We start from the raw sequence: 71,101 nt of genomic DNA on the forward strand, positions 1-71,101 counted from the left end.
CGGATTTCAAAAGAAAAAGTGATCTCCACCAAAGTTAGTGAGGACTGCTTTACCCACTTTAAATTTTTGAAGCAATTCCAATTAAACAGTAATAAATACTTGCTCATCATCAAAGAATCCAATAATAAAAACAATTAACTGTCAAAACCTTACAAAACCACCACTTTACTATTCTAAACAGTGTTGCATTCTTCGTTCCAACCTTTTAGTAAATTCAACATCCCAACAGATGCATGCAAATACCAAATTATCCACGATTATTTTGAAATGAAAGGCCCCTCATTTACTCTGTCAGTTAACTCAAATATAAACGTTCAAAGATCACTTAATATTACTTTTGTCATTAACTGCATAAGCTCAAAAAATCTATATAAACTCCAAACACTTATATACTTAGACTTCATTCTTATATGCCCTTTCCTCAAAAGCATCTTATGTTCGACTACAGATATATACGTGTTTTACATATATGTGTTAACATACATTATTATGCCATTTATGAAACAAGGATCTAAGACACCTCTAAAAAATACAAGATGTATCAAAAAAACTAAATTTTATAATGAATGCTCAAGTATTTCTTAAATCACTGTACCTACCACTAGCAGACAAACATTCAAAACAATATAAAGTGTAACTTCAATTCTAAAAAAAACATACAATAAGTAAATACTCAAGTGTCTAATTTAACTACCAACTCCTCAGATACTCATTCCTCATCCCTCAACCTTATTGCTACCACCTCCTCTGACATCACTATTCAATCCTTTCACAATTTTGTAACCCCATCACATACTTCTAACTACGAGTAAACGCCTACAACATTTAGAAAAGTTTGCTGCCATCTTATTATATAAACTTATCTACCAATTTCTCCTCATTCACTATAAATCAACTCAAATAAATTCCCATACATCTCTGCAATAAAACCATTTATTCACTCCCCAACCAAGTGCCATGGAATAAGATTGCAAATCCATGACGTTATAAAAAATTTATTCATGCCTCCAAATTATTTTTACAACAAAAAAAAGAATTTTTTGATTCAAACATTTTTCACCACATACCATCTTTTTGCATGACTTTTATACATATAAGCCCTTTTTAATTCTTTGCGATGTAAATAACATTTAATCTTTTACAATCACTTAAATTCCTACTTTCATTAAAAATTTATCTCAAATCATAGTTATGAAAAGTGCTTCTTTATCTGGTTTTATTCTAATTATCTACATGAGAATACTGAACTTTCAGGTCACAAATTCTAATTTTTCTGCCAATTCTTGTCACATAAGGAATTTTTCCTAAACAATTTATTTCTACATCCAAATGAATACAACACTCTTTATACCCTTTGATCCAACAACACCACTGATAGGTCTATATCCCAAAACATCCAAACAAATGGAAAAGAACCTATTAGTACAAAATTTTTTTCTTGTGATGGCTACGAATTGGAAATCAAAGGGATGCCCATCAATCAGGGAATGGCTAAACAAGCTGTGATATATGGTTGTGTTGGAATATTACTGTGCCATAAGAAATGATAAACAAGATGAATTCAGAAAAACTGGGAAATAATTACATGAACTGATGCATAGGGAAGTTAACAGAACAAGGAGAATGTTGTACACGGTAATAGCAATCTTGTGTAATGAAGAACTGTGACTGAATTAGCTCTTCTGAGCAACACAATGACCAAAGACAATCCCAAAAGATTAATGATGAAGAGCACATCTCTAGAGGAAAAACCAAAATTCTTTGAATACAGACTGGATCGCGCTATTTTTCACTTTTTCTTTCATTTTTTTTTGTTCATCTCATACAAAATAACTAAAATAGAAATGTTTTTACATAATTGCACATGTATAACTTAAATCGAATTACTATATCACGGAGTAGCAAAAAAAGGGAAGAATAGAATTTAGAATGCAAAACTTTAAAACTTTCTCTCTTTTTTTGCCATCTTGGGAGGGGAGAGGGGAGGGAAAAGGATTTAAAAGTTAAAATCTTATGGAAGTGAATATTGAAAACTAAAATTAATTTAAAAAATTTTTAAATATTATATACATTCTCATTTTTTAGATCTAGGCTATTATTACTCTTTGTCATAACTATTAGATTGTTTTATCACTGTTATTTTCCATGTGCTCTCTGGCATTCTTATGTCTAAACATCTCGATAAAAGGTATAAAATTCAATAAATCATCTAAATACTAAAATAAAAAAGAGTCCAGGGGAAAGAGGGTCCATGCTTAGACCTCACATGGCCAATGGGTCATTCAAAGCTGCTGGATGAATGGAAATTCTCTTTTCATGAAGTCTCCAGGAGGGTCCCCTGTGAAATAGCTCATGGCTGGGCTTCAGGGGGTAGAGTATTGTGTGGTTCTGAAGCTGCCTTTTCTCAGTCTGTCTAATTCTTGGCTCCCAATTGTAGCGACAAAATCAAATGACCCTCTCTAAAGCCTTGAGAAAGATGGGGAGGGAAAAAACACTGTCCCATGGATAATAAATAGGTTTTGGGGGTTTTTTTGTTTTGCTTTTTTGGTGAGGCAATAGGGGTTAGTGACTTGCACAGGGTCATACAGCTAGTTAAGTGTTAAGTGTCTGAGTCTGGATTTGAACTCAGGTCCTCCTGACTTGAGGGCTCATGCTCTATTCACTGTGCCAACCAACTAGTTGCCCCTAGATTTTTTCCCTTACAAAACAATCCTCCTTCTTTTCTTTACTCTCACCCCCATCCTCATTGAAAAGGAAAGGAAAGGGGCAGCTAGGTGGCGCAGTGGACAGAGCAGCAGCCCTGGAGTCAGGAGGACCTGAGTTCAAATGTGACCTCAGACACAACACTCACCAGCTGCGTGACCCTGGGCAAGTCACTTAACCCCATTGCTTAGCTGAAAAAAAAAAAAAAGGAAAGGAAAAATCAAGGCCTTGTTTTCCACCTGTATAATCACATAAAGCCCACTTCCACGCTGGCCACCTCCAAAAGGTTCATTCTGGACTAGTCCTTTGCCTCGATCAGAAGGGGGGAGGCAGGGGCATGTTTGATGAGTCCTCTGGAATAGTGGCAGATCACTGCAGGGACCAGAACTCCCAGGTCTTTCAAAGTCACCTTTGTACCACTGTCTCCACACAGCCTGTTATCCTGGTGCTGTTCCCTTTGCTACCTATGCATCAGTTCACGCACATCTTCCCATCTAAAACCACCCCATCGTTACTTCGGCCCAACAGTCCTCCATCACATTTCGGTGACTTCGGTGTTTAACTTAAAGCCAGTCTCTGTGCCCTCCTGGGGGAGTGTCTGGGCTGAGTTTGTGTTCTCCTGGCTCCTACTGCTGATCTCTTGGGGATACTGAATGCTGCCTTGCCCCAGGGTCTCAAGGACAGCTCAGCCTGGGCACCTACACGCTTTCAGTGCCACTAAAGCAGTCTTATCTGTGGCAAAGTGGATAGAGGCTTCCTTTGCCCACACTGGGAACTATGTTCTGCAGGCTCCCAATCAGGTTTTCAGGCTTCTTAGCAACGATAAATCCACTGAACTTGGCCACTGTCAGCCACTTGGGGAGTTCTATCTGGGGAGTCTGTGATTCCTGCCCTGGTGATTCTTGTGCAGGCTTCAGAATGGGACAGGAGCTGGCACTGAGCCCCTGCTCTCATCCTGGGATCTGAGACACTGCAATGATGGATTCTGAACCTGTCCCTTTCAAGGCTTCCACCTTGGGCCTCCAACTGCTCCTTAATCCCAACGGGCTGCCTAGAGGCCCAGGGCCTCACCTGTCCAATCCAGGACTTAGTAGCGGGCATCCAAGATGTCAGTTAGCACCTGGTCCAAGTCCTTCAGGCTCACAGCCTAGGCTCCACACTCTGCTCGTCACTATCCCTCTCTCCCACAACCCATCTGTTGTCCAGGTCTGCTGATTTCACCTTTGCAACATCTCTCAAATATGATCACTTCTCCCCCACCTAATGCTCTTCCCCATCCTGGTCCAAGCCCTCATCACTCCACACCCAGGCTATTGCCATAGCCTGCTGGTGCATCTACCTGCCTCAAGCTTCTCCCCACTCCAATCTGTTCTCTCTTCAGCCACTAAAGTGATTTTTCCTAAAGGGAGGGTCTGACCATGTCACCACCCTGACCCTCCACACAATAAACACCAGCACAAAATACAAAGATACAAATACAAAAGAGTGTCAAAGCCCTTTATGACTTAGTCCCTACCTCCATGTACTCTTCCATCCAGTGACTCTGGACTCCTGGCTGTTCCTTAAACAAGACCCTCCATCTTCCAGCTCCACACATTTTCACTGGCCATCCCCATTACTGTCATGCTGTCCCTCCTCGTCTCTGCCTCCTGCGTTCCCTGTTGTTTTTGTTGTTCAGTCATGTCCAACTCTTGGTGACTTTGGGGTTTTCTTGGCAAAGATACTAGAACAGTTAGCCATTTCCTTCTCCAGCTCATTTTACAGATGAGGAAACTGTGGCAAACACAGTTAAGTGACTTGCCCAGTGTCACACAGCTAGTAAGTGTCTGAATCCACATTTGAACTCAAGTTTCTGTACTCTAAGCCCGGCACTCTATCCTCTACCCTACAGCCTTCCCTGGCTTTAAGTTCAAACCCCAGGCCCTTCAACCAGAATTTTTTCCCAACCCCTCCCAATTCTAGTATTTTCTTTCTTTTAATTACTTCCTGTTTTGCATATAGATTGTTGTGTTTGTCTTCCCCTGGAGACTGTGAGGTCCTTGGGGCCATGAATTATCTCTAGCCTCTTTTTGTATTCCTAGCACTTAGCAAATTAATGAATGTTTGTTGATTGGTTATCTTTATGCAAGATTCCTTTGAGGAGCTTTTCATCTTTCTGGCTCGAGAAGATCACTGGGCCAGGAGTCAGGGAGGCTGCTCTGGGGGATGACCTTAGTTCACAATGCGCCTCAAATTTGCATAGCTGTGTGACCCTGGGCAAATCCCTTCAAGTCTGCCTCAGTTTTTTCAACTTATGTAAACTGAGGATAATGTCCCTGGGGGTGGCAGAGCCAAGATGGCAGAGAGACAGGGAAGCAACGCAGTGAACTGCCCACCACAAACACCTAACAGATCTGGACAATGCACCACACCAAGTCTGCATGGGGAAAACCAGAAAAACCTGTGAGTCGTGGATCCAGGCTGGCACAGGGGGAAAAGCAGAGGTCTGTGGACCCTGCAACCAGTCCGGTGAGGAAGACACTGTGGAAGGAGCCTTCCTGCCATCAGAGCCTGTGTCATAGGGCAGGAAGCTTCAGACCTGCACCAGGGAACTGGAGCAGGATGGCTGCCCTCCTCTACAGGCCCAGCTCACATAACAGGGTCAAGAGAATCTGTTCCAAGCAACGGAATCCCTGTGCCCGGGAGGCCCTGGGGAATGAAGCAAGGAAGCGTAGAAGCCTGAAGAAGCCTGAAGAAGCCCGCAGAAGCAGGGGTGTGGCTCAGGCCTGGGAGGCAAAGCAGGGTCTGCCTTCCAATGTCCAGCCCAGCCTGGAGTGGAGTAACAAGGGCAGCAATGCCAAAATAAAGAGGGACTTACAATTCTGCCCCTCTGAGATGGCCAGCACAGCCTGGTAGCTGGCCAACAGGGCCAGAGTCTGGCAGCAGTCTGCTTTTGCATAGGCTCTAACCCAGGTTTGGGAGCTCAGAGCAGGAGGGCAACAATCTGATTTTGCCCTGGATCAGACCACCCTGGGAACCCTGAGAGCTCGTAGGCCTCTATCTTGCCCCTGAGATCCTGGAATAAGACAACACTCAGCACCCCAAGAAAGCAGCAACAAGAGAGCCCAGACGTTGCCTCCAGGCTCTGCAGAGGAAGTTGGCTGAAAAAGTGAGCCAAGAGGAAAAAAACCCCACCACAATGAATGGTCATGGTGGCAGAGGAACGGGCCATACAAAGACAGAAGCGTGACTCATATCGTCAAGCATCAGAAAAACACAGCTTGGGCACAAACTCAACCAGAGTTTCTGGGAGTGTTGAAGCAAGAGTGAAACATGTTTATAAATGGAATGAGACTGCTTGAGGGGAAAAGAAATGGAAAGGAAATGAGTAGTGTGGAAGAAAGTATCAGGGAGGTAACAGCTTGGCACAAGGGGCACAAAACCTTGGCCAGGCAGCAAACTCCCTAAAACCCTGAATAGACCAAATGGAAGCCACAAGGCAGTAATAAATATTAAAACAAATTCTAGAGGTTTGGGGGAAAAAAAACCAAAGAAAATGTAAGGTATCTCATAGTAAAAAAAAAAAAACTCACATAGAAAAGAGAATAAGGCAAAGGCTAAATATCACTGGACTATCTGAATGCCATAAAAAAAGGAACCTGGACATAAGATTTCAAGAAATCTTAAAACTGCCCAGATGTCTTACAACTGGAGCTCCAGGTCACAATAAACCACACACCACTTCCTGAAAGAAATCTCTGAATGAAAACTCCCAGGAACATCAGAGCCAAAATGCAGAGCTTCCAGGGAAATGAGAAAAATTCGGCAAGTAGCCAGAAAGAAACAATTCAAGTGCCAACGAGCCACAGTTAGAATCACACACAATTTGGCAGCAACCATAATCAAAGAGCACAGACCTTGGAATAGGATTTACCAGAAGGCAAAGGACATGGTCTTATAGCCAAGAGTAATTCACCCAACAAAACCACGTATAAGGCTATAAGGGGAAAATGACCCTTAAGGAAAGGACATCCAAGCATTCTTGAAGAAAAGACCGTAACTGCAGAGAGCTTCTGATGTTCAAACACAAGTGAAGAGAAACACAAAAAAAGTAAAGAAGGATGAACTAGCCTAAGGGACTAAAAAAAATAAAGGATAAACTACTTATATTCAAATCTGGGGAGAGATTTGTGTCCCCTTTGATCTCTCAGGGCTCATAGAGGGAATTAGAAAAGACCTGGGAGGGGTTCTGTTATGTCTTGATCTTAAGGAAAAGACAGAAAGAGAAGAAAAGGAATACACTAAGGCGGGTGCATGGAAAGGAGGGTTAGGAAATATTATCTCACGTGAGGGGGCACAAGTAGACATCTACACAACGAGGAGGAGGGAGTGGGTGGGAGCCTCGGACGCCTGACCCTTCGTCATCTAGACAGAGGAAGGAAGAGTGCACACATACATTCTTGTAATAGGGGTTAGTTAGTTTTCTTGCTTTCTCAATGGGAGGAGGGGTGAGTGAGAGAAAGGAAAGGTAGAGAAGACTAATTTCTGCTATAACAAAAATTTGTATTTAAAAAATGAAGTAAACCCCCCCAGATATTCCTAACCACATAAATAAGATGAGGAAGATACCTGCCTTCCAGGGTTGGTTGTGAGGACCAAATGAGATATTGGTAAGGTGCTTAACTCAGTTCCCCGGAACTTAGTAGGCAACTGATGATAAATGCTGGTTTTCTTCCTTCAGCCAGTCTTGAAATTAGACTGACCATTCACCTGATGGCTGTCAAAGGTAGCACCCTCCCCATGTGTGAAAGGGCTACTGTCTCTTGGACTTCTGTCCTTCTCCTGTCACACGTTGTTAGACCAGTTTGTTGGGGTTTTTTTTTTCCCTGAAAGGTGACAAATCCAAGGACCTGACTTACAGAGTGGGTAAAGGCACTACTTCAGGCAGTATCTGAGGGTCTCTTGACAAATTGGTTTGGGAGCATGGCAACATGAAGGCACAAAAATGTGCCCATGTGAAATCAGGGTACTTCAGACATGGCAGATTTCCCCAAATGGCACACTGCCACACCTTGCTCTGCTGACCCGATGAGCTCCGGCATGGAGATGAGGGGAGCCTCGTGTACTCAAGCTACAGACCTCTGGTATCCCTATTGAATGTCCTTTTTATGCTATACTTAAGGAAAGCTCCTTTTACTTACTGGATGACCCAGGAGTGTCTGATTTTTGCTTAACATCTACACTGAGTATTGACTTGAGAAAGTTCCATCCACTACTCCCTTACCAGGTCAATCTAGAACCTGCTCCAGCCTACAGCAGTCGAGATTTCTAAGAAACTGTCTGAGGTACCCTGACACACTAACTTGACTCTGTCCATCCTTTCTGTTGCTCTCACGGTCTCTGCCAGTGCATGAGACACTCTGCACAGAATAGACCAAATTACTCCACCCAGAAGCCCATCTGTATAGTAACCTCTGTATGTGGTGAAGCTAGTCCTCGTGCCCAGGAATAACAGAGACAAGGATGAAAATCCCAGGAGCCTCTTCTAAAGGCAGAGAAGCCGTCCGTCATTCAATCACTGTGCCAGGGCAGGTCTTAGAAACCCAGGAGCAGCAGGATGGCCCCAGAGCTCTCTGTACAAGAAATCTTGGGCTTCTATGTCTAGAGCCTTTCTAAATGCTTGTTGGTTCAACCTAAGAACTGGTAAAGGAGAGGGGTTCAGAAGGACCTGGGAAGGCTTGTGTGAGCTGAGGCAGGAGGACATGAGCAGCACCAGGAGCACAATTTCTGCTCTGATGACCGCACTGCAAAGGACAAGAGCTGGGAGAGACTTCAGGACTGACAAGACTCAGGGTGAAGGGGTTTCCTGGATGAGAGCTTGACCACAAAAAGCAGAGAGGAGGTGGAGAAGCTGTGTGTAGGGGTAGGGGGGCTAGGCAGGCACAAAGAGGACAAAAACATGATCCCTAGGTAATAGAGAGTAAGGAATGAAGTGGACATCCTTATGAGTCAGGTGTAATGAGGGAGACTTAAAAACAAACAAGGGAGAGCAGCAGTTGGGGGTGGGGCAAGTTAGTGAGATGCCAAAGTGTCAACAAATCAGTTTAAACAGAAGTAGAGAGCAGGGCAGTGTGGTTACTAGTGTGTTTAATTTCATGCCTAGTTTTGTAAAGAAACAATACGTAAGTAAGATGTTTTCAGCTTCATAGACCATTCCCTGTGTCTATGGAAATGACCCTCACTGCTGAGGTTAAGTAAGTCTGTGGACTCACCTGGGGTGGGGGTCTGCGGCTCCCAGGGGTGGTTCCCTCTGGCTCTGGGCTCTCTGCTTGTGCCGGGCCTTGGTCCTCTGCAGGCTAAGCTGGGCAGGGAGAAGGATCCCAGGGTGGCAGAGATCTTTCTCTTCTTTTCTTAGGCAGGAGCTGGCCTATAGGGGTTTACAGAGAGTGAAACCCCACAGGAGTTACAAAGGCAAAATCTGGCTCTTAGGGCACAGACTCTCACCTACAGAGGGGAAAGAGAACGTAGTTAGGGTCCAGTTTGGAAATAAAGATGGTTCCATTCTCTTACTCCTTCTCTTCTGCCCCCTCCACTCTCCCATCTTCCTCGGAGGCAGAAAGGGCTTTGGAATCCCAGGTGGGATGAGATCATTCAGAGCCTCAATGATCACTGAGTCAGAGCTATCTCTCCAAATGGTCCCCTGCCCTCCCTGCATTCCCTCTCGGCAGCTCACACACACTGAATCTGGACCGCAGACTGACTGCCGATCTTGGAAGGAGGGTAGCTAGGGAAGGCTGGGGAGGAGGAGGGCTCTGAGAGGTGGCTGCCAATAATGATCGCGGGAAGCCTGAGGCTCAGAGGCACAATCCTTTCTGGGATGCTGCTGCCTGGAAGGGGACTGGGGGCTCTGAAAGAAGTGGGGACAGGGAAGCAGGAACTTTAGTGTCTGGGTCCAAGGTGGGTGCTAGGGGCAGGCAGGCAGGCAGGACTTCTGGATCCTTAGAGGACTGTGTTAAAATTGCATCTTGTCCTGGTCCCCCTGATCAGCCCTTCCCCTCTTAGTCAGGATGGTTTAGCAGGAAAGATTGGGAAGAGGAACCTGGCAGACATGTCCAAACTGTTACAAAGACTAAAGGAGCACACCGTATCACAAATTAACCCGCATTTTAGCCTAACGTAGGACTGCTTGTCTGGGTTTCCAGAGCCCTTGTAGACCTGGCCGGTTCCAGAGCAGCAGGACATGCAAAAGGGCTCATCACTTTGGGATGTCCATGAACTAGCCCCAGTAGGGCACAGAAAGGAGCCGGTCTACCCCCCAAACTCTTTATATACAAAAACCCTTTTATAAAGGGACCTCAAACTGCCCCTCCCCCCCCCCCCCCCCCCGCGATCCAAGTGGCTCGGTGCCCCAGGGGAGGAGGAGGAAGCTCTCTGCCCTTTCCCTTCCCCCACTCCGCCCTCCCCAATCCCATCCCTCTCACCCTCCCCACTTTTCTCAGCTTGTCCCCGGGCCTTATTAAAGTGCGAAGTTGTCCCCTTTCCCCTTCCCCCAATCCCATCATTTCATAAATTAAATACCCATTCACTTAGCGTCGTGAGCAGGAGGGTCCAGGGAAAACAGCTTCGGTGGCTAATGAGTTAAGCGGGTCAAATTCTTGGGAACTGTAATCAAGTGTAGACTGCTCGATCCTGTGTTTCTATTTCCCAGAGGCCTCTGCACTGCCTGCTGTCTGGGGGCTACGGGCCACCTCTCTTCCCATTCCCCAGCCTGAGTCCGGCCCCAGTCCTGCCCCCTAGCCCCTCCCTATCCCCCTGCCCCTCCCTGTGTCTGGCCTTCCCCTCCCACCCTCTCTCCGCCGGGAAGCAAGAAGGAAATGTTGGTCACAAGGGGTGACAGGGGTGATGTGTCTAAGAGACTTGCGTCCCAAGCTCCAAACTGCTTTTCGGTCATAAAACATTATCTTGGATGGAAAAATTATCTTCTCTCGCCCCCTGCCCCGGAGAGAAAATAAATAAGTGGGCGTGGCCGGGAGGGGGAGGGGGAGGGAGGAGGGAGGAGGGAGGAGGGAGGAGGTGTGTGCAAACTCGTACTGTTGTGTTTGATTTCTCCTGATGTGAGAGGCAAAGTCAAGGCCTGGTGGCATCATCACAGACAACAGGAACATCTCATCAAGGACCATGAGTGTTTTCACTGATCTTTTCTGCAGGATTTTTCCAGGCACACAGGCAGGATTCCTGCGGGGATCCTTTGCAGTTCTGATTCTTTGGTTTCCTTTTAGTTATTTGCTTTGGATATTTCTGCAGACCTGGTGGTAGGAGCTGCTGGTGGTCAGCAGATCAAGGGGTGGATTGTGTTCATATTGTATCTTGTTCTGGTCCCCCTGGCCACCGCCTCCCCTTCTAGTCAGTAAGTTTTAGCCGCAGCTAAGATAGCAAAGGGGAAGCTGGAAGTCATATATGAATCATCCCAAAGACCAAAAAATCAAAAATTTCCAAATTTTATTGTATCGTAATTAAAATTCATATTCCGGTGATATGTGCTGAATCAGAGAAAAGTTCTAGTTGCTGCTTGTCCAACCCCTCTGGTTTCTTCACTTCACCAAACATTGTTTCCCAATTGACATAATGTTGACACAAGTGCTTTTCTTTATTCTGAAGACACTCTATTTTTTTAAAGATTATTTCCAATATTAAATAATTTGGAATAATAGGCAAAGGAGTCTCTCACATCACCTAATTGATTGCAAAGTTCTTCAGAGAGACCTTGAGAGTGTCACTTCTTCTAATGGCCTTGGGAGTGTCTGCCTTGCTTGAGTTCTCTGTCAAAAATCTTTTTTTTCTTTTTGCTAGGCAATCTGGGTTAAGTGACTTATCCAGGGTCACAGAGCTAGTAAGTGTCATGTGTCATGTGTCCGAGACCGGATTTGAACTCAGGTCCTTCTGACTCCAAAGCTGGAGCTCCATCCACTGCCCCTCAAAAAGCTTTTTAGGCAAATGTACATCTGGCATTGGAACAAAGTGGCTTGCCCGTCCTTGAGGCGCTCTCTCTGCAATGGAGTCTAAATGCTTGGCACTGTAACTCTAGAAGGAACCTCAGCGTCTGGTACCTTCTCCTGCCAGGTGATCATCAGAATCTTCCTAAGACAATTCAAATGGAAGTGATTCCGCGTCCTGGCATGGGGCTGGGAGAGTGTCCAGGTTTCACAGTCATACAACTATGAGGTCAGCACAAATGCTCTGTAGACTTTCAGTTTGGTAGTCAGTGTAATACCTCTTCTATTCCACTCTTTCTTTGGGAGCCTCCCAAACACTGAGCTAGCTCTGGCAATTTGCGTGTCAACCTCTTCATCCTCGTGGACATCCCTGGAAAGTACACTGCCAAGGTAAGTGAAGTTATCCACAGCATTCAGTATTTCTCCATTTGCTGTAACCACTGGTTCCATGTATAGCTAGTATGGTACTGACTGGTGAAGAACCTGTTTGGTTTTTTAGGTTTTTTGGTCAGGGTTTTTTTTTTTTGGTGTCAATTGTTAGGCCAAAATTAGGACAAGTAGCAGAGAATTGTGATCCATACTTTACTGAGTCTCAGCTTCAGAGGCTGTATTGAGTGCACAATCACCTATGTACAGAAATACATGCACCAATCATATAGTCTTGGCTTGCAGACTGTTGACAGGATTTTTACTGAGCCAGTCTCTAGACTGAGAATGCTAGGAGCCACACAAAGCAGGCCTAGAGACAGCAGTGCCAGTAATCAAGTAGTTTAATTAATCAGTTTCAGAGTAAGAAATGTTCTTAGCTGAAGTAAAAGCAGTGGTTAAATCACAAGTGTGCAAGGAGGGGGGAAGGTGGATTACAAGGGTTAGTAGTTTCCCACGAGAAATCCATAAGTCCAATGATTCTGGAGTCAAGTCTTTAGGGGTCGTGACCACCTCCCCTAAGTACAGAAATGGAGTTCTGTGATGGGGAGCAGGTTCAACAATCTTTGATTCACTTCACTTAAGGTCCGGTGATTGTGAGCTTGGCCAGAGTTTTCTTTTATCAGTTCAGGCTGTGACCTCTGACTCCTAAACCATAGTCAGCTCTTGAGGAAACTAGATTATTAGTATAGTCATTACACATATCATATCAATTCATACGAAAACTATAAATCCCTTTGTCAACAGAATGGGCAGAAGAACCCTCTTCTTAGCAGAACTCCTTTGTCCCTGGTTCTCTTTGGGTGTGGTCCTTCTCTGTGACCACTGAGCTTTGTCTGGGTGGCGTACCTGGCAGCTGGGGGCACCGTCTGGGCACTCCTTCCTTCCTGGGAGGCCAGCTACTTCTACTCCATATAGCAGCCAGCCTGGCCTCTGAGGGGGTCCCATCTTTAGCTGACAGGGCTCAGGTGCAAAGGAGCAGGGAACTGGAGCCATCCATTCCGTGGGGATGGGGCAGTAGGGCAAGTGCACTGGATGAGCCGGGGCCTGCTCTTACAGCCCAAGCCCTGACCTTTTCCTGCAGGGAGCCCTCGGGTATTTGGTCACTCCACAGGCAGGTGATCTGTGGCAGATCTTGGCCCAGTTGCTGGGCACAGAGGTACCAAGAATGAAGCCACTGTGCCCTCAGGTAGCTGCCATTCTATTTGGGTAGTCCTTGCCAAGGACATGTAATGACCCCGTACATGTGGGGAGGCTGGGAGGCTGGGCCCTGGCAGTGGTGGCTTCCTGAAGACCACGGGATGGGAGGGGCAGGAGAGAGCTTGCAGGCCAAAGGGTCGGGAGGAGCTGGAGCTGAGGGCTGGGAAAGCTTCCCTGGGTAGCCTCCTTCCTACCCTATTTAGCTGTGCCTTGCCCTGACCAGAGTCCCAGGAGCGGAATAGCCACCCTGAGAGAAAGAAACATCAGAACGACAAGCACTTGCATTCCTACAAGGCAGGCACCGCACACACCATTTAATCAAAAGCCAGGTAACAATTCTTGGGATATTTTAAGTTTGCTAAAGAAGCACAGCCTCCTTTTATCAGCAGTAATATCCAAGAGAGCTGTAAAATGACCAAAGTGAGTCTGGCCACTCTAGTGGCAGAGTGTCCTCAGTGCTGCATCAGGCAACCTGGACCAAGCCCCTACTGTGTGCTGGGCACAATGCTGCCACTGTCTGCTCAGTCAGTTGCCAGGCTTCTGACACGAGGTCACCAGGGTCTGTGTCCACTGAGACCTTGACCATACCAAATACTGCCTTCGTTTTCAGTTTGGGGGTCTCTGTGGTGTCAGAAATCAGCATCAGCCCCTTTAAATAGCCCCTTTAAAGATCTGGAGCCTCATGCTGGGGCCACATACCCCCGGGGCTGCTGTGGCTTAGTGCAAACATTGTGTAAAGGAAGGTGGAATTAGGGGAGCAAAGCCACCAGAAAGGAAGAAGGCATGCTGCCCAGAGGGCACATGTCTCCGTCCAGCCTCCTACTGCTCAGCAGCCCCCTTCCTTCAGCATCCAAGACTCCCTGGCCCTGTATCTGAGACCCTGGGAGCTAGTGGGACCTCCCAGAGCCAGCCCCTCCTCAAGTGTGCTAACCTGGGACTGGACAGAGAGGGGCTTGGTACCTTCTGGTTTTCTTACTCCTCTGTTCACAGGCCTGACTGATGCCCTTTCTCCAGAGTCAAGGATTCTTTTTCATGTGTGGACTGCCCTGCCAGCTGTCATGTAAAAGGCTGCAGAGATGTTCTGGTTCATTTGGCTGTGAGCCCCCACCCCCACCCCCACCGCGGCGCGCATCCGCCCGCGGGCACACACTTGCACAGAGGACAGATAATGTACATGGCCTTTATCCCTCCCTTCTTCCTGTCCCAGGTCCCATCCAAGCACGCAGCCCCACTGCTGCCCAGCGCTATTGCACCAACGAGGCCTGGAGTTAACGTGAGCCTCGCCAAGGCCCACGGGTGAGCCCTGGTCCCGAGCTGGGAGGCCTGACGGATGCCTGGGCCACACCAGGCCCGGCGTCCGGGCTCCGGGCTTTGCATCCTCCCGGTTCTGTCGGCCCGCAGGATACACTGTTGCACGTTCTGGGCCGCCGCGACCCCTTCTGATAAACAATGTTCCATCCACCTGCAGGTGCAAACTCCCAGGGCCTCCCTTCCCCCACCAGCCCCCACCCCCCGACCTCTGCCTTTCACGTGGCCCAGCAGGGCAGGCCTGAGCCTGGGGGCTGGGGGCGAGTTTGGGGCCAAATGGGGAGGGGGCGGAGCCGAAGCCAGGCCTCGGGCGTGAGGGCGGGGCTTCTCCTATATAGTGATGGAGGTCGGGGGGGGCGGGGCTTTGCGTAGTACGTTCGCCAGGCTCGGCCTTCCTTTCGTCTGTCTTCCGTCTCCTTCGAGTCCTCGACCTCCCCGACGTTCTCCAGTGAGCTTTCCAGCTCAGCTCCATCTCCAACTCAGGCAGGGTAAGTTGAAGGCAGGAGGAGCTGTGCGGATCCGGGGAAGGGACCTGGGTGGGCAGTGGACTGCGAGCCTCACTTTAGTTAAGTGAGGGGGCACATGGGAGACCCTGATTTTCAGCAGCGAGAGTCCCAATGCTATCTGCCCTGTGAGGTCACTTGTGGAGGGAGGCTGGGGGAGGGGAAGACCCTGGAGCCCATGTTGTCTGAACGCTGCTGGGGGGGGGTGGTCAGCTTGGACAAGACGAGACGCAGGCGTCACGGGCGTCGGTCTCACGTGGTAGAAGAGGGAAATAAGGAGAAAGGGGCATTTATCCAACCCAAAGGTTTTTTCTTCTCAGGAACGTCTGCAAAGCTTCAGAAAAAATCATGAGTGCTGTGTCAACAATCCGCCGTCGAAACAAGGTTAGAGCCAGAGACCCTGAAGGGACGGGGTGGGCGGTGCCTACTCGCGGTTTTTTGGGGCCCTAGGGAAGGGTGGAGTCACGAAGGAGTGGGGAGTGCGGGACACTGAGTGACCCGGACCCCAGAGCGTCTTGGAACAAGTAGCCTTTTCCTTGGTCGGGATTCCCGTCCGTGTTCCCCCGGGAGAGGCCCAGGGGCACAGGAAAAACTGCACTTGCTGGCGCTTTGCTCCCTAACCTAGAACTGCTGAAACGCGGGAGAATATGGGCTTAATAAGGCTTGCTTTTGGTAACTTGAGCTCAATTTTGAGACTGTACAATTAAAGCTGAGTGTACGTGAAGGGCCCTGTGATACAGGGAAGAATTAGTGTGGTCCGGGTTGGCCCTAAAGGAAGGGCTGGGAGCTAGGGGCAGAGGAGGGTGGGAGGAAAGGCGCAAAGAGGTTGGCTGGGGCTAAGACTGGACGCGCCATAGTGGCCGCCGGGCTCCCTTCGGCTCTCATGGGCTTGCCCCCTGTTGTCCATATGTCCTTAGTTGACGAGGATGTCCTACAAGTTGGTGGTGATGGGCAGTAGCAGTGTGGGCAAGAGCGCGCTGACCGTCCAGCTGGTCAAGAATTGCTTTGTGCCTGACCACGACCCCACCATCGAAGACTCCTACCGCACCCAGTTGATCGTGGACGGCCAGGCCTGCCAGCTGGATATCCTAGACACCACTGGCAACGAGGAACTGCTGAGCCGACGCCAGCAGTTCATGCGCTGGGGGGAGGGCTTCCTCTGTGTCTATGCAGTAGATGACATCAAGTCGTTCGTGGATGTGAACATCTTCCGCGACCAGCTGCGCAGGATCCGTGACGCCGACCGCATTCCCTTCGTCCTGGTGGCCAACAAGGTCGACCTAGGTGGTGGCCAGGTAACCTCGGCACTGGGCCAGGAAGCAGCCAAAAGCTACAAGGTGCCCTTCGTGGAGACCTCGGCCCAGACCCGTCAGGGAGTGGAGCACGCCTTCCAACAGCTGGTGAGAGAGGTGCAGCGGGCCCGCGTGGAGGCACTGAGAGTCGTTCCTGAGCCCCCTAGGCGCAGCCAGAGCTGCGCCTGCACCCTCATGTGAGCGAGTGCTGCACCCGCGAGCAAGTCTCCCCCAGCCTCCCCTGGGCCCTCCCCAGCCTTTCCCTAGCCTCCAGGCCTCCATCTGGATCTTTCCTTCTGTACTTCTGTTCTTCTGTGCACCCCTACCAGGATCTCCCCAGGAGCCTTCCTGGTGGGACTCATCAACGTTTCTCCACACAGGCTTTTTGGATTTTTGTTTTCTGTTTGTTTTTTTTATCTTTGAGAAGGAATGACTACCTCACTGCTGCTGTGTCCTGACCAGTCAAGAAAAGACTCCCTCCCTCCTCCTGTCACAGCCTCCCCTGGCCACTCTGGCTGCCCAGGCCCCAGAGACAGCCAGGTCCTGGCCACTTTCTCCCCTACCATGGTCTTCAGCAGCCTCCTCTCCCCTCCTGGGGGCTGGGAGTGGGCTTTTCTTTCTTGGGCTTTCCTTTCCACAGAAAATCGTGCTCCCCAACAGAGCCCCCGACTCCAGACACCAGGGCACTAGTGATTTGCCCTCCTGCCCCTGGGCTTGTTGGGGTAGTTGCCTGGGGCCAGGTCACCCCAGCCCTGGGGGTGGCCCAGAAGACCTTGTCTGAGGGGTTGGTGAGGAGCCCTGCCCTGAAGTGACCCCTTCAGTGCCCCCCCCACAAGACCAGACCCGGGGGTGAGGGGTTTGGGTCACTCACATTGTTGACCCTTATCCTCCACGAGCTTGTCATCCTAAGCACTTCCCCTGGGGAGGGTGGGAGATAGAATGGGCCTGTCTCTTGCTGGGAGGAAGCCTTGGGTAGAAAAATGCCATCAGCGTGACTCCTGCTTTTATGTTTAAATAGATTTGAGTTTTTTGGGAGGATGCAGTGGCTCAGGGTTACATGTCTAGTTAAGTGTCAAGCTAAATGGGTCCTCCTTCTGACTTCAGGGTGAGTGCTTTATCCACCGTGTCACCTAGCTGCCCATTATTGTTGGTGTGAGCTGCACTGTGTTGCCTCCAAGATAAGTGGGGTTGGGGGGGAGCCCCTGGCTGTGAGTGAGCTCAGCAGAGACTCCCCCAGCTGCAGGTCAGGTGGGGTCTGTCCCCTTGTGACCTGGGCATCTCTGCCACCTTGGGGGGAGTGGACAAGGGGTGGGTAGGCAACACTCCTGTTTCAGTTGAGAGGACTAAAGATGTTAAAGCTGCCTGGTTTTGGGGGGGGATTCATCTCAAGGGGACGTCCCTCAGAGTTGTTTTTCTTGTTCTACAATTTATTACAAATAAAAGTTGTTGCTTTATCAATAACTCCTGCTGTTGGTTTCTGGGAGGCTGGTGTGCGTGGGGTAGGAATAACCTGAGTGCAGGGGAGATGGAGCTGCTCTTGGGGGTTAGAGAGCACAGGTGTTTCAACTGTGGGCCCCTGGACCTCAGTTTCCTCATCAGTAAGATGTGCAGGGTGGGTTTGGTGGCCTCTTGGCTCTGTCTCAGCTTGGAGTCAGTAGGGGCTCAGGGCGCCTGGATCCCCTCCCAAGCCTAAGCTGTCTCTGACACGTTTCCCTACCGCTCCCCCAATCCCCCACCCACCTAGGTAAAACCCCGTACCACACAGCCAGCTGGTATTGAAGGGCTTCTCTGGAGTGAGGGGGTGTCCTCACCTCCTGAGGGGGCCCTTCCTGTGGGGAAGTACTTCTGGATCCCCTGTAGTAACTCACCTGTGTCTGCCCCAGTGTTACCCATTGAACCTGATTCCTCCCTGGGGAGTCCTCCAAGTGCATGCAGGCCCTCTGGCCTTGCCCACAGGGAAGATGGTCCCCATCTGCATCCGGAGCCCAGCCCAGTGTAATCCCCAAAGCCAGGATGGCCCAGGCATGGTGAAATCCAAGGGCTTCAGATGAGGGAAGGACCAGAGTACTGGGAAGCCTGTAGCCAGTTCAGATCAGGAGGCAAGGTTCTTCTAGTTGGAGGAAGGTACTTTATTTTTTAAATTTAATTGATTTGTTTTTAGTTTTCGATTTCCATAAGCTTTTGGGTTTTAAATTTTCTCCCTCTCCCTTCCCTTTCCCTTCCCCAAGATGCTGCAGTCTGATTTAGGCTCTACTTACACATTCATATTAAGCCGATTTTCACATTAGTCATGATATAAAGAATTGGAACTAATGGGAGGACCCAGGAGAAAGAAGAAACAGAAGGAGAGCAAATAGTATGCTTCCAACTGCATAGTTCTTTCTCTGGGTGTGGATAGCATTTTCCATAGTGAGTCTTTTGGAGATGTGCTAAGGAGGAAGTGACTTCTTGGCCCATCTCAGGCCCAGAAATGGGGGAAGAGCCGGGGATTGCCTGTGAGGGGTGGTTGCTCAGGACTAGAGGTGGAAGGAATCATCTGCCTCATTGACTGCAATTCCCTCCTTTGTGATTAAATTCTCAGTGTTATTTGTCATAATACAGTACACTGCCTGGTCCTGCAGAAAAGTCCTTACAGGGAAAAAAAAAATGGAAAATTCCTTCCCTTACAAAGTAGCCCTCTGCACTCCTTCGATTCTGTCTTGACCTGAGAACTTATTTTACAGACAATAACAGCAGTTGGATGAATCAGTCATCTGGATATGGGAGCTGCACCCTATCCCTCCACCCCCTTTTTTTTTTTATTTCACTTGTCTTTATTTTTCGTTTTCAACATTCACTTCCACAAGATCTGGAGTTCCAAATTTTCTCCCTACCTCGCCCCTTCCCCACCCAAGGATGGCATGCATTCTGAGTACCCCTTCTCCTAATCTACCCTCCCTTCTCTCTGTCCCCCCCTTCTCTTATCCCCTTCCCCTTCGATTTCTCTACCCCCTTCTTAAAATATGCAATGTATCACAATAGAAATTTGCATTTTCAGTTCAACTGATTTGTTTGTACAGTTCAGTCTTTCAGTTGTGTCTGACTCTGTGTGACTCCATTTGGGGTTTCCTTGGCAGAGATACTAGAGCAATTTGTGGTTTCTCTCACTAGCTTATTTTACAGTTGAGGAAACTGAGGCAAACAGGGTGAAGTGACTTGCCCAGGGTCACACAGCTAGTAAGTGTCAGGCTGGATTTCAAGTCAGGCAGGTCTTCCTGCAGGCCTGGTGCTTTAGCCACTTGATGGCCTAACTTTTCCTATTCCACCTACAATCCTCTGCAAGCATTAGATACGGAAAAGGTAAAGGAGCCCAGTTTTTCTTTAAAAGAATCCAAGTTTCTAATATGAGCATCGTTACTTTCTAGGCATCTGTGAGCAAGGATTCGTAACGAATGGCTGCTTTTTGGAAATCAGTAATTTTCAAAAGTGTCCGCAGCAGGCCCCTGCCTTCCCATTCTGAGGTCTGGCTCTTAATGTCCACAGCCTTTCACCACAAAGCCCTACTGGCAGGAGTGAAAGTGGGGTGGAGACTGGGTGGTGTGCTTTAGAATGTGGCCCTCATCCCGTTTATTCGGTGTTTGTGAGCCAGGGACCGTGAGCTGAGGGTTCAGACCTGGAATTGGGGGCTTTCACAGAGAGTCTAGATGAGATGCCATTGGTGAGGTGCCTAGCATACAACTGGACACTGATACGTGCTGCTTCTCTTCCTTTCCCTTGCCCTTATGACAACACTTGAAAAAATTAATATTTCCTTTTTTTCAACAGCATTTTGTTAGCAAAAGTAGCACAAGAGGAAGTAGAAAATGATGACAAAAAATGCACTGAGAATTCTGACAACCTTAGCTCAGAGTGATAGCGCTTACTAACAAAAGTTTGCAGATTTTATGTTCTAGTTGGAGCTACCACAAAAGAAATTGGGTAAAAATCACCTGGAAATCTAATATCACCTAATCTAGGAATGCTTGGGGCAGCTGCTGGGGCATACAAGAGAGAGAAAGAGGGTGGGAAATCAACCCGAACAAAATCCAGGGCCCAGCGCCCTCAGTCAGGTTCTTAGGCATGGAAGGTGCAGGGGAGCCCCGCCATGATTGTGGACACAATTTGGGGTGGGGGGAGGAAGCAGGTCAGGGGCAGCAGGCAAAGGGAGATGACATTAGAGGCTGAGGTAGGGCCCAGAGAAGCGAGGCAAGCTACTCAGCCCACACAGCCAGCTAGTGTCAGGAGTAAAATTTGAACTCAGCTCTATCCACAGTGCTACCAATAAGAAAACTACTGCAGTCCTAGGGCGATAGGGTCCACGGGATACTTCCTGGCTGCGAGGATGGAGAGGAGCAGGTCAGATGGGAGATGCTGACTGGATATGGGGCAGGGGGAGACTTTTAGAATGATAGCTAGGGGTAATGGTTGGATCTGACGAGAATTTGTTAAGGGTTGAGGAGCTTTGGGAGTGTTTGCAGGCGGGCAGGGAGGCAGTCAGTACTTGGGGAGAGAGAAAACGGATGATGGGGCAACATGGGGAGAAGACGGCAGGGGCCTAGAGAAGGCTAGGCCTGGACGAAGGGAGGTGGCTCCTCTGCATCTGAGGGTGCAATCGAGGATGAGAAAGTGGGGGATGGTGGCCAGAAGTGGTGAGATGAGGAGGGAGGAAGGACAAAGGGGGAGTTCACAACTCCAGGCTGGGAAAGCGGAGCCTACCACTTCTGTATCTGGGCATGGAGCGGGGGAGGGGGGGGAACTGCAGGTGCAGAACGGCGCATGATCTGTTAGGCCCTTATGGCTGGGTCAGTCAATCTTGGGGGACACACTCTAATTCTCTTAGGGAGTGGGACTCCCAGAATCCCCTCAAATTGTTGGGGAAGGACTCCCCAAAGCCCCAGTCGGGGTATGCTGGACCCCAAAAAGTCCTTGTGGTTGGTGGCGGGTTTCCCAAATCCCAAGGGGGCGGGGCTCGGAGATGCCAAGAGGTGGGCGTCGGGAGGGGGCGGGCTTCCCGGGAGGCTCCAGGGTGTCTGTGGGGGGCGGGCCCTGACCCTGGGCTTCACGTGGTGGGGGAGGAGGATCCGCAGGCTCTGCTGCTTCCCCTAGACTGTAGATCCCTGCGCTTCTCCTGCGTGTTGTTCCTGGGGTCCCTAGCCAGGCTTTTTCGCCAGTTCCATTAACAATTCAGAAAGGGTAAGTAGAGGTAGGAGGAGCAGAACAGGTAAGGGGACCAAAAAAGGGTTAGGGTTAGGGTTAGGCTTGGTGAAAAGGCTAGCGGGGAGTGGCTGGTGGCCATCCCAGCCCGTGACCCCGTGGCTTCCTTAAGGCAGGGGATAAAAGGGACCCTCTGGGTCCAGTGGCCTCTTAAGGCCCCTTTGGAAACCCTGGGGTCAGGTCTGGGTCCCAGGGTTTAAGAAGGGAGGCGATAAGCCACACAAGGGCGGGAAGCGGCGGGGGGTGGGGGTGGGGTGGAAAGGGCCTGGAACCCATGGCTTCCAAAGACTTCGGCAAGCGCAGGAGTGGGGGCAGGGGAGCTTCTTCAGGCGTCTGGTCTGTGCGTGGGAGGAGGGATGAGTGTAGTTTAGCTGGGAGGGGGTTACGAAGAGACCCCCTGGGGCTGGATGTGGAGAAGGGAGATGGGGGGATGGGAGCCTCCTCAGGAGAGCAGCTGCCTCGAGCAGGGGCCTCCTCCTGGGAGGACCATTGGGATAACTAACCCTAACCCTAACCCTAACCCTCCCCCCACTGGTGTCCCTAAAGCACGTAGGTAGCCCAGTGGGTCCAGTGCAGGGCCTGGAGTCTGCATGACCTGCATTCAAGTCCAGCCCAGATACTTATTGGGTTGTGTCCCAGGGCAAGTTACTTAACTTCCATTTACCTCAGTTTGCTCCTCTGTGAAATGGGGGTAATGGACTGTTGTAGACAGTGTTTGGTGTAGACACTGACATGGTGTTTGTAGAGCACCTGGCACAGTACTGGCACACAGTAGGCACTCAATCATGGCTTGTTTTCCTTTCCCCTTGATCCTTTAACCCCCCCTCCCAGGTGATCGGCCGGGTGCCAGAGCCAAGATGCTGTACAGGCTGGTGGTGATGGGCAGCTGTGGCGTGGGCAAGAGTGCGATGATCACCCGCTTTCTTGAGAACCGCTTCGTGGCTGAGTACGAGCCCACGAGTCCCACCACAGAGGTGTACCACGGCATGGCAGTGGTGGACGGGGAGCCCTGTGAGCTGGACATCCTGGACACGTCCGGAGGTGAGGAGTTCAGCTGGCACCGGGAGCAGTTCATGCGCTGGGGAGAGGGCTTCATCTGCGTCTATGCCGTCGACTTCATCAAGACCTTCGTGGATATGAACCTCTTCTACCAGCAGCTGCGCAGGGTCAGGGGCACTGAGAAGGTGCCCCTGGTCCTGGTGGCCAACAAGATCGACGAGGCCCACTGGCTGATAGACTCAGACATGGGCAAAGAAGCGGCCGAGAGCTTCAAGGCGCACTTCATGCAGACCTCAGCCAAGACCCGCCAGGGCGTACGGGAAGCCTTCCACGAGGTGGTGCGGCAGATCCGACGCATGCGCACCGAGGCGGCACTCAAGGGTGCCAACTCCCAGTGCACCGTCCTGTGAGCAGGTACACCCTCTCCCTTGGCCCTGCCCCCGCCCCTCCCCCCCACCCCAGGACTCCCCCCCCGCGGCCGTGGCATGGCCTCTCCACAAGCCTCTTGGTGGGACTCATCAGCCTTTCTTCCTAGGGGCCTTTCTTCGTCTGGCTTGGGCACCTCTGTGCCATTTTGAGGAGAGCTGGTCGAAAACGCCCGGGGCGATGTTGCCGTTTTCAGTGAAGGGTCCAGAAGCTGCCTGCTAGGGGGGAGAGGGGGATTCAAAGTTGGTGGTTTTTCTTGTTCTGGGATTTGCTGCAAATAAAGGTTGTTACAAATTTGTTTATGACTGTGTGTTGCTGATGTATTTCAGGGGCTGCGGTGTGCTTGGGCTAGGAGTAACTTGATCTGGCTTGGGGATTTAGGGAGGGGCCCTGGGGGCCTTCCTCATCAGTGTGATGGGGGGGCGGTCTAGATGGCCTTTCAGGGCCCATCCAGCCCTAGGTCTGATTGCGAGGCTAGACTGAAATCCTCTGACACCCTGGATCCCAGAACTTCAGTTGCCTCGTTTATAACGGGGGTAATGGCACCTGACACATCCAGTTTTGGAGAGGTTAAGTATACGCATATGCAAAGTCCTTTGGAGATTTGGAAGCCTGGTAACAATGGAAGTGCTGATCCCTTAGTAAATTACTAAGGAATCAGTGCAATTAGGGCAGTGCTTCTGGGCTTACCCAGAGACTCTCTAGGTTTGCTGACGCCTGCTGGTTCTGGCCCACTTCCCGGAGGGGCCGGGAATAAGACTGAGGCTACAAAGATTGAAAGAGGCCATGTCTGCCCTGGGGGAGCTTCCATTCAATAAGGGGGAGACCTTAGCTGCAGGGGAGAGGTGACCTGGGAAAGGAAGTCTTGGCAAGCCGAAGTGGGGGTGGGGGAGGAGGGGTGATGGAAGAGATGGCCCCAGCACAGGGCCCTGGTGCAGACAGCAAGCCGACATTGGCCAGGCCTGGTGTCTAGCACTGGCCAGCCACTCTTGGGTCAGATGGCTTCAGGACACAGCTCCAGCTGGGACCTAGGTAGGACGAGAGCTCAGGAGGTGAATGGATTCAGTTCCCCAGGGAATAACTGAGCTCTGGACTCAACTAGCCCTGGTAGGGAGAGGGTCTTATCCTCTAGGCCCTGGGTCCAGTAGGAGGAGTACGGGTGTGGATGGGGTGGCTGGTCCAGAGGGGCACGGGGCTGAGAGACCCAGCGAGGCAGGAGCCACTTTTAGCTTGGCAGCACTCAAAACCTGGCCAGGCTTCGTGGAGGAGGAGAAGGAGGCAGAGAAGTATGTGGCCTGGGCTTGGGAGGCCAGGCTGCCAGGATGGAGGCTCCCTCTACTCAGAAGCCAGCTCCTGAGCCAAGACTCCACCAGCAAAGCCAGCGGCTATTAGGAAGGTGCTTTGTGCTGCGGTCAACAGGTCTTGTCGGTACCAAAGAGGCTGGAAAGCAAAGGGTGCACCGAGGACTCTGGAGCTTAAATTGTAAATCTGGGGGATTTATTTCCTGGCTACCTGGCACCAGGCAAATCCTCTGGACTCTCGGCCTCAGTTTCCCCATTCATAAACAGGAGATGGTAGCCTTAAGAGCTCTCAGTTCCAGTTCTGTGAGGTTTAGGTTATTGAAAAAGGTATTACCATGCCTACTTGAAAAATGAGAAAAGTGAGTCTAGGGACTGAAAAAAGCATACGAAGTCTTTCCCCCGAAAGGTGCAAACCCCATACTGATCCAGGAGGCCCTAGAAGTGTGTGTCTGGGGTTGGGGAACTTCATGGGGGGACCCACAGTGTTATCTCTGCCCAGCTAGGGGCAGCCCACTCCCCAGCCCTTCCTAACACCTGGGAAGAGGCCCCAGGGAATGCCAGATTCCAGAGGTCGTCCATCTCTGCCTTATCCAATGGGTCTCATGCACAGGGCAGGCCTTTAGGGACAGAACACGAGGGTCCGAATACTGATTTCTTCCTTCTGTGACCTTGGACCCATGGCTTCCCCTTTCTAGAGCCTGAAGGCTGAGGACTGGATGGGCTCTGCAGACCCTTCTGCCTCTAAATAGACACTCCCCACCCCAAACCCAACTGGGAGCCCTGCCATGGACACCTGCCTGTTCTTGGACAGGTAAGTCTCTTTCGTCCTTGAAGTTGGGCCAGGTGAGATCCCTTCCAACCCTGGTCTGTGTTCCAGGACTCCCTGTTTCACTGGCTTGGCTCTGTCTCCCCGGCTGCCATTCTAGTGGGAGTCTCTGATCATTTGCCGTTTAAGGCTGTGTGTGCCTGGTTATTTGCTGGGTGCGTGGCCTCGCTGGCCTCTGTGGGCCACTCATCCTTTGAGGATAGGCTCAAATTCACCCTGCAGAGCTTCTGGACACAGGAGCCCTCAGTCTGCTGGATTTACTGTGGGTGGCCAGCCTTCCCAAGCTGGGTTCTCATTTTGTCCCCACACAACCAAAGCCTCCAATCTGCACTGTCTGCCTTGGTTCCATTAGATGCTACTAAAATCTAGATTCAAACCATTTTTCCTGTTTCCCAGGACCAAGCAGTTTTTATTACTAATGGCCAAAGTTCATTTTTTAACTAATATCTTATTTTCCCCCAATTACGTGTAAAGACCATTTTTAACATTCTCTTTTTCTAAATCTGAGCTCCAAATGTTTTCCTTCCCCAAGACAGTAAGCAATTTGATGTGTTAATGCATGTTCAGTCATACAAAACATTACCATATTAATCATGTTGTGAAGAAGACATGGACCCAAAGGAAACACCAAAAAGTGGAAATGGTGTACTTTGCCCTGCATTCAGACTTCATCCCTTCCTCTGGAAGTGGACAGCCTTCTCCATCTGAGTCCTTGGGGCTGCCGTGGCTCACTGTATTGGAGAGCAGAGGTGAGTCTCCCAGGACTGTGTTCCTGTGGCTTGGCCCATGTGGGGACCCCAGTCCCTGCCAGCCTCGACCTTTTCCGTTCTTCTCCTAAGTCACTCTCTTTCGGTGCGGTGGGTGGCAGCTGAAGTGATTTAAGAAAGGGAAGCTGGGGGGCCCCCGACATTGCTCGCCAAAGGGCTTCCTCCCCCCTTCCCAGATCTGGGTGCCCAGGTCCCTCCTGCTCAGGCCAGTCTCTTATCGGTTGGTCACCTGCTGACTCAATCATTAACTTCATTTTTATGGAGGCAGCCACAACACTCACATTTCCAGAACTCACAGAGTGGCAGAGCCCTTTCCAGCTACAATCTCACTAGATCCTCACAGCCCCTCTGGGAGGAAGATGGGGTCGGAGGGTTAAGGTGAGAATTCCCATTTCACAGAGGAGGAGACTGAGGCTCCCAGAGGTCAAGTGACTTACTCAGGGTCACCTAGCGGCTGGAGCCTCCTTCCTCTGCCTCTGGCTGCTTCTCTGCTAAGTCTCAGCCTGTGAGCATCCTTTGTCTCCCCCTCCCCCGCCCCCGGGGCTGTGAATATGCACAGCTGAATTTCCCGGGGCCTTTGCTGCAACCAGTCTTTGTCTTTGAAATCTCTCATTGCTTTATAATTTCCTCTCTTATTCAGTTGTGGGGGGAAGGAGAGAAGCTGGACCCGTGACTTCTCAGGATAGGGATCTCCCAGTGTGGGAATGCCCTTGGCTAAGGCTAATCACCACTTGCTATGCCATGCCAGGTCTCGGAGCAGAGTGGCCGGCTAAGTCACACCCCCAAGGGGCCGGGCTGGTTTGGAGCAGGAGCAGGTCTGGAGCCGAGGGCTCTCTGAATTTCTGGTCACCTCTCTAGCCCTCGACACCTACTGCACTCGCCTGCCTATGACAGCCGTGAGTTAATGGATCACTTTCAGGTTCCCTCCTGGCTGGAGTGTTCCCCATCTTCGCAGCCAGTTTGTCTGTCCAGCTCCCAAGGCCAACATAGAGGGAAGACGTTCACGTTTATAGGGACAAGAGCTGCTGTTTTCCCAACTGGTAGAGGGTCTGAGGCAGGAACAGGCAGCTGTCAAGGCCGTACAAATCCATGTGGAGACAGGCTCCCAGTCCCCTCTCTCATTGGGGAAATGAGCACAAAAGCCAGTGGGTGATCTCACCTCTGTGACTGCAACATGCCTGCTTAGGGAGGGTGTGGAGCCTCTGGCCCTCAGGACCCCCTCCCTTTGGGCCTTCCCTGCTCTCAGAGGACAGGGGGCCTGAGCTGGGGATGGGGGAACGGGGTCCTGGGTTTGTGCAGGAGCCTCCCTCCCCTCTACCCCACTGGACTCCCGCTGTCCCCAGAGGCACGCCTGTGCCCCCTTCCCCAGGTACAAAGGAAGGCAAGGCTGGGTGGTTGGAGAGAGACCCCCAACGTAAGATCATGTCTCAGCCAGAAAGCACTTTGCTTTCTGGGGGTTGGGGGCTGAGGGCTCCCACACACACAGCACTGAAATGTGGACCCGCCTTGGAGTAGTGTGTGCCCCTCCTTGCCTCTCCGGGATGTGGAGGGGCCAGGGCATGGGTGTGTCCCCTGAAAATGAGGGAACAGGACTGGATGGCCCCCTCCCTGGTTCCAAATCTCGGTTGTGGGCTCTGAGGATCCCTGCTCCTGCCGCCTAGTTGCCTAGCTAGGGACCCAATCAGGAGCCCATGGAGGGGCTGTCCCCAGCTTACTCTACAAAGTGGGGTATGAGCATCTGGACCCCTGGACTCCCCAGATGGCTGGGCCAGTCTTTGTAATGCCCATATTCCCTGAGGCCTTTCGTGGACTCCCTTCCAAAGCCATCCCACCCGCCCAGAGGCTGGACACCAGGACTCGACTCAGGGACAGGGCCTCCTCCTCTCTCAGAGGAAGGAGGCTGACACAGGTCAAAGGCTCTGCTGGACCAGGGCCTGACCCAGGGGTGCACAGCAGTATCCTTTCAGCCCCAGGAAAGGGAAGTGAGCCCAGACTTTCTGGCTCTGACCTCTGATGTTCCCTCACCCCGAAGTGCCCAGGAGCTCCTTGACCTCACCAGTCCCTTCTCTGTCCTAACTTGCCAGGTTTGGGGTGACCACAAAGGAAGGAAACCAGCACCTCTGTGCTGGGCACTGTGCTAGGCACTTCACCTTATCATCCCGTTTGATCCTCACAACCACCTCAGGAGATCAGTGTTACTTTTATCCCCATTTTACAGATGAAGAAATAGAGGAAGGCAGAGGTTAAAGGACTTGCCAAGGTGACACAGCTAATAAGGGTCTGAGACAGGATTTGAACTCAGGTCCTCCTGACTCCAGGGACCAGTGTGCTCTCCACTTTTTTTTTTCCCTCTTTCTTCCTTTGGTCTCTGTAGGGGACAGGCCTAGCAGATGTCTCCATGGGCTGCAGGGAATGCCCGTTTCATGACTTTCTGGACCCAGCTCCCCCTCTTCTACCTGCTGTGCCCCCTTCACCTCCTTAGGAGCATCCCCCCCCCCGGGCTGGCCTGCTGTCCTCCCTGGGATGACTATCAGGGGTCCTGACCCCCCTACTCAAGTCTTCTGCATCCCCATTTGCATCTTTAAAAAAAATTACTTAATTTTTATTTTTCAGCATTCACTTCCACAAGATTTTTTATTCCAAATTGTCTCCCCATCTCTCCCCTCCCCCACCCCAAGACAGCATTCACCCTGAATCCCCCTTCCGCAATCTGCCCTCCCTTCTATCACCCCTTCTCTTATTCCTTTCTCCTTCTATTTTCTAGGGCAGGACAGATTTCTGTACCCCATTGCCTGTGTATCTTTTCCCCAGTTGCATGTGAAAATGCTTTTTTAACATTTGTTTTTAGAACTTTGGGTTCCAGATTTTCTCCCTTCCTCCCTCCCCCCACCCTCATCGAGAAGGCAAACAACTCGATACACATTATACAAGTGTAGTCATGCAAAACACTTCCATAGTACTCATGCTGAGAAAAACTAACCATATGTCCCTTCATCCTATTTTCTGTAGGGTAAGATAGATTTCCATACCCAATAGTGTATGTTATTCCCTGCTTAAGCCAAATCCTATGAGAATAAGATTCACTCATTCCCTCTCACCTTCCCCCATTTCCCCTTCACTGTAAAAGCCTTTTCTTGTCTGTTTTATGTGAGATAATTTACCCCGTTCTACCTCTCCCTTTCTCTTTCTCCCAGTATAATCCTCCCTCACCTCTAACTTTCTTTTTTAGATATCATCCCCACACACACACTTTGCATCTTAGGACACTTTAGCAGCTCTGCCTCCATTCCTCAGGAAGTCTTCCAGGGGCCTACCCTTCGGTCCTGCCTGTCACCAGGGTCCCAGCCCCCAAAGAGAAAGCTTTCCAGGGCAGAGAGCTTTATGTCTAGAAGCAGTACCATCGGTCATTCCAAGTTGGGGAGGACCTCAGGGAGTGGGTGGCAGAGCGGATGGCGGAGAAGGGGTGAGTCAGCAGACCTCCTGAGGTTGTTGTGGGGATCAAATGAGATAATTGTGAAGCACCTAGCACAGTGCCTGGCACACTAGGGGCTTGTTTTTTTCCTTTGTAAACTAGCCTCTGGGATTGATGTGGAGTGAGCATCCAGCCCTGAAAAGCTAGCTGGTTGGCACACTGGCCAGGCCACAGCCAAGAAAAGCCCCCGGCCCTCCACAGGACCTGGGTGATGCCCTCCCCTCTAGGCCTCAGTTTCCTTCCTCTGTCAAATGAGAGGATTGTCCTGAGAAGTTGTGACCTTGGGTTACTCATTTCCCTCCTCTCAGTATTGTTTCTGTGTTGGCAAAGTGAGTGGGGTTCAGTTAAGGCTCTGGGATCTCTCCTTGCTCTGACAGATGGTATTGGAAAGACATTTTTATTGCTGTGGTTAGTTTTTACAGAGCCCAGACATCCCCTGCTGTGCCCTCCACCTGACTCCTTCCAGAGCCATGTCCAGGTAATAAAGAAATGTTTTAAGAGGAAGAAAAAATCGGCAAAACTCATCCACACATTGGAGAACACCTAACACTATTGCAGTATTCATCACCACCCCAAACCAGCTCTGCAAAGGAAAGACCCGAGGGGTCACTCTCTTCTCTGCTTTGCCCTGGCCCAGGAGTGGGGGACCTGCAGCCTCGGGCCACAATTGGTCCTCCAGCCCTACCACTGAATCCAAACTTCCCCTAACAAATCCCCTTCATAGAACGATTTGTTCGTAAAACTTGAACTCAGTAGAAAGGCCGCACTGGAGGCCCCAGAGGTGACAGGCTCCCCACCTCTGTGCCTTACACACCCTTCAGTTTTCTAGGCCCCTCGGCTCTGCCTTCTCTCCTGTTCCCAGGCTCTCCTCCTCCTCCCAGCTCTGCGGGCAGTCCGGGTGAAGGCACATCTGCAGGCATCTGGAGCCCAGCGCTGGAAAGGACCTGCTTGGTGCCTTTCTGAGTGACTAGGATTGAGGGGGTGGGGGTTCAAAGGTCAAACAAAGCTGAAGCCAGGGCTCTGGTCCAAGGAGCCCCCAGAGAAGGTTTGATGTCCCCCACCTGGCCGGTGTAAGCACGCCCTGCACAAAGGGAGGCCCAGGCTCTGCCTGACCACAGCCCTGGGAGACCGGCGGTGCCTGGGGCATCGTCCCCTTGGCACAGAGGGGAGGTGACCTGCTGAGGCCTCCCTGCGCAGTGTCAGGCAGGGGTAGACCACGGCCGCCTCCCATGGAGCGCCCTTCAATCTCAGCAAGCGTGGCTGAGCCTGTGCGGGCTGGGCTGGCCTGGCCTCGGGAGGACGGGGGTCCTGGGAGACACGGCTTCCAAGTCCTTCCCTGGACCTCAGCTGAGTGAGAAGGCCACGCGAGGAGCCCTCCTGTCCAGCTATGGATGCCTGGCGGGGGGACCTGCGACAGACCACCTCATAGGAGAAGGGACTTACTTGAACCCAGGGCTGGGGTGAGGGGTCTAGTGCCGGGAGCCTAGCTTCTCCGATCTCTGGAAATCCCTCTAGGGCTGATTTGCTGTTTGTTCAAATCTCTGAAAGCCTCCCCCGCCCCATCAAATGGCTTCATTGTTTCTCACATCCCTTCTCTAAGCTGGGGGGGACTGACTTCCTTACTCCTCTGACTTTTGGACCCTGGATATTCTCTTGTTTGGGGGGTTTGGAAGTGGACGCCTCTGCTTCCCGCTTGGGGGGGGCTCCCTAACCTCCTTCCCTCCTCCCCCCAGGAAGCCTCGGAAGCTCTTGTGGACGCCGAGGGCCGCCCCCCTTTTGTTTCTTTGCTGATTAGTCTCGGGCTGGCTGTTTGAGGGCTACTTGCTGCTAGAGCTGATTAATGAAAACATAGCCAACATTTGCATAGTGATTAAAGGCCAGCCTACATGGTCCCTTTGATCCTCTGTACTACTGTGGGAGGCAGGTGCTATTATGTTCCCCATTTTATAGAGAGAGAAACTGAGGCAGACTGAGTTCCATTGACTTGGCCAGGGCCACACTTGAGGCAGAATTTGAACTCGTCTTCCCAAGTGTGGTCCCAGGGCCATCCACAGCCCCACCTAGCTGCCCTCCTTGGGGTCGAATGCCCTTGGGGAGCTCCCAGCTCTTTGCCTTCCTTTTTTGAGGGGTCTTCTGCCGGCCTTGTTCAGAGTGTGGAGTGTGGCCCCGCACTGGGGAAGTTTCCCCTCCTCCGTGGCTCTGGAGATTTGTGTCCACAGGAGCCTGGGTTAACGTTGGAAGGGGCCGTGAAGGACCCAGATAGAGGCGACGTTCTCCCATCTCTGGGGGGTCTGGACTCCTTGACACACCTCCAAAGCACTGAGGCCACAACAGTTTGGCCTTCTGTGGGGTTTGGTGGGAACCGCGGCCCCTCAGAAAGCTGCCCACGTGCAAAGCCGGGCTGGAGTCACTGTTCTGCAGATTATCGGGCCTTCAGAAAGTGAGGGAGAAAAGCTGAAGGATGGAGATCCAGCTGGACAATGCCACTGCGAACCAGCTGCCCCACTGTTTATGGCCATTCATATCTACTGTATCAGACACCTAAAGGGATCGAATACTAATAACATGCTGGTTTATTCACTTAGCAATTCTAATAAACCCATCACATATGAACACAAATACGATATTTTCCTGAAAAACAACTCTTTTCCCAAGCAACAAACAATTTAGTGATAAGAATGCCATTTTGTTTTATGTCTTTCTGTGGACCTCTTTAAAGTCTGGCTTAACTGAAGAAGACCCCTAGGTCCTCCTGGCTGCTCCTGCCCTAGGTCTTCATATTCATAAGTTCAAAATATAGGGAAGAAAATCTGACCTTACACCATTAAGTATTTGGAAAAGGAAGGTCAAATTGTCAAATAACAGCTTAGTATTGTTTTGGAAATAGTTTTGGCTTTGAAGACCCCCTGGATAGGTCTCAGGGTCCGCTGACCACTCCAAGTTCAACCTTCTCATTTTATGGAAAGGGAAAATGAGGCACATAAAGGTGAAGACCACAGCAGCTGCCTTTCCCCCACGGCCTGAGCCTTTGATGTTTTTTCACTGGTAGGGCACTGAATAAATAAAGTAATGTGGGTCATGTTGTCATCTTCATTATATTGCTCCACCTACGTAAGGTCAAGGACAATTGTCCAATTATTTTCTTTACTACTGTACAGTGTTGTATAGTTGTGGTCATTTAGTTCTTGTGTGTGTGTGTTGGTAAGTAAACATGTATGTATTATGTATGTATGCATGTGTATTTGGTTTAATTGGCAGAGCTGCAGTACAGCTATCTTTCCACAAAGACCAACAGAGGTAGGCATGGAGGAAGGATGAAGGACCCACCTATTTCGGTCTGGGTTGGGTAAGATTCCAGGGCCCGACAGTCCCAAGGTTCCCTGAAGCCCGTCCGAATCTCAGTGAAGAACATGAATCCTGGCTACTAGAAAAACATGCCATAGTAAAAGTTAGACTGCTCCATGTCCATGTCTAATAAGATCACCTCCCCTCATCTAAAAATGTATTCAGTCTTCTGCTAGAAACCCTAGAATGCTTTTGGTATTTGTTTTTAAACAACATTTCCTACAAAATTAAGTGTTTCCATGAACTTTTTAAGGGCTTTGGGGAGGACCCAATGACATTGTATTTGTGAAACTCTTAGTACGGCACCTGGCACATAGCACATGCTTAATAAATGATTGTTCCCTTCCCCCTTGTAATATAAGAGAAGTGTTGTGTGAAAGAATACACAAGCATTTTCATAAAGCCACGGATTTTTAGTTGTAAATTAAAATAACAAACCATCATTATAATTTGTTAGTTAAATTTGATGAAATAACATTTCCAATTTTTTTCATTTCTTCCAAAAATCCAACTTTCCCTGTTCTGATATTTCCTGAAGAATGAATCATTTCACACACTCAGCAGGTAAGCAGGGGACAGGCAGCTTGGGCATGCTGGGGCTTGCCAGCTACAGAAAGCTTTGGATCTGAGCAGCACCTCCACCAAAGCAGAACTGACCAGGGGATGTCCTTCTGACACCCCTCTGTGGTGAGGTGACATCTCCCACATCCATGCATCACAGGCATTAGACTAATGATCACAGGCATCAGACTAAGGGTCAGCAACCTAGTGGATCAAATAGGGGATAGGAAGGTTCTAGCCCAGGGATAAAATGAAATAATAGAAGTGTATTGGGATTGGCTGAAAAGACTTTGTCACCTGTGGGCCTAACCCTAACACTCTGACCACTCTCCCCAATGACCAAAACTCGCCTACATTCATTCATTCCACCAAACATATGTAATTGACTTGTTATTCAGTCATTTTTCAGTTGTGTCTGACTTTTCGTGTCCCCATTTAGGGTTTTCTTGGCAAAGATATTGGAACGCTTTGCCATTTCCTTCTCCAGCTCATTTTACAGATGAGGAAACGGAGGCAAACAGGGATAAGTGACTTGGACAAGGTCACACAGGCCAGATTGGAACACAGATAAATTTTATCTTCCTGCTCCAGGCCCCAAACCCATGTAATAATCGACTATCCTTGCAAAATATCTCCTCCTTGCGGACGAAATTCACATGGCACCTTGTGAACAAGCCCATCTCCTCTTTGACCGCCGCATTGTCCTGGTGGAGGGCTTGCGAAGCAGAGGGAAACCAGGTGCTATACCTTGCAGGGTTACCCAAGACAGACAGGTCGTAGTGGAGAGTCCTAACAAAAGGTGATCCCCTGGAGGAGGAAATGACAACCCACTCCAGTGTCTTTGCCAAGAAAACCCCGGGGACAGTGCTAAAATGAGAAAAGAGAGGACTCTGGAAGATGAGCTGGATTGTGGGGAAAGCAAGGGGGTTCCAGGAAAACATCTACTTCTGCTTCCTTGACCGCACCAGAACCTTTGTGTGGGTCACAACAAAATGTGGACAGATGGGAGGACCAAATCATCTTCCTTGTCTTCTGAGGAGCCTGTATTTGGGGCATGAAGCAACAATTAGGCAAATGTTGGAGCGGATGTGGAAAAATGGGGACACTACTTCACTGTTGGTGGAATTGTGAAATGATCCAACCATTTTGGAGAGCAATCTGGAATGATGCCTAAAGAGTTATTAAACTATCTCTGTCCTTTGACCGAGCAATATCACTATGAGGTCTGTTTCCCAAGATGATCAGGGAAAAAGGAAAAGAACCGTTATGTTCTAAAATATTTAGAGCAGCTCTCCTTGTGGCGGCAAAGAACTGGAAATTTGAGAGTATGCTTATTAATTGGGAAATGGCTGAACAGGTTGTGGTATTTGTTCATGATGGAATATTACTCTGCTATAAGAAATGATAAGTCAATGACCTTGGAAAAACATGCAAAGAATTACATGAAATAATGAAAAATGAAGTGAGCAGAACCAAGGGAACATTATATACAGTAATAGCAATATTGTTTTAAGAACAACTTTGTCATTTTGACTAACACCTGAATTAACTACAACAGACCTATGAAGGAAGCCACTATCTGCACCCAGACAAAGAACTGATGAACAGACGTATGTATAGAATGATTATATACATGCACACACACATATCTGATGGCAGCCATGTCTAGGGCAAAGGAGGTAAGAAAAAACAGGAAAAAAAAGAAAGTTAAAAAAGTTACATGGTTCCCCCCAAATCCCCCCTCCTCAAAAGGCAGAAGCAGTTCCTCAGTCTCTCCTCTTGTGTGGTGGGTTTGAAGTTCAATCCCTTTGTGACCTCTGACCAAAGCAAGAACCCCAAGAGTCATTTCAATGTCCCTTCCCACATACAGAGGAAAATTATGTCTTCTCCTTTTTCTACGAGCTGATACAAGTACAATGTCCACTCCATGCCCATTTGAAAAGATGATGAAGTCCAGGTTGTTTGAGGATACTACAAAGGACAGCAAATTGGCAAGGTAGTCTAGGTATGAAGAAAGAAACATAGGATCTACACTGAGCATGTGCAGCAGGAGAAGGCTAATGGGACAACTGTCCATGTGGGCATTCATCCCAGCAAGGTGGCTATCACAAGGCTAAAACTGGACTAAGATCGCAAAAAGAGCCTTAAACAGAAAGCCATATCTCTCCAAGGAGAAAAGGAAAAGGGCAAATATAAGGAAGAAGCTACTGAGAAAATGCAAGAGTAAAAATTACATGGCTGTAATTAAATTGCTACAGGGAACAAAACAAAAGTTACGTGAGAACTTTATTATACATTTAAAAGGAATAGCAAATCTTACATGACAGATTTGCAGTTTCATGTATAATCATCTTTTTTTACTCTACTGTGTTATGGAAATGCTGGTTTTATTTCATAAATTAAACATAGAATAAATACAAGTTTTTTAAAAAGAAGCATGGACCAGCAAATTGGTTGAAAATTTAGGAAATGAGTATAACAAGGCTGTATATTGTCACTTTATTTATTTAACTTCTATGCAAAGAGCATCGTGGGAAATGCCAGGCTGGCAGAATGAGAAGCAGCAATTAAGGTTGCTGGAAAAACTATCAATGGCCTCAGATCTGCAGATGATACCACTCTGATGGCAGGAAATGAAGAGGAGTGAAGAAGCCTCATGATGCATGTGAAGGAGGAGAATGTGAAAGGTCTCTTGGAGCTTAATATCTAAAAAACTCAGATCTTGTCAATTGGTCCCATCACTTCCTGGAAAACGGAGTGAGAAGAAATGGAAGCAGTGTCAGATTTTATATTCTTGGGCTCTGTAGATGGCGACTAGCAGCCATGAAATTAAAACGCTTGCTCCTTGGAAGAAAAGCCAGGGCAAATCTGGACAGCACACTAAAAAGCAAAGACATCATTTTACTGACAAAGGGTCATCACTTCAAAATTATGGTTTTGCCAGGGGCAATGTATGGCCCTGAGAGTTGAACTGTAGGAAGGCTGAATGTTGCAGAATCTACACTTATAAATTGTCCTGCTGGATAAGACTTGAGAATCCCTTGGACAGGACAAATCAGTCAATACTTGAACAAATTCACTCGAGCTCTTCACTGAATGGCCAACTTTGGCCCTATAATGAGAAGATTGGACTCATTGGAAAAGACCTTGCTGTACAGAAAAGTTGAAGACAGACAAAAGGAGATGAGGACAGCTGAGGATGAGATGGATAGAGTGTGATGGAAGAAATGAATATGAACTTGGACAAACTTTGGGAAAGAGTGGAGGGCCCAGCAAGCCATGGTCAGCAAGATCAGACCTGAATGAATTACAAAGGACAGAGGTGTTCCCTTTAGTCATTTGTCAGGTCAGAGTTTTAGTGTGACTGCTGGGGACAAGGGATGGGAGGGACAAAGCCACAGAAACTCACAGGAGTCCAGACTACTGAGGTCTCTCATTACATCGACCAAGAATTTATTTCAGAATTAACTCTAAATTCCTTTCTAAACCCTAACCCTAACCCTAACCCTAATTGCGCTCTAACCCTAACCCTAAATGAGTGCACCTGTGGCCCAATAACCTGTCCCCCCCCCCCCCCCCCCCCCCCCGCCAAGGTGCAGGGACAGGTACCTTTTCCTATCTCTTCGGGGGTCCATGCGGACTTTATTATTTTACAACATTCCGTTTTCACTGTTTTTATTTTTTTATTTTTGCTTTTTTTTTTGGTTAGGCAATGGGGTTAAGTGACTTGCCCAGGGTCACACAGCTAATAAGTGTTATGTGTCTGAGACCGGATTTGAACTCAGGCCCTCCTGAATTCAGGGCCGGTGCTCTGTCCACTGCTCCACCTAGCTGCCCCCAGTTTTCACTGTTTTCAGTCTGTTATTCACACAGTTACAGTCATTGAATTGTGTGGGCTGTTTTCCTGGCTCTTCTCACTTCATGTAAGTCTTCCAGGTATTCCTCAGGCTTATTATTCACACAAGCCCCTGGACGTATTCCATTACGTTTATTGGTCATGCTTTGTTTAGCCATTCCCGGGGCAATGGGCACTCCCTTTGTTTCCAGATCTTTACTATCATAAAAAGTGTTGCTATTATTATTTTGTTGTAAGTAGGGACTTTCTTCTTGTCACTCTGGGTCAGAGGATATGGGCATTTAAATCACTCTCTTGGCATAATTCCAAAGTTACTTTCTAGAATCGTTGGACTGATTCACATCTCCACCAATAATGTACTAGCATGTCCATCTTTACACAACCCTTCTAACAGTGATTATTCCCATCTTTTGTCTTCTTTGCCAATTTGCTGAGTGAGGTAAAGCCATGTAGTGGGTTTTAATTACTGTTTCCTTTCTTATTAGGGACCTGCAGCATTCTTTCATATGGATGTTAACAGCTCACAATTCTTTGGGAACTGTTTGTTTATCTTAATCAAACTTACTTTCTCTAAGTTGTCTCTGTATATTGGATCTGAAACACTTCTCAGAGAGATCTGATACACAGCTATTTCCCCCAGCTGATCACTTCCCGTCTTGTTCCATACCAGTTTTGTTTGTTTGTTTAGAATTCGCCTCCTATCCATATCTATGAAAAGCATATGATCTGTTCTCTTTTCATTTTCACTGGAATGATCTTTACTGCTCAGGTCCCATCTCCGTTTCGAATTGATTATGGAGTGTGGCTTAAAATGTTGGTCTGAAGCCTAGTTTCTGCTGACTGCTTTCCGGTTTTCCAGTAGTTCTTCTCAAATAGGGAATTCTTTCCTAGAAAAATTATGCTTAAGGGTTTACTGAATACTGAGTAGTTAGGCTGAAATCAGATCCTTTTCAAGCTTTTGTCATTCTTTGTTATTCCGCACAGGTGTGGGCAGATGAAGAGGTTTTTCCTTTCAGATTTTATTCTTCCCAAGCTGCCTCTGTGAGATGGGGGAGGAAGCACAGGAACAAGCAGGTTGAGGTGCTAGGGCTGCTTCAGGGCCCTGACTCCCCAGTCTCTCTGCACACGAGTGAGAGCCCTCTGGGGATGCTGGGAGGGGAGCAGAACCATCACTCTGCCAGGGGGCCAGCGGTGACAGACAACCTCTCTCCTCAGGGAGAAGATGTGTGGGTGGCTCCTAATCGGGGTGTTGGTGAGAAGGTATCATTAGAGGCCGGTCAAAGTGTGCCCCGTGAGTTTGGGGTAGACAGGGACAGCTCTGATGATGACGCCATCCAGAAGGAGCTTGAGACGCTGAATCCCCCCCTCACAGGTTCCCTGACTACGTCTGCGGCCCTATGGCTCTACCTCCCTGGGTCCTGCTACCGGATCAGGTTCCCTTCTGCCTCCTCTTCTCCAGCCTCACTAGTTACAGCGGTACGTGGCATCCCTCAGCTACTCTAGGTAACTACAGCTGTTACCTACGCAGGTGGTTTGGCTGTTGTCCAGTCATTTTTTAGTCACATCCAACTCTGTGACCCTGTTTGGGTTTGACCGTTTGTTTGTTTTGGGGCAAAGATACTGGGGTGGTTCATCATTTCCTTCTCTTGCTCATTTGATAGATAGGGAAACTTAGGCAAACAGGACTAAGTGAGTTGCCGAGGGTCCCACAGCTAGTAAGTGTCTGCGGCTGAATTTGACCTCAGGTCCTCCTGATTCCAGGGCCAGCGCTACCCACTGTACCACCCACCTGCCCCAGCGGTTTGCTAGGGTGGGCTATTTCTTCGATGAGCCTGGCTGTTGCCACACTGACAGCTGAGTGCTCTCTTCCAGGGACCACCACCAAGGCTCTGTGAAGATCTTTGTTTATTTGGCCCATACCCCCTCTGTGTTCCAAGTGAAGATAAGCATAGTACAGTCTTACACATATATGCATGAGTATATATGTGTGTGTGTGTGTATATATGTGTGTATATATATACACATATGTATATGTGTGTATGTATATGTATAGATGGGCATGTTTATAGGTATCAATGTATATCCACATCTAATTGTAGCTTTCTTGGGGCAAGGAGGAGAAAAAAAATGAAGTAAAAAGTGCATGCAGAGGACAAAAGAAAACCTAGAAAGAAGCAAAGAAAAGCTGGGTAACTTTGAAAACAATATGTAGTATTCATTACATAGGTTTTCTTCACATGGAAATATATTGTTTTATATCGAATCCTCTCTTTTGTTCTGCTGTGTACATGGAAATATTATTTTTTTCTTGCTTTGTAGTTAAGTTTAAAATGAATTTTAAAATTCTCAGGGCAGCTAGGTGGTGCAGTGGATAGAGCACCAGCCCTGAACTCAGGAGGACCTGAGTTCAAATCCCACCTTAGACCAAACACTTGACACTTACTAGCTGTGTGACCCTGGGCAAGTCATTTAACCCCAATTACCTAAAAAAAAAAAATACTCCCTATGGCATCATTTGGAGTAGCCTTACATATAGACACTATAGGTTATTGTGATTTCGTTGTGATTTCTGCTTTGATTTTCAAGGTCCTGACCTATTTACTTTGTTGTCACTGTTTTTGCAAGTCTTTTCCATTTTTATTCTGTTTGTAACCCTCTGTCCATTTGCACCCTGAGCTGACCTTGGGATGGCTTTGCTTGATGGGCTCTCTTGCCAAGCTTTCTTTAGACTGTTTCTCTTTGGTTAAGGAGACAGTGTTGCTCATCTTCATGCCAGCCTTCTCTGTACCATCTTAGAAATGAGTTCACATCTTGACCTGGCTTGCCTTTGGCAGACAGCTCTCTCCCTTTGGCAAGGGAGTCAAATGTTTTGTGAAGGTGTTTTCTGGGCTCTGTCGGTCTCCTTAGTTTACCTAGGTTTCTTTTCTGGACGGAGTCACACTTCCTTGGGTGTTTGGGTCATTCTGCTTTTCATCTAGTTTTCGGGGCAGAAGATGGCCAGGAAAGGAAGGGCTACAGCACCCCCCTCAGGCCTCTGGCCACAAACGAGCAGGAGGACCCACAGCTGCTCACCCAAAAACGGGGCTAAGGGAGCCCCAGGATTTCCCCGACTTCCTCCTTTGGGGTGTCACTTATGGCCAGAATGCTGAGGTTCTGACCACTCAGCTCGGCTCCTTCAGCATGACTGATGGGTCACTGGACTAGCAGCCCACATTTAGAGGACCAAAAGTGCAGGAAAGCTGGCGCTGATCCAAACCAGCCAGGCTCCCCATTCCTTCCATCCGGCTCTCCCTCTTTGCTGCTCTCACTGCCAAAGAGGAAGGGATAGAGAAGGTGCTGGTCAAATGCTTAATGACCGGCTTTCTAAAATGAAATGGACACAGGACATTCTCCCCCCTGAAGGCAGCAATTGTGTTTTGCCTTTCTCTGTATCCCCAGCATTTAGCACGATGATAGGCACTGAAAAATGCTTATTGATTGATTGTGTTTGTGAACTATTATTTTTATTGTCGATAAAGGCCTTAAACACCATGCAGCTATGCCAGGCATTTGGTGGGATGTCCCTTCTCTTCAGCCCCTATCCCCTTTGTACATAACCCATAGCCCGTTTCTAACCTCAGCCTTCCTCAGTGGCTTTTGTGGAATTATGTATTTTTCTTTCCTCTCTGATCTATCAGCCAGGCTCTTTGAGGCAATCTCTCACACCTGTGTTGTTCTGGAGGACTTCTCTTCCCCAGTGCAGACACAACTCACCTTAATTGTGGCACATGCTAGATGACCAATAACAGTGACCATTTCTGCAAGGCTTTACATGTGGCTTTGGATTCTCATGACCACCCTGGGAGGAGGCAGGTGCCATTGTATCCCCATTTCACAGATGAGGAAATAGAGGCCTCTGGGCTGTTCCTGGAACAAGCCCTGCCTCTCTGGGCATTTTCTCTGCTGGCTCTCAGGCCAGCTCTCTCTCCTCCCCTCTGCCTGCAGCTTGGCTTCCTTTCAATACCCCATCCCTCAGAATGCCATCCCTCTCTTCATCATTACCTGTTGGTCTCATCTAGAGCTTGTTTGAACCCCCTGTTTTCTTGTTGTCTCCTCCATTAGAGTGGGCACTCCTTGAGGGCAGGGCCTGTCTGCCTCTCTCCATACTCCCCTGCCTTGGGTGCTTAATAAATGCTTCTTGACCGAGGTGAAGTGACTTGTTCAGAGGCACACAGCTAAGCATGGTCTGAGGCCATAGTTGAACCTGTTCTCTCTGCCTTCAGGTCAGTCTGTCCCACTGCCCTGGAGAATCTTCCTCCCATGTGGCATCAGATCATCTTAGTGGTATCTGGCAGGTATTTCTTCCCCATTTTTCTCAATGATTCTTCTTATTATCAGTGAGGACACTTCTTCAGAGAGAAGTTTCTCACCCATTTTGGGGCTCTGGCCCTTTGGCGAATTGGAGCAAACCTTCCCATGATGGTCTTTGGTTCCCTCAGACCCAGACTGCTCGGTAAGAGGGGTGTGTGGCCCAATCTTCGTGGGCCCCATCAGCCAGCCATGCCACACCATACCATGAGGTCCTGAGTTTTCTTCTCATCAGTTTTCCCATAGACATTGTTTATTTCTCGATTTGAATTCCCTGTCCAAGTTAACCGCAGTGACAGACAGGATTACCAGACTGAGGTCTCTCTCTAAGCAAAAGTTGGTGCCCTCCGGGGCTGGGCTGAGAGGCCGGAGAGGGGTGGTCAGGTTTTTGGAAGGAGTAGAATGACCTATTAGACTTTCTGGTGACAAGCTCCCCATTTCTCCCCCTCTTCATTCCCAGACTTTCACCCATTAACACCAGTTGGAATAAGAGACACAAGACTGGGTAAGTCTTAGAATGTACAAACATTTCCTCTATAGGTGCTCACTGAAAAGAATAGGAGGAGGAGATGGTAGAGCAGAATTGGGCAGTTCCCAGAAACAGCCTGGTTGAGCCACTAAAATGAAGCCAGGCTGGGGTGCTCTCAGCTCCCCTGTTCTCAGTCTCTGTGCCCTCTTACCATGGTCCTCTGGCCTCTTCTGCTCCCTGTCATTTAGGGACACTGTCCTCTCAGTTCCTGGTGATGGCATGACCAATGTGGAGTGTTGGTGCTGGCTTCTCTCTCACTCTGAGGCCGTCAGTTCTGAGGAGAAGGCCTCCCCACCAGGTTAAAGGGAATAGATAACTGAGTGTTTGGGAGTATGCTTCACACACTTGTTAGCCTCTCTGACTCTTTGCCTTAGCTGTATCTAGGACAGGGTGGGAAACCTACAGCCTCAAGGCCACATGTGGCCCTCTAGGTCCTCAAGTGTGGCATGCAGTACTAAGGTGGCCTGAGCTTCCTTGTGGTGGTCCACGCGCCTACTGAAGGAATGAGGAGTCAACTCTTTCAAAGAATATTCATCTTCTTCACTATCTTGCTGGGTATGAATATCTTACAGGTGCAATTTCATCTCCATTTTGGATAAAAAATAAAATATACTGAAAGGCAAAGTGAGCTTTATTTTCTTCTTAACATCTCAATGGAATCTTCCGTGATGGAGGTGGGGAAAATGTTCAAAGGCGAAGCTTAGATTTCAGAAATAAAGTACCCAAGGAAATCTTGTCACCAGGAAACACAAGAAATTCAGCACAAGGTAGAAAGGGGAAGCCAAGGGACCAGAAACTTCATCTCCTCCCTACAGGTAGGACAAAAAATATGCCCATTTTCTTGGCTTTCCTGGTAATCTCTTCTCCAGGATTTGGGGTGCTTAGTAGTGAAATTTGGTGGAAAGAGCCCCGGGTCCCACTTTCTGCTTTGTCCTTTAGTTGTCAGCACCCTTCAATGGAGAAATTTTCCCATGCTCTGACATCCCAAGGGATGATGATCCTTGTAAATCTCAGAATAGTCCACTTGTGCATTAGCCAAGACGTTTGATCCACTTTTATCTTGGGCCTTCCACCTCACCAAAGAAATTTAAGAAAAATGCCCAGTTTCCCATAAGAATGAGCACAATTTTCAGGTTCCCAGGAGTTAGTTTTTATCTATCATTTTTTAATATTCTCAGTCCCACTGGTGTCTCAGATGTTAAATGTCCAACACCAAATTTTCTAGGCCGGTATCTGCTTTGTCTGGCACCATTAGTCAAGAGACAATTGTAGGTTAAAAGTCTAGTTTTAAGTGGTTAACATTTTAATTTTAAAATATTAAAACAATTCTTCCCTAACTCTAACCTTGACTTCTGTCACTCTTACCAATATTTACCTAAACCTATTTATATGCATCACCCTTACATCCCTGTTCTCTAAACTTTCTCTGTCCTTATCCCTACTCCCTTTCCTTATTACTGTCCCTAGCAAAGCCCTTCCAATGTCCCTAAGGGAAAAAAAGCCAGCTATCCCTATCAACATTCCTCTTTTTATCCTAAATCTCTCCCTAATTCTCTAGGCCTGTTTCTCTTCCTATTTGTTAACTATAATCTTATCTTTACCCTATGTAATTTGCAAAAAAAAAAAATAGTTGCAGTGTAACCAAGCCTCAAATATGTATTGTAATCATGCCTTTCCTATACTGTAATCATACACAGTGTGGAGCAAATCATACAAAACCTGCCTCTACCATCTGAAGATATATCATACACTGTAACCACGCATAGACTATCTTGGGGTACAAATTTGTTCATGTTCCCACATCTCTTATGTAAATCATACATGTCACATACTAGAGTTATGTATTGTGACTCTATGACGGTATCAAACCCGTCTCCACTTACACATACTGACCCATATCCAGAATTCCCGGCTCCCAGATGCTATACCTAGCCCGATAAATGGAGTTACACGTGAACTTCAATTACGCATTCATGCCATTTCCTAAGCCTGTTTCACATCATATACACACTCACACCCCCGCCCCATAGCTTCCTATTTCTGAAATGCCCTAACACACACTGTCACAGACACTATCCACTAATCGACTCCATTTCTCACACAGTGTCAGTCTCCCATATTGATTAGGCACATACTATCTCATCTAATTACACACTTGCTATAAAGTCAGCCTCACCCTTGTCTCTCATCCCATGTATAACCAAAATCAGACCCAGATGCCAATACACACATAGTTCCATATCACCCTTACAGGCATGTGCACCAACTCTAAATCCTGTCCCGTCTCTCCTATGTTAGGTTCAATACTAAGGGTTTGAGGCCCTGCCCACTCTGGTGATCACTGGCCTACAAAGTGGGAGAGACCATGGAGGGGGCAGAGAGGGATCCTCCTAGAGTCCTGTGCTCTGTGTGAAGCCAGAGCCAAGAACTTATCTCAGCTCACGTTCTACCTCTCAGACTCCAGGTTCCCTGTGAGTCAAATGTGGGACTCATTCATTTTGGCCTTCCCCTATGGAGCCTAGCCCAGGATCTTGCCCAGAGAAGGCATTGGTCCATGTTTGCTAAATAAATTCACAACGTATTAGTATAATAATATTTTAATAGTTATTGCAGAATATTACTTAGAATTGTTGTGTGCGTGTGCATGCATGCATGTGTATGTGTATGTGTGTACGAGGACTGGACACGTGGCTTCAGTAGTAAAGGGACCTCCTATACCAATGGGCAAGGAAGCTCCCTCTAGTAATCCAGGCAGATCAGCCCCTTCTCTGGGACTTATCCTAGAGAGGGGCCTACAGGACAGAGAAGGGACGTTATTTGTCCAGGGTCACACAGCCAGGCTGGCCCGCACTTACCATAGAGCCTGGCATACCATAGGCACATAATATATGTGTAGCGACTGACATCCCAGCAGCTGGAGAGGACCTACTGCTTACCACTGCCACACAGCTATGCCATGGTCTCTCTCTCCATCCCTGCCTGGCATCAGAGGCCAAGAAGACCCTTGGCTCTTCTGTTTACATCCTCCCTGGGGGCTAAGAGCATGGATCTCTCCAACGTTCTTCGCAGGGTTAGGCTGGTGGCCATCACACCACGGGCTGGCAACAAGCTCTCTGCCAGACTCTAATCTGTGCATCTCCCAAGAATGGCTCCAGAGGCTACAAAAGAAACCCCCCTCCCCCGCTTCATTGGCTCCTAGAGATTCCCAGAGCAAGGGGAATAACAGACAAGAGCAGCAATGACCCCCTCAATCAAAGCTATGGGATACTACTAGTGTCTAAAACAACATGTTAATACTAATACTGTACTCTGCGTTCAGGCCCAGGTCTGCCAGAAACAGTTTTATTTCATATGTCATTAACCTAACTGTGAGCAATGAATATTTTCCCAATTATTTGGTTCTATATTTATGTAAGGAGTCATCTGTAGTTGTATTCATATGGTTCTTACGTGTCTGTGTCAGTAAGAAAATTCCAAAGTACTTCATACATTTTATAGTCATTGTAAATAGGATTTCTCTTTGTCTTCTTGCTGAGGTTTATTGGTGCTAGATATAAATGCCAATGATTTGTGTGAGTTTTTTTTTATCTCCTACAAATTTGCTGAAGTTATTGTTTCAATTAGTTTTAATTGAATCTGTAGGGTTCTTTGGACACACCATCAAAGCACCTGCAGAGTGGCAATTGTGTGTCTCCTGTGGCTTGCTCTGGCTATTCCCTCAATTTCCTTTCCTTGCCTCAGGGCCACAGTTAGCATTTCTCATATTGGGTCAAACAGAAGTGGTGACAATGAACATCCTTGTTTCATCCTGAATTTATGAGAAAGGATTGTAGCTTATCTCCATTACATATAAATGCTAGCTCCTAATTTTAAATATATTCTGTTTGTTTGTTTTTTAAGGATGGGTCCATTTATTTCTGTTTTCTAGTGGGGTTTTTTTTTTGATTTTTCATCATATTTTTAAAAAAAAATTTTATTACTTTTATTTTGATTTATCAACTATCACTTCCATATGCTTTTGAGTTTAAGATTTTTCTCCCCCCTTCCTCCCTATCACCCTCCCCAAGACGGTGCACAATCTGATATAGGCTATACATTTACATTCCTATTAAACATATTTTCACATTAGTGAAGTTGTAAGTAAAAATTAAAAGCAATAGGAGGAACCATCAGAAAGAGGAAACAAAACTCAACAGAAGAGAAAAAAATAGTGATTCAACTTTCACAGTTATGATTACTATCTGTGTCTTTTTCTCCATCCTTTTTTTCCCCGTTTATGCTTTTCTTTCTCCTTTCTCCCTTCCCTCCCTCACCAATACTTTGCTTTTGACCACCACCTCCTTCAGTCTTTCCTCCCTTCTATTATCCCCCTCTCCCCTCTTCCCCTTTGTCCCCACCGCTTCTTCCCTCCCTTCCATCCCCCCCTCCCTTTTCTTTCCCCTTTTCCCTCCTACTGCCTATAGGGCAAGTTAGATTTCTATACCTAACTGATTATGTTATTCCCTTCTTGAGCCAAATCTGATGAGAGTAAGGTTCAAACAATGCTCACCCTCCCCTTCTTTCCCTCTGCTGGAATAAGATTTTCTGTCTTTTCTTGTAATGTAATTTAACCTTGTATGCCTCCTCCTTTCTCAGTACATTGTCTTTTCTTGAAATCTTGTACTTGAAGATCAAATTTTTTGTTGAGCTCTGGTCTTTTTATAAGGAAGGTTTGGAAGTCCCCTATTTCATTGAATATCCATCTCCTCCCTTGAAAAATCATGCTCATTTTTGCTGAATATTATGTATTACTGAATATTATTGACTATTGACTCAAATCAACTATGAAGAAACTATGAAGGATGATGCTATCCACCCCTAGAGAAAGAATTGATAAATAGAAATATACGTAGTATGGTTTTACATATATTTATATATTTTGTGTCAAATGGTGGCCTTCTCTAGCACAGGGTGAGCAGGGAGGGAGGCAGTTCAGAACTTAAACTGTAACAAAATTTTTTTTTCTAAGTTTAAATCAAATAAAATTTAATTCAGAAACCAATGGGAGAAGGTGGAGCAGAATTGGTCAAATGTAAAAAGATATAGAAAAAGTCACTGAAGAAAATAACTCCTTAAAAAGCAGAATTGGCCAAATGGAAAAGGAAATACTAAAGCCAATTGAACAAAATAAGTCCTTAAAAATTAGAATTGGGCAAGTGGAAGCCAATGACTCCATGAGACATAAAGAAACAATAAAACAAAATCAAAAGAATGAAAAAATATTAGAAGATGGGAAATAGCTCATCAGAAAAACAACTGGCCTAGTGTAAGGGGGCAGATTTGTTCTGCCCTAATTATGTCAACTGTAGGGTGGCATACCCTGAAAGAGAATACTAAGATACCAAAGAAATAGGGGTTCCTACCAGTTTGGTTATTAATAGGTTTTATTAGGGTTAATTAAGTTCGTTTGAGCAATGAGTGACAGGACAAAGTAATACCATGGATCCCCAGCCCAACTCTAGATCAGCTCAGATATTATATAGAAATGGAACAAAGAAGGCATAGTGTCAGAGATAGCTCAGGGTCACTTACAAGTTTTCCCATGGGATAGCTGGAGCTTCTTTTGTTGTTTACATTTAGTCAGAGTAATTTACATTTTTTTCTGTGAAGTCATAGGTCACATTCCTACTTTGGTTACTACTATACACCTAGAAACTAGGTTGAGGAGAGATAATTAAATTTTTCTTTCAATTACTTGAAAGCCATTTTTAAAAAAGAGCCTAGACACTATATTTCAAGAAACTATCAAAGAAAACTGCCCTAATATCCTGGAACCAGAAAGTAAAATAGAAATTGAAAAAATCCACCAATCACCTCCTGAAAGAGATGCCAAAATGAAAACTTTCAGGAATATTATAGCCAAATTCCAGAGCTCTCAAGTTAGGGAGAAAATATTGCAAGCAGCCAGAGAGAAACAATTCAAATGTCATGGAACCACAGTCAGGATAACACAACATTTATCAGCTTCTGCATTAAAGGACTGGAGGACTTGAAATATGATATTCTAGGTCGGGGAGGGGTAAAGGAGCTGGGATTATAACTAAGAATCACCTACCCAGCATAACTGAGTATAATCCTTCAGGGGAAAAATGATTATTTAATGAAATAGAGGACCTTCTTTCTTTTCAATGGTATTTTATTTTTTCCAATTACATGTAACTGCAATTTTTGAACATTCACTTTTTGTAAAATTTTGAGGTATAAATATCCTCCACTCTTCCCTTCCCTCCTCTCTTACCTAAGTTAGTAAGCAATTTTATATAGCTTACATATGTGCAATCGTGTAAAATATATTTCTATATTCATATTGTTAAAGAAGAAATAGAACAAAAGGGAAAAAATACACACAAAAAAGGAAATTGAAAATAGTATGTTTTGCTCTACATTCAGACTCCATCAGTTCTTTCTCTGGACGTGGATAGCATTTTCCATCATGACTCTCTTGGAATTGTCTTGGATTATTGTATTGTTGAGAAGAGCTAAGTCATTCATAGTTATCATCTCACAGTGTTGCTGCCACTGTGCACAATATTCTCCTGGTTCTGCTCACTTCACTTTGCATCAGTTCATGTAAGTATTTCCAAGGTTTTCTGAAATCTACTCACCAAAATAGAGGCAATGGGGTTAAGTGACTTGGCCAGGGTCACACAGCTAGTAAGTGTTATGTGTCTGAGGCTGGATTTGAACTCAAGTCCTCCTGAATCCAGGGCTGGTGCTTTATCCGCTGCACCACCTAGGTGCCCCTGCTTTCAAGCATTCTTGATGAAAAGAGCAGAGCTAAATAGAAATTTTTACTTTCAAATACAAGACTCAAGAGAAGTATAAATAGGTAAACAGGAAAGAGAAATCATAAGGGACTCAATAAGGTTAAACTGTACATTTTTTGCATGAGAAATGCTACTTGAAATCCTTAGGGCAGTTAGAAGGAGTCTACATACAGAGAGGACATGGTGAGTGGGTTATGTTGGGCTGATCTCCCCCCTAAAAAAAAAAATGAATAGTTGAGAAAGAGGGATGAATATGATGGGATGATATAAAAAAAATAAAATTAAGGGGGTGAAGAAGATCAATGCGCTGGGAGAAGGAAGAAGGGAAAGGTAGAATGGGGTAAATTATCTCACAAAAAAGACTCACAAAAAGATTTTTCAGTATAGGGGAATATGGGGACAGGGAGATGGCAGACAAAGTTTGAACCTTACTCATTGGAATTGGCTCAAAGAAGGAACAGCATATACATTCATTTCGGTGTAGAAATCTATCTTATCCAAAAGGGAAATAGGATGGGAAGGGGATAAGAGAAAGGTGGAGGTGATAAAAAGAAGAGATGATTAAGGGGGGCAATGGTCAGAAGCAAAACAAACTTTTGAGGAGGGACAGGATGAAAAAGGAAAAGGAAGGATAAATAGAAAAAAAGGGATGGTGGGAAATACACGGTAATCATAACTGTGAAAAAAAATATAGAGAGAACTGAGTCAAATTGATAAGAATACAAGTCATTCCCCAATTGTTGAATGGTTAAAGTATATGAGCAGGCAGTTTTCAGATGAAGAAATTAAAGCCATCTATAGTCATATGAAAAAGTATTCTGAATCACCATTGATGAGAGAAATGCAAAATAAAACCACTCCCAGCTACCACTTCATACCTATCAAATTGGCTAATTATGACAGAAAAAGAAAAATGACATGTTGGAGGGGATGTGGGAAAATTAGGACACTAATACATTGTTGGTAGAGTTGAGAACTAAGCCAACCATTCTGGAGAGAAATTTGGAACTGTGCCCAAAGGGCTGTAAAACCATGTATACCCTTTAACCCAGCAATACCACTACTAGGTCTATATCCCAAAGAGATTTTTTTTTAAATGGAAAAGGGCTTATCTGTACAAGAATATTTATAGCAGCTGTTTTGTGGTGACAAAGAACTGGAAACTCAGGGAATGCCCATCAATTGGGGAATGAATGAACAAGCTGTGGTATATGATTGTGATGGAATATTATTGGGCTATAAGAAATGACTAGCAGGATGCTTTCAGAAAAACCTTACTTCAGAAAAAGCTTACATGAACTGATGCAAAGTGTAGTAAGCAGAACCAGGAGAACATGGTACACAGTAATAGCAACATCGTATGATGATCAATTATGAATGACTTGGCCATTCTCGGCAATACAATGATCCAAAATAATTCCAAGAAACTCATGATGAAAAATGTTGCCTCCAGAGAAAGAACTGAATAGAGTCTGAATGCAGATCAAACATACTTAAAAAAAAAAAAACTTTATTTTTCTTGGGGTTTTTTGCCAGTTTTCTTTTACAACATGACTAATATGGAAATATGTTTTGTATTACTGCACATGTATAACCTATATCAAATCACTTGCCTTCTCAGTGAGAGAGGAGGAGAGGTCAGGAGGGAGAGAATTTGAACTCAAATTTTTAAAACTTGAATGTAAAAAATTCTTTTAGAATGCAATTAGTAAAATAAATTTTTTACAAAGAGGAAACCAAATGATCATTTTTTGCACCTGATATGACAATGTAACCTGGAGAACTCTAAGGAGTCATTAAAAATTAATTTAATAATGAACAATTTCAGTAAACCCACAAGACATAAAACTAAACCACCAAAATCATTAGCAATTTTGTGTATTTCCAAGAAAATCTAGCAGGAAGATGTAGAAAGAGATTCTATTTAAAATTACCACAGGATGTATAAAATACTTGGGAGTCTACCTGTCAAGATACATGTAAGAACTTTATTTCTGTAAATGGTGGTTTATAGTTATATTTACAGATACTTCAATAATTGGAAAAAATATTGATTGTTCATGGGTACAATAAGAATGATATTACCTAAATTACTTGTTCAGGGCCACAGCAATCCAGCTACCAAAGGATACTTTGTACAATTAAAAATATTAAAATTCATATGGAGGAAAAAGGGTTAAGAGCCTCACAAGAAATAACAAAACTCAAGGGGAATGAAGGGTATGTGCATTGCCAGAGTGTAGACTATACTACAGCTTGAGCCTGGAAGGGTCCTAAGGACTGATCCCCAGGGGAGGGGTCACAGCGCAAGCAATGACAGCAGCAGGATTATTCAGTCTGTAAAAGAAGGCTCCATGTAGTGAACAACAAGCCCCTGCCTTAGAAGCAGGAGGGAGCTGGATTCAAGTTCTCCCTTCTCCTCTCTGAGACCATGGGCAGCTGAAAGCATGCCCAGAAGGCCTATTCATGCTTGGAATTCCTTAGTCAGATCAGATGAAACAAAGCATAGAAGCACCTTAGAAGCATCACATACATTCATTGTTCACTGTCTCAGTTGTGTTCAACTCTAGGTGAGCCCATTTGGGGTTTTCTTGGCAGAGATACTGGAGTGGTTTGCCATGTCCTTCTCCAGCTCATTTTACTAATGAGGAAGCTGAGGCAAACAGGGTGAAGTGACTTGCCCAGGGTCACACAGCAAGTGTCTGAGGCCAGGTTTGAACTCAGGAAGAAGAGTTTTCCTGACTCCAGGCCCAGCACTGTACCCACTGCCTCTCCTAGTGGTATCTATCAGTTACTAATACTTTGCCAATGCAATCAGAGCTCTGTTTCAAAACCAAGGATTCACACTACTGTGTGATGACAGCAGCCTCTTCAGGCCGTGGAATATTGTCTGCAGCTATTTCTCTAGGTACACGTAGGGAAGTAGCTAGGCTGTAGGATGGATGGACGTCTGGACAGATGGACAGACAGACAGATGGGTGGGTGGAAGGACAAATGCAGAAACAGGCAGCCAGATTACATATATGATCCTAAGAATTAATGAGACAGGCCAAGAGATCAATTCATGAAGTAATGTGCCGTATTCAAGTGGGAGTCAATACGTTACAAGCATCTGCGATCTTCTCAGATGCATGCAGACTGACAGCTCCCTCTGCCTTAGCAGGGGCTCTTCCTCCATCAACAACCAGCATCCATAGATCACTTTAGGGTTTGCAAAGCACTTCTAGGGGCGGCTAGGGGGCACCCCAGTGCACAGAGAGTGCCAGGCCTGGAGTCAGGAAGACTCCTCCTGAGTACAAATCTGGCCTCAGACACTCGCTAGCTGTGTAAACCTGGGCAAGTCACTTAACTTTCTGCCTCAATTTCTCCATCTGTAAAATGAGCTGGAGAAGGACATGGCAAACCACTCCAGTACCTTGGCCAAGAAAACCCCAAATGGGGTCACAAAGATTTGGACAGCAATGAAATGACTGAACAACAAAAAAGCACTTTATAAATACATCATTTCATCCTCACGACAACCCTGTGTTAGCTACTATTATGATCCCTATTTTACACATAGTAAACTGAGGTACACAGAGGGAAACTGACAGCTAGTGCCTGAGGCTGCATTTGAACTCGGGTTTTCCTGGCTGTGGGTCCAGTGTGCTATGCATATTATTAAACTCCTACTATGTGCCAGGCACTGTTCTAAGCCCTAACCAAAAAAGGCAAAGGACAGTCCCTGCCCTCAAGAGGCTCCCAGTCTAATGGAATAAGCAAGGTATAGATAGGATAAATTGGGGGCAGTCTCAGAGTGAAGGCCCTGGCATAAAGGGGATGCAGAAAGACTTCTTGGAAGGTGGGATTCCAGTTGGGACTTGAAGGAAGTGAGGGGGTGGAAATGAGGAGAGCGAGCATTCCTGGCTTGGGGCACAGCCAGGGTAGAGGGACAGAGAGGAGGGCTCTGCTAGTGGCCGGAGGCTCATTCATGAATGGCTGTGCCCCCCAAATTCTGGGGCGGGGCTGCCCTTGAAGTGTCCCTGCAGCACAGGCCCAGGGCCCCCTGGGGTGGACACTTCAAAGCTTTCCAACTGGGTCAAATGTAAGCTCTCTGAGGGCAAGGGCCATGATCCTTCATCTTGGCACCTCTTGCCTTACAGGAGGCCATTGGCCAGCCAACGTCGATGAAACTGTCAGGCCAGGAGATCCAAGGGCAGGCTGGTGACCCCCACCAACTCCCTAGTCCCCAGCCACCCAGTCTGGTCCCCCCCGAATAAGAATGCCCTCCACAAGCTCCCAGACCAGTTAAAAATCTGCATTTCTGGATGATTCTCTCCAGCAGCTTTCAGCAAGCCCCCAAGGGCAGAGTGGAAATGGTCCCTGGGATTCCCTGAGCTAATTTACAAAGCAAGGAGGGGCTCACATTTCTTCAGGGCTTTCAAGTGTGCAGAGAAGGAGGTAGGGAAGGGGGTGGTGGGGAGGGAGGGGGAGAGACCAAGACAGAGAAATGATCACACAGACAGAGATGAGATAAGGTGTATCTGCAATAAATGATAAAGACAACCACAGGTTACCAGTAGAGATGAGTAGATACAGATCCGGAGATGATAGATTCAGAGATAAAGCTAGATGACAATCACAGACTAAGGATTTCTCGATTCCTACATCTCATCTCACTGATCCTCCCAACAACTGTAAGTTGCCCCCCCATTTTACAGATGGGGAAACTGAGGTTTGGGGGACCAGGGGTTCATAGATTTATAATCCAGCACTATACTTAAGAGGGACTTGAGAGCCCATCTAGACCAATCCTCCTCATCTTACTGATGAGGAAACTGTGGCCCAGGGTCCCACAACTAAAACACCTGTGCCTGCCCAACCCCCAAGCGCAGCTCTCTCTCCACCAGGCCACCCTGCACTCAGGTTATTCCTACCCCACACACACCAGCCTCCCAGAAACCACCAGCAACACAGTTATTAACAAACCAACAACTTTTATTTGTAGTAAGTCCTAGAACAAGAAAGATAGCCAACTTCAAATTCAACTCTGAGGGACGTCCCCTTGAGGTGAATCCCCCCCCAAAACCAGGCAGCTTTAACAAGTTTAGCCCTCTCAACTGAAACAGGAGCATCGCCCACCCGCCCCTTCTACCCTCCCCACAAGGTGGCACAGAGATGCCCAGGTCAGATGGCTCCTAAGCAGACAGACCCCCCCTGACCTGCAGCTGTGGGGGTCTCTGCTGAGCTCACACACGGCCAGGCCCCCCTCACCCCACTTCTCCTGGAGGCAACATGACAGTGCAGTTCACGGCAACATCTAAAGGCGTTTAGCTGCTGCTAAAACATAAATTAAAATAAATAAAACACTTCCCACCCAAGGCTTCCTCCCAGCAGGAGACAGGCCCATCCTATCTCCCAACCTCCCCTGCCAGGGAAAGTGCTTAGAGTGACAAGCTCATGGAGGACAAGGGTCAACATGCAGTGTGAGTGACCCAACCCCCCTCCCCCGGGTCTGGTCTTGTGGGGGAGCACTGAAGGGGTCACTTCAGGGCAGGGCTCCTCACCAACCCCTCAGACAAGGTCTTCTGGGCCACCCCCAGGGCTGGGGTGACCTGGCCCCAGACAACTACCACACCGAGCCCAAGGGCAGGAGGACGAATCACTAGTGCCCTGGTGTCTGGAGTCGGGGGCTCTGTTGGGGAGCACGATTTTCTGTGGAAAGGAAAGCCCAAGAAAGAAAAGCCTACTCCCAGCCCCCAGGAGGGGAGAGGAGGCTGCTGAAGACCATGGTGACGAAGAAAGTGGCCAGGACCTGGCTGTTCCTGGGGCTTGGGCAGCCAGAGAGGCCAGCAGAGGCTGTGACAGGAGGAGGGAGGGAGTATTTTCTTGACTGGTCAGGATACAGCAGCAGTGAGGTAGTCATTCCTTCTCAAAGGAAAAAAAAAACAAAACAACAAAAATCCAAAAAGCCTGTGTGGAGAAGAGGCTCCTGGGGAGATCCTGGTGAGGCCCAGTAGGGCCATGGCTCCAGAGGAGTGCAGTGAAGAGCACAGGGACAGGAGGGAGGGTCCAGATGGAGGCCTGGAGGCTGGGAGGGGCTGGGGAGTGGCCCGGCTATTCTTGGCAAGGAGGTGGAGGGTAGGCAGTGAGTAGGAGCAGTGTGAGGGTGCACTGCTCACAGCAGGAGGGTGCACTGCTCACAGGAGGGTGCACTGCCAGAACCCACAGCCTGAGGCCTGCTCAGGCTCAGTGGGCTCACCCTCAGCTCGCATCTTGCGGATCTCACGAACCAGCTCCTGGAAGGCTTCCTCCACACCTTGTCTGGTCTTGGCTGAGGTCTCCACAAAAGGGGCTCCATAGCTCTTGGCCAACTCCTGGCCCAGTGTGGACTCCACCTGGTGGGTGGTCACGTCGACTTTGTTGGCCACCAGCACCGCGGGCACACGGGTGGTATTCTTGACCATCCGGACCTGGTCCCACATTATATTTGCATACTCCAAGGAGCGGGAGTCATTCACGGCATAGATGCAGAGGAAGCCGTCCCCCCCAGCGCATGAACTGATCCCTCAGAAAGAAATAGTGCTCCACGCCTGTGGTATCCAGGATCTGTAGCTGGCACGGCTCCCCATCCACCACTATCTGCCGGTGGTAGGAATCTTCAATGGTGGGGTCATATACATCCTCAAATCGATTATGAATAAACTGCACAGCTAGGGCACTCTTGCCCACACAAGTGGAGCCCATCAACACCACTTTATACATCCTGGCTCTGCACCTGTCTGGATCACCTATGGAGGTATGGACACCAAAGTCAGAAGCCACGAGAACTATAAGGGACCCACCTCCAGCCTCTGACTCCAAGGAGGATTTCCCCAGCATCCAGACTCAATGGGCTTCTTTGCCAATCCCCTCCACCCACCACCCACCCCCAGATAGATACATCTCCCATGGGGCCCCTGGCTCTTGCTGACTAACCCCAAATACGCCTTAGAGCCCATGGGCTCCAAGCCCTTCCATTCTGGCTGGCCTCTTCAAGACTCTCTCCAGTTTACTCCTCAAACCCTGGACCCGGAAGTAACCCCAGGGTCTGCTCAGAAGGGATTTTAAGAGGGTAGAGGGCAGTGGGACACTGATAATCCTATTCCTGCAGGCCATGCTCCTCCGAATTAATGCAGCTTGGCTGGCTGCAGCGGCTGTATCTCCTTCACTGACCTGGGGAACTGCCCAGGAGTGCATGGGCTCAGTTGCTGGAGGGGGGGGGGGAGCGGCCAGCACCGCCTATATTGATGCAACCCCAAGAGGGCATGGGCTCAGTTGGCTGCAGGGCCGGAATCTCCTACATTAACGCAGCCCAAGATAGCACTGACTTGGGGTGGGGGGCCACTGGTCACTCCCCTCGTTGCTGATAACTCAAGGGCCACACAAATCATTCCCCTCATCTGATTAGCTCAGATGGTCTCTACTTACCCTTTCTGAATTGTAAAAGGACCCCGTCAAGAGCCCACTCAGATCTAGTCTGAAATTGTGGCGCACCTGGGACCCAGCAAGAAGTCCGAGGATTAGGAGTCCCTCCTCTCACGCACTGCCGGGGTTTCTGGGAGCCACACCCCTCAATGAGGATTTGGGGAGCCCCGCCCCCAAGCAACAAAGGCTCCTGGGAGCTCTTTTTGGAAGCCCCACTAAAAGAAGTGTTGGGGAGCTCCACCTCCACATACCCCGAGGGTTTGGGGCCCAAGTCTCCACATTAGGGCTGGGGCCTGGGATCATTAGCCCCCAGGGAATCCGACCTGAGGGAGGGCAGTCCCAGAGGGGGCGATTCACTCCCGAATACTTGGGCGAACAAGAAGTCTTCCAAGAGTCCTCAAGGTCCTGAGAGAAAAAGGGAAGCCTTGGCCCTTCTAGCCATGCCCCAGTCCCGGCCTTCAACACCATCTCCTACTCCCTGGCTCTTCCTCCTCCTCTTCCACCTCCCAATTCCTTTCCTCCTTCCTCCCCCCGCGCACCTTCTTCCTTCGGTTCACAACAGCCTCCGGGTCTGGAATCCCTTTCCCCTGGTTTCTCTGCTTCTCCATTCTTCAAAGCTCCAGGCATGGTTTTTCCATGTTGTTTCCTGGCCTGTCCCAAGCCTCTGTGGTTGTTTCTCCGAACTTCAGGGATATGACTTGTTTGGTTCGTGCTTTGGGCGATCGGTGAACGCCGTCGGTGGCGTCAGCGTTTTACACTTAGGTCCTAGCAACCCAGTCAAGGACCAGGTGTTTTGAATATCCAGACCCGAGCCCAGAGCCCTGAACTCAAGTTGTCTTTTCTTGGAGTTGTTTTTTTTCTTTTTTTTTTTTAATACATCTTTCTAATGCCTTTTGGCTCTCCATCCCATTCCTTTCACTGCATTCCGCAATACAATGGGCAACCTCTCCCATACCCCACCCCTGACCAAACCAAATGACCCAGCCCTCAGTGACAGGCCATGTACTGCACCTGCACTCCCCCAGGCTCAGTGCCTAGAGGAGGAAGTTGTGGGCTCCATTTTCCCAGCCAAGAGTGACCAGTCCAGTCATACAGAGTTTGGTTTAATGGTCTTTGCATTGGCATCCTGGCAGTGATGGCCCATTTGCTTCTTCCTCTGCTTCTACTCCTCCTTTGCATCAGTCTTAGGAGGCTTCCTGCCTCTTTCAGAATTCCTCAGAAACCCTGCTTCTGACAGTGTAATAGGATTCTGTCCCATCCTTTGAGCATAACCGGTTCAAACATTTCCCCAGTGATGAACACCCACTTTGCTTCCAGTTTTGGGCTGCCCTAAGTGTGGCTGTGATTATTGTGGAGCATTGGGGACCTTTTTCTTCTCTCCTCAAGGCTCCCATAGCATCCCTTTCTCCCACCATCTCAGGTGGAAACCTCATCTTTGCACTTCACCAAGAAAATTGAAAGCATTCGCTGTGAACTCCCTCTTCTTCCTTCCTTCCTTTCTCCCTCCTCATCTCACAACTTCTTGACATCACCCACCTGTGTCCATCCCAGGTTCTGTTCTCCAATGCAGAGGTGCCTTTTCCCCTTGCCACCCCTTCTCCATGCACTCTCCATGCTATCCCCTCCTGTCTTCTCCCCAGATTGTGCCCTCTCTCTCTCTCTCCTTATTCTCTCTTTCCCTAATTACTGCTTCTGTGCTGCCTACAAACATGCCCAATTCTCCCCAATCCTTAACGAACTCTCATTAGAAAAGAGAGAGAGAGAAGAAGAAACAGAAGAAAATGGGATGAAGGAATCATACACAGTGATCATAACTGTGGATGTGAAATGGATGAGCTCACCCAGAAAATAGGAGTCTGAAGTCTATAAAAAAAATAGATTAGAAACCAGAATCCGACAACATGTTGGTTACAAGAGACACACTTAAAACAGAAAGACACATACAGAGTTCAAATAAAGGGCTGGAGCAGAATCTAATATGCTTCAGCTGAAGTAAAAAAGGCAAGGTTAGCAATCGTGATCTCAGACAAAGCAAAAGCAAAAAGAGAACGGAGTCAAAAGAGATAACTGGAGATAGTACATTTTGCTGAAAGGTACCCTAGACAACGAAGTAATATTAAAATCTTTTTATAGCAACTTTCTCAAATAAAGGCCTCATGGGGGCAGCTAGGTGGTGCAGTGATAGAGCACCTGCCCTGAAGTCAGGAGGACCTGAGTTCAAATCCACCCTCAGACCAAACACTTGACACTTAGTAGCTGTGTGACCCTGGACAAGTCACTTAATCCCAATGGCCTTAAAAACAAAACCAACAATCAAATAAAGGCCTCATATCTGAAACATATACTGAGTTTAGAACTGAGTCAAATTTAGATAAATAACAGCCATTCCCCAATTGATAAATGGTCAAAGGATATGAACAGGCAGTTTTCAGAAAAAGAAATCAAAGCTATTGATAGTCATTTAAATGCTCTACATCACTAACGATTAGAGAGATGCAGATTCAACCAATTCTGAAGCATATAGCTGCTGCGGGGAGGGGAGACATCTGCCTGCCTCCAGTCCATTCTCTACTCGGCTGCCAGGGATCTTGAAGCCCAAGTCTGAGCACAGCACACACACTCAGTAAACTCCCTGGGCTCCCTATCACCGTTAAGATCAAATAGCACATTTGCCATTCAAAGCCCCTCTCAATCTGGCCCCCTCCTACCTTTCTAATCTTTTTGGTACTTGAGGGACTATGAATTGTGATTCAGTGACATGGACCTCCTTTGTAACCCTGGAACACAATTCTCCACCTCCAGGCATTTTCACTGACAGTCTCCAATGCCCAGTACTCTCTCCCCCTGCTCTGCCCCTAGCACCCTGGTTTCAAGTCACAGCTAAAATCCCATTTTCTCTGGGACCCTTTCTCATTCCTTTTAAATCCTAGTGCTTTTTATTTTTGATCTCCAATTTATCTTGTGTATAAGTCGTTTTACATGATTTTCATATGTGTTCCCCATTAGGCTGCAGGACAGAGGCTGTTTTTCGGTTTTCTTTGTATCACCAGTGCTGAGCACAGGGCCTGGCACGTATTAGGTGCTCAGTGTTTATTCACTGAGGGAGGTAGATATCTACCTACCTATGTCCATGAAGTTATCTAAGGTAGATAAGACATGGGATCCCATATCCACACCTGATATCAGCTAGGTAGATAGATACAGTTTAGATACAACAGTCTATTGAAGGGAGGTAGATAATGGGATAAATAGGTAGGGTACACAGATATTAGAGTTTATGGGTGGGTAGGTAGATTTCTAAATAGGGAGGTATGCAGATGGGTATAGGAGAGCAGATAGAAAGAGAGAGCTATTTAGATACATAGGTAGATATATCTTCTCTGTCTTGGTAGCTGATATGTAGGGAGTTAGATATCAACACGGACAGAGGTAGGCAGATAAAGGCGAGATAGAAGTGAGCAGAGATCTAGATGGGGGGAATGGAGAGAGCTGAGTACTTAGGTACTTAGGTACCTATTAGACACTGTACCTGTTGGTCTAGCGATCGGATATCTAGGTAGGTAGAGACAGATATCTAACTAGACAGATAGGTATAGGGTTTACCTGCACCCTTAGCCACCTATCTGCTGTTGTTCAATCATGACCCTATTTGGGGTTTTCTTGTCAGGGATACTGGAGTGGTTTGCCATTTCCTTCTCCAGCTCATTTGACAGATGAGGAACCGAGACAAAGAGGGTGAAGTGACTTGCCCAGGGTCACACAGTTAGCAAGTATCCAAGGCTGCATTTGAACTCAGGAAGATGAATCTTCCTGACTCCAGGCCCAGCACCCTATCCACTGCAGCATTGTTTAACCGCTGATATCGAGATATCTGATATCTAGGTCCAAAGCTTGCAATCTAGATAGCAGGTAGACATAGAAATCTGGGAATCATCCACACATAGATGATCACATAATGTGAACTGACAAGGTCAGTAAGGGAGCAGAGAGAAGATGGTCCAGGATGGAGCTTTGGGAGGGGAGTAGACACTGAAGCAGTTCAAGGAATGGAGAAGGTGCAGGCAGGAGACACATCAGAGAGGGGCGTCTGTGGAGCTGAGAGGGAGGACGCCACACTGGAGAAGGGCGTGTTCCCCAGTGGGAGATTAGTGCTGTTTTGAGCAAAAAGCAGAGGTCAGGGGAAAGGCCAGCAGGCAGCGCCTGGGAGAGACCACTCTTGGTGGGATTCTGATAGAATGAGTGGTGCTGATGGATGTTGGCAAGGTGGGACATTGAGTGGTGCCTGCAGCAAGGAGTGGGCTCTTATGAGTGGCCAGGGGAGGGGGTCTCACGCTCTCTCCCCTTCTGCCCCCCACTCTTCCCCTCTCCCTCCACTCCTCCCTTTCCTACCCCTCCCCCTCACCAGCTAGACACTCACCCTTGCGCCCGCGCGCACACACACACACACACCCCCATCTGTATGTTTTCAAACTGTACCATTTGCTTTTCTTCATAGTCATGCATCTCATTTGTCCTCCAGGTTTTATTCTAGCTTGGCGAATATATCAAGGCAGAGGGATAATTTGTTAAAGAAGGGCAGCATATTGTCTGTTGTTCCAATGACCTTCTTGGAGATGTTTGGAGCCTGCAGCTTCTCTGGGAGAGAGTACTTAATTCTGTGTCCTATGGGGAGCATCTGAGCTTTGGGGAAGATGCCAGCAGGCAGGCATTCTGCCTTAGACCAGGCCTGGTCCCTGTGGCCTCTGCTTAATGAATGCCTGATCACTGACTGAGGACTGTGAAAGGAGGTTCCCCAGTTTTTATCTAAAGGGAACATCGAGGTAGGTTTTCCTTTGGAATTCTGTGCCGGGGTTGGTTCAGCAGACAGACCCTGGCCCTCCCCCATCCTTCTGTCTGCTTTGCCACACAAACACATACATTAAATAATTGAAGAAAACTCAGAAAAAGAACGATGGAGTCTGAATGCAGATTGAAACATACTGTCAGTTCTCTCTCTCTCTCTCTCTCTCTCTCTCTCTCTCTCTCTCTCTCTCTCTCTCTCTCTCTCTCTTTTGTTCCTTCTTTCTTGTGGTTCCTCCCACTGGTCCTAATTCTTTACACCATCACTCATGTGAAAATATGCTTTATATGAATGTATAAGCAGAACCTATATCAGATGACACACCGTCCTGGAGTAGGGGGAGGGAAGGGAGAGAAAATTTGAAACTCAAAATCTTATGGAAGTGAATATTGAAAACTAAAAATAAATAATAATAGTAATAATAAAAACAAAAAAAGTTCCATTTCACAGGCCCAGTGTGAATGAAAATATGAAGTTGTCTCAGCTTTCTTTGCAATACTTTAGAACTTGTAGGGGTTTTTCCCCCTAGAGATTCTTAGTGTAACTTTTTTTTTTCATGTGATTTGGCTCTTAAAGGGGGAAAAAGGCATGTGTATATACATAGATATCTGTATAACATACACAAGTTGAGGGGGTGGGTGGGGTTGGCGGGTGGAGCAGTATTGTAAAGTGGCAGGAATCCTGAAGAGGCCTCCAGAGACCTGGGTTCAGATCCATCTCTAACCCATCTCTTCTCTGTGAGCATGGCCACATCGCTTTCACCCCCCTTTATCCCTCAGCCAATTCTCGGCTGAGGAGCTCCCTTCTGTCCTCGGGGCTGCTTCCAGTCCAGGAGGTTAAGGAGCCAAAAATTCTCATATCAGAGTTAGAAAGCAGCCTACTATCTTGGGAGACGTGAGTGCTCTTCTTCCTTTAGTCCTGAAGTGCTTTCTGAGAAACCTCTCCTCCAGTGTCTGGAGCCCTCCAAGCAGAGTCTGTTGGCAGGGACTGAAGAGTGCCCTCTGGCCACTTTTCTGTGGAAAGGAAGCCAAAGAAGCCAGGCCAAGAACAGAGGAGTGTGCTCACAGCCACGGTTCAAGCAGCCGGTGAGAGCTGGGTGAGGACCCAGGTCACTAGTGCTTCACCCGAGCCTTTCTCCCCAACATCAGCAGCTCTAGGACCCTGTTCCTGGGCACTCAGCCTTAACCTCAGGCCTTGGTGGTGTCTTTGCTAGAATGGGTCCTGCTAGCAACAGCTAGGAGTTACTCAAGGCTTAGCTTAGTAGTCAAATACCAATAGATATTGCATTAGAAAAGTACAAAATGCAACATTTACATGGAGCTATTGAATTTTGTGGTTTTCACTAATCACCAGTTGACAACAAATAGATACATCCTTTTCCTGCACAGAATGGGCAGAAGAACCCTCTTCTTAGCAGAACTCCTTTGTCCCTGGTCCTCTTTGGGTGTGGTCCTTCTCTGTGACCACTGAGCTTTGTCTGGGTGGCATACCTGGCAGCTGGGGGCACCGTCTGGGCATTCCTTCCTTCCTGGGAGGCCAGCTACTTCTACTCCATATAGCAGCCAGCCTGGCCTCTGAGGGGGTCCCATCTTTAGCTGACAGGGCTCAGGTGCAAAGGAGCAGGGAACTGGAGCCATCCATTCCGTGGGGATGGGGCAGTAGGGCAAGTGCACTGGATGAGCCGGGGCCTGCTCTTACAGCCCAAGCCCTGACCTTTTCCTGCAGGGAGCCCTCGGGTATTTGGTCACTCCACAGGCAGGTGATCTGTGGCAGATCTTGGCCCAGTTGCTGGGCACAGAGGTACCAAGAATGAAGCCACTGTGCCCTCAGGTAGCTGCCATTCTATTTGGGTAGTCCTTGCCAAGGACATGTAATGACCCCGTACATGTGGGGAGGCTGGGAGGCTGGGCCCTGGCAGTGGTGGCTTCCTGAAGACCACGGGATGGGAGGGGCAGGAGAGAGCTTGCAGGCCAAAGGGTCAGGAGGAGCTGGAGCTGAGGGCTGGGAAAGCTTCCCTGGGTAGCCTCCTTCCTACCCTATTTAGCTGTGCCTTGCCCTGACCAGAGTCCCAGGAGCGGAATAGCCACCCTGAGAGAAAGAAACATCAGAACGACAAGCACTTGCATTCCTACAAGGCAGGCACCGCACACACCATTTAATCAAAAGCCAGGTAACAATTCTTGGGATATTTTAAGTTTGCTAAAGAAGCACAGCCCCCTTTTATTAGCAGTAATATCCAAGAGAGCTGTAAAATGACCAAAGTGAGTCTGGCCACTCTAGTGGCTGATAACTGGAGTGTCCTCAGTGTTGAGTCGGCATGTATCAAGCCTCTACTATGTGCAGGTACTGTGCACTATCTGCTCAGTCAGTCCTCCTTTCTAAAAAACAGTGCCAGGGTTTTAGTCATGGGTGTGCTCACCCACTATTAGCAGGGCCTCTGCCAGGAGGTCGCTGGGAAGCCCAGTACTTTGGGTGTATATTCTCTGAGCAGACCTTGTCCACACCAAATACTGCCTTCATTTTAAATTTGGGGGTCTCTGTGGGGTCAGAAATCAGCCCCTTTAAATGGCGCCCTTTGGAGATCTGGAGTTTCGTGCTGGGGCCACATAGTCAGTCACTATATGGACGTGGTGCAAACATTCTGGAAGGGACGGTGGAATTCGGGAGCAAAGCCACTAGAATGGCCCCGGGCCTCGTGGATCCCGGCAGCCTCGGCCTGGGTCAGACTGGGTAGGCCCTGCTCGGAGCTTTGCATCCTCCCGGACTCCCGTTCCTTCTCCCTGCTCCGCGGGTACACAACGTTCCATCCACCTGCAGGTGCAAACTCCCAGGGCCTCCCTTCCCCCACCAGCCCCCCCCCCACCTCTGCCTTTCACGTGGCCCAGCAGGGCAGGCCTGAACCTGGGGTCTCTGGGCGGTGGACAGGCCTCGGGCGTGGGGGCGGGGCTGCCCCTACTTAGAGATCGAGGGCCGGGGCACTGCGGACGAGTCTGTTCGCCTTCCGCCTCGTCTCTGATCGATCTCCCTCGAGTCCCCGCCCGCCCCGACGTCCTCTGGTGAGCCTTCCTGAAAGGCTCAGCTCTATCTCCAACTCGGGCAGGGTAAGTAAAGTCAGGAGGAGCTGTGCGGGTCCGGGGAAGGCAGCTGGGTGGGCAGGGGACTGTAAACCTCACTTCAGTTAAAGGGGCATTTAGGGTTAGCTTAAATCTGTAAGTCAAGGTGAACTAGTGAATGAAGGCTATAGTTAATCATTGTAAGATATCAGCTTGTCCCAGGAACATTTCTGTCTAAAGGTTTTTGTGTTTGATATATTAATGACAACAACAACGATTAATAATACAAATGGAAGAAGATAATCATTCTAGTAATGCGTTCCCACCAGCAGTCTTAACTTTGCCCTTTCCAGACTCGTACACGTCATCTCATTTGCTTCCCACGAGCCCCTTCTGAATTAGGGTTAGGGCAGGTGGTGACAATGACTAGGATGATGATAATGGCCGGTAGAAAGTTCAGTAGCCGTCGCTGTAAAGTTTGCCGAGCGCTGTACCTTTGCTGTCTCATTTGATTGTGATCTCCGTTTTACAGGTAAGGGAATTGCAGATTCTGTAGGCCACGAGTGGACTCATTATTATTCCCAGCTAGTTATTGGCAGCTCAGGGAAATATGGAGGCGTACAGAAGGGATGCACTAGGCTCTTTTCAGGGAAAAGAAGAGGAGAGAGGGAAAATAACCATGGAAGTAGAGGCAGCCTGCTTCCTGCTTAAGCAGATTTTCAGTAAGAACTTAATAACGAGGCTGTTCCCCAGGAAAGAAGGAGGACCCGAGGCCAGCGGTGACTGGATGTAGCATCAAGGGGAGGGGTCACGAGTCACCTTAGAGGAAAATCTGCCCGCATTGAAATTGATGGGCGAGCCGGCCCCGTGGGTCTGTCTTGGGGATATCTTGAATCTGAGCCCCCAAAGTGAGTTTTCGTTCTTGCTTTGGTTTGTGGGTAGACAGAACATTTAGTCCGTGCTTACCGTGTGCTCCACACTCGTTAAGTTCTTTGTATGTAAATGCAGAAGTAATCGCAGCCTGCGGAGAGCTAACGGGGGAGGGGAGGTAGTGGCCCTGAAGGGCTTTCTGGCCCGGGAAAGCGCAAAGACATTGAATGAAAGAGTGACCTAATAACACCGTCTTCCGAGGCAGTGGTAGTGGGGGTTCGATCACTGTTCTCCGAGGGAAAGGGGGAGCAAAAGCAGGGATCCTGGAGGGCCGCAAATCACTAAGATGAGAATGCAGAGAGGGAGAAGGCCCTCTTGCTCTTCTTCCCACTGTCTCCTCAACGTAGAAAACGTTTTAAATTTGGTCACGTTGTCCACGCCTGTCTTCTCTTAAGGTAGAAGGAACAAGTAAAAATGGTAGAGAAGAAACTGTTTCGGTGACGTAAGACAAATTCTAACGCTTGTCAGGCTTTGAGCGCTCAGCTCTCTGTGCCTCAGTTGTCTGAGCCATAAAACTTACGCTCCAACAAAGGATATCGAGTGTCATTCGAGCTCTATGGCTTTTTAAAAATTCTCATTGATATCAATGATTTTTTGTATCAGATGATGATTCAAATTATTCAAAGAATTTCAGCGTCCTCAGACAGAGGACATAAGATACATGGAAATAGTCATAGTAATCAGGCTCAAATGTTGTTTGCTTAAAGAAATGAAATTATGTGAGTATCAAGGTTATTAATTAGGAATAAGATAATATTCTAAGGGTATTGTTCATACTGAAGCATAAAATATTAATTGGAAGTTTGATTTTGGCACAATTAGAAAACAGGGAAATGTTTAAAGTGTTATTACAAAAGTAGTGATGGGGTTTTTGGTACTAATTTCTGAAATGAGATATAGAGTTTCATTATAAAACCCAAAAGCATAGCCTGAAAATGCGTCTTGTCTTTTGGAGGAAATTCGATGCACACAGCCTAATTACATCATGATGGGTAAGCAAATGTTATTCCAGTTTGATTTAAAGAAGCCAGAGGCAACAGCTTCACGTGTTTTTGGTTTCTTGATTCGCTGAGTCCTGGATCATACAGAGCAGATAGAATTATTTCCTCCCTTAATACTCCGTTGTGGGCAGATTAATTGCTTTTAATCTATAGGCTACCCTTAGTTAAGTAACCGATTATGTCCCAAAAGTTCACATGCCACTTGATTATTGGGAGTTTTGAAGGCATTTTTCCTTAGAAACAGTCTTACATGTAATGGCTGAGTCCTCGGGCCAGAACACAAAAGCATATTAAGATAAAAAATAAATACGGCTGAATAAATACAGTACTATGTGCGAACGATTGTAGAATCAAGTGACTTTATAGCAGTATTTATATGCAAAATGGACTCCTAATTGCTCCTTGGGATGTGAGACACGGGCAGTGGGACCAGGTTCTCTCTTAGGCTGAAGTCAGTGGAGAGAGGGCAGTGAGCTGGGGGAATGGACTGGCAGAGACAGAAGCTCCAGGTAGTGCCAGTGCGGACCCAAGGACACCTCTCCGCCCTGTTCTTGATTTTCCAGCTGTCCCTCTTCTGTGGTGCTGTGGGCTCTGGGGAACGGCCTCCTGGTCACATTTGACTGCAAATGCCAGCTCTGTCCACGTGTTGTTCTTCTCCAGCACTGTTGTGGAACAGAATATAATCCCTGCCCTTCTGTGCCTGAAGCAGGCCCTTACACTTGGAAATTTTCCCAGCAGTTTTACGGTGATTAAGATAGGAAGACTTGAGTAATCGCCCTGGCCATGTGGAGCATAAGGTTTGTGTCAGGAGACCAGCAGAGCTCTCAGACACGTATTGGAAGTTCAGAAATGTCTGTAGGGGGATGAATTTGTGCATATTGAATTTTTTTTCACTTAACACCACGCAGGGGAAATTGTAGCTGTTACTGAGGCTTTGGGGTTTGCACTAAAGGCTGAAGGAAGATTCCGTGTTCCAGAGGAACAGTACGCTTGGGTTGGCTTGGACTTTGAGTTACAGAAGCTAGAGTACATGTGAAGACTTAGGGATGAGAAGAGTAGGATGAGGCTATTTGAAAGGGGAGAAGGACAAACGAGGCTGAAGAGACAACTCTGAGCACTTGAAAAACTGTTGGATCGAAGTAGGTGGAGGTGATGATTGGGAGACAGGAAGAGAAGGGAAAGAAAGGGAGCTTCCTACAACTAGTCGTGGTGTTGGGACAGAGGAATGAGAGATGATAACATAAGAGGTTGTGCAGGGACAGACATTTTGGAAGATATTTTTAATTGAAAGACATTTTTTTAAAACTATATTTATGAAGAACTGATATTTGAGGTGGCAGTAACTTTTGTTCCATTCAAGTCAAATTTTGGAGTAATAGGAGAAATGTGGGCCATCCTTCTCCCTTTTGTTACAGAACTCCAGAAGGCTGTCTGTAAGCCTCTCCTCCTCCAGCAGTGAGTGGGACCTTTGCCTTCTCTGTCCTCTCACTCTCTTGTTACCTTTTTTTCCATCTGGCTTTCAGTCTCATCATTTGCTTCCATAAGATTTTAAGTTTTAACTTTTCTCCCTGTCCTCCTTCTCCCCCCTCCCCCAAGATGGTGTACAGTCTGATATAGCCTCTACATACACATTCATGTTAAGCATATTTTCCCATTAGTCATGATGTAAAGAACAATTAGAACTAGTGGGAGGAGCCATGGGAATGAAGCAAGAAAACAAAACAAAGGAAAAGGTCAGCAAACAGTCTGATTCCATCTGCATTCAGACTCTGTAGTTCTTTCTCTGGGGGTGGATAGCAATTTCCATCATGAGTCTTTTGGAGTTGTCTTAGATTCTTGCATTGCTGTGAAGGGCCAAGTCTATCAAAGTCATATTTTGCAGCGTTCCAAGCAGTTGTTGTTAAATCATGAATTCTCATCCCAGAAGCTCGAGTCTTTGAATTTATGAAATGGTAAACTACTATATGCATGGACTGATATGTCTTACATACCTAACCTATTCTACTGATCTACCACTCTGTTTCTTAGATCCATCACTCTATTTCAACTAGTTTTGATGACTGCTGCTTTATAACACAATTTAAGATCTGGTACAGCTAGGCCAGAGAAGGTTAAGTTCTTTTTTTTTTTTGGTGAAGCAATTGGGGTTAAGTGACTTGCCCAGGGTCACACAGCTAGTGAGTGCGATGTGTCTGAGGGCAGATTTGAACTCGGGTCCTCCTGATTCCAGGGCTGGTGCTCTATGAGCTGCGCCACCTAGCTGCCCCAAAGGTTAAGTTCTTGACCAAGTGTCTGATGCCCAGATTTTTGTACAAATGATCACAAATGTCATATTTAATAAATAATAAATTATATAGCTATAGCAGAGAGAATATTTGAAAAGATTTCATAAATCAGATCATGTGATGTAACTAACCAAAGCATTTTATTTATTATGATGAATCACAGTACACTGTATAATATTTATTAAGCAGCCGCTGTTGTAGGAATAGAGAGAGAGAGATGTAACATGTGCCCTGATTTCAGTCTAATAGAGTGACGTGAATACATATACTTATGACATAAAAGAGAATGTTACGTTAAAAGGAGATGTCCAGGCCAAGTGAGAAAAAGAGCCTTGCTCTTAGCAGGGAATTGAAATTGACAAAGGGAAGAAAAGGGAAGGGGGTAGTCTATTATATTCCTGGAGGAATGGTGTGACCAGAGGCATGAAGACCAGAGAAAAGTCTAATTTGTCTGACAGTAGTTCAGCCGATATGTTGAGGATGATATGATATGGTCTCTATAGGCTATCCAGGTGGAGGGATTTGGGAAACAGTTGGTGATACAAAACTGGAGTTCAGTAGAGAGATTAAGGGGGGTAATATGAATTTGAGAGATAGTTCCCAGAAGGAAAAATTGTCTCTGTGGGAGTTAAGGAGTTCACCCAGTGAGATGGCTCATACTCTAGAGGTAGCAAGAGAAGACGAGCTGTATCACAGAAAGCAAAGGAGAAAATAGTGTTTCAGGAGGGGGAGGGGGTGAGGAAATGGTGTCAAAAACCTTTTAAGTCGTGGAAGATAGTTAAGATGCATTTTGATGATGTCATCACACTTCTGTTTGGCTTTCTCCCTACTTGACCTCTGCTGTGGTTGTGGTCCACAAAACCTCTCTCCAAGGCTATCAACAACTTCAGCCATGTTGGGAGGATTGGAAGCCTATTTACAAAGATCTGGTAGGGCCATCAGGTTGGAGCGGGATTGCTGGAGGTTTTCCTGTGCCAGAGTTGGGAGCATGTACTTAATTAAGTAGTCGGTGAAACATTTTTGCATCAAGGAGTGATGTGTTCATCTTTCAATGTTTGCATCTGGGATCCACGTTTTAAAACTTTTTTTTTTCATTTGATCTGGTAGTACAATGAGTAAGTGTGAAGTGAGGAAGACCTGAGTTCATTTGGCACTTGTGTGACTCTGGAAAAGTCCCTCAAATCTTTTCATTTAAAGCTAAGGGCTTTTTATACCTGTTTTTAAAAGCAGCCTCCTTAACACACACTCATCCGTAAGCTAAAAAAGGCTTTTCACCTCTAACAGGCTCTGAACTCCCTCATACCTCTAAGAATACAGACCATACCTCATCCCTTCCTAGGTGTCGTGTACAAATATTGTCCTTGGCCTTCTATGGGACGCCACCCAACATAGCCAGAACGATCTTTGACTTTTGTGACATAGAATGGATGTATGGTTACCTGTCATTGCATTTTGTTTTTACCACAGGGCCAACTTGATTTTCTTTATTGCTCAGATATTTCTTTATTGCCATCCTTTACTTGGGTTCTCCTCCCTAATTCCCTGTTTGTGATGTATTGCACGTTACTCATACCCACCAGGCATTTTTCCATCGTCTTCTGCAGTAAAGTCATTTTCACTTCTTCAGAGACTGACACATTTCTCATCTCTCTGCCATATGCAGAAAGGTATTTACATTTAAAATGACACATTTGTGTTTCAAGAAGAAATTTCTGGTTACTGCCTGCCTCCCCCCCCCCAAGAAAAAAAACAGAACAACTTTGCAGCTTCCCAAAGCTAATTCAGCCTCTTTTCATTTCTGGTACCCACTCACTGTCTGTATAAATTGTCAGTCCAAGATACGAATTCTAGATTGTCCACCCCACTGTACCATTATCTTTTTGTTATTCAACCATTTCCATCATTTTCAAGTCTCCGTGACTCCACTTGGGGTTTTCTTGGCAAAGATACTGGAGCGGTTTGCCATTTCTTTCTCAGATGAGGCCACTGAGGCCGACAGGGTGAAGGGACTTGTCTTGGGTCACACAGCTAGCAAGCGTCTGGGGCCAGGTCTGAGCTCCCCTTCCCGACTCCAGGCTGGGGCCCTGTGCGCAGTGGCGCCCCCTCACCGTCCACATCGTTCTCTAGTTAGTAAGTGTTCTCCTCTCTTTGTTCCAGTGCAATCAATCCATGCTGTTTTTGGCGTGCTTATGGCTCTCATCCAGGTGGATCTTCAGTGTTCCTGGCCCTGATGGAGTCCCTGTCTGAAAACAGGGTCTTCAGGAGCACATCCCCTCTCTAGTGACTGTCTTTGACTTGAGTTTAATGCTGGATCTCCTTCATGTATAGCACACAGTACACGCGCACACACACATACACATGTGTACACACATATGCATATACATATACATGCCAAACTTCTCTCCTGACTTGTCCTGTATGAACAGGGCAACAGCTTTCTTTTAGACGTTTCCTGCTGTGGATTCCATAGTCATTTTAAAGACAGAATGTCCAGTTAATGACTCCTCTTCTTTTCCACATACCCACTCTTTCCCCACGTGCCTGCATTTGCCCTTTCTTATCTTTGTCAAGGATGCTGCCATGTTCCTACTCATCATGGTCTATGACGTCAGTTACCTCCACTCTGTGCTTTCTTTCATACTCCAGGTCTCATCAATTCCACTTTCGTTACATTT

At 47.6% G+C, this 71,101-nt stretch overlaps 1 protein-coding gene and 2 pseudogenes across 3 annotated transcripts; 2 read left to right on the forward strand and 1 right to left on the reverse strand.

The window, feature by feature from the left end:
- The first annotated feature begins 14,968 nt into the window (after nt 1-14,968).
- Nucleotides 14,969-17,793, forward strand: LOC110203410 (GTPase NRas-like). Its single transcript, XM_020979907.1, has 3 exons — nt 14,969-15,097; nt 15,433-15,496; nt 16,030-17,793. Exons 2-3 carry the CDS (start codon nt 15,461-15,463, stop codon nt 16,603-16,605), a joined length of 612 nt encoding a protein of 203 aa, XP_020835566.1. The 5' UTR covers nt 14,969-15,097; nt 15,433-15,460; the 3' UTR covers nt 16,606-17,793.
- Nucleotides 17,794-21,491: 3,698 nt separating this feature from the next.
- On the forward strand, nt 21,492-23,327 carry LOC110203411 (GTPase NRas pseudogene; annotated as a pseudogene). Its single transcript, XR_013484386.1, has 3 exons — nt 21,492-21,615; nt 22,468-23,049; nt 23,171-23,327. The product of XR_013484386.1 is annotated as a GTPase NRas pseudogene (transcript).
- A 30,937-nt stretch (nt 23,328-54,264) lies between these two features.
- Nucleotides 54,265-56,428, reverse strand: LOC110203413 (GTPase NRas pseudogene; annotated as a pseudogene). The gene is made up of 2 exons (XR_013484387.1): nt 56,321-56,428; nt 54,265-55,641 (listed from the first exon to the last, which is right to left on the reverse strand). The product of XR_013484387.1 is annotated as a GTPase NRas pseudogene (transcript).
- Between the last annotated feature and the right edge of the window lie 14,673 nt (nt 56,429-71,101).

The sequence above is a fragment of the Phascolarctos cinereus genome, unplaced genomic scaffold (assembly GCF_003287225.1).
Source record: "Phascolarctos cinereus isolate Bilbo 61053 unplaced genomic scaffold, phaCin_HiC Scaffold_2;HRSCAF=192, whole genome shotgun sequence".
NCBI lineage: Eukaryota > Metazoa > Chordata > Mammalia > Diprotodontia > Phascolarctidae > Phascolarctos > Phascolarctos cinereus.

Bases quoted from the DNA above. Each gene is read 5' to 3' on its own strand.
- LOC110203410 (XM_020979907.1), top strand. From the start codon at position 15,461: ATGAGTGCTGTGTCAACAATCCGCCGTCGAAACAAG. The intron at 15,497-16,029 runs GTTAGAGCCAGA...ATATGTCCTTAG, and splicing joins CAATCCGCCGTCGAAACAAG to TTGACGAGGATGTCCTACAA.